General features: G+C 33.2%; 2 pseudogenes; one reads left to right on the forward strand and one right to left on the reverse strand.

The window, feature by feature from the left end:
- The first annotated feature begins 4134 nt into the window (after positions 1–4134).
- LOC120168850 lies at positions 4135–33255 on the forward strand (annotated as a pseudogene).
- Positions 33256–34270: 1015 nt separating this feature from the next.
- Positions 34271–37561, reverse strand: LOC120168835 (annotated as a pseudogene).
- Positions 37562–72089: the final 34528 nt, after the last annotated feature.

Below are 72089 nucleotides of genomic sequence, written 5' to 3' on the forward strand. Positions count from 1 at the left end.
ATCCAAAATCCAAAGGAAATTTCTCAAAAATTAAAAATAAAATTTCTTTTACCTTGGTATGAAGGAGCACGAAATGTTGGCTGAAAATGGCTTGGTTTCATGAATTTTTGTTAATTTCATGTTAATTAGCCTTTATTTAAGCTTAAATGAATAAATTATTCATTTAATAAGAAATGTAATTTTACCCTTAATGAAACATGATATTTACCTTAATACCAAGCCACGCAAACCTTATAATCTTCCAAAATCAAAGATGAACAAAATAGTTTTCCATTTACAGCTTTGCCCACGCCATTTCCAAAAATTTCAATCTTGTCATTTTTCATTCAACTGTCCAAATTGAACATGGATATAAATTCTCAAATCCAATGCTCCATATTATTTTCCATCATTTTAAAATGTGAAAATAATATTTCTAAGCTTAATTTATCATCCTTCAAATAATCTATTCGATTTGATTTATCAAATTTTTTTTACCGGACTTTATCGCTTTCTAGTTTTTAACACAATTTCCAGATCAAGAATTTGATTTCAATAAAATCCCACTTTCAAGAGTAAACTATCCATTTATGAAATAAAAACTATTTTTATGAAAATTACCATTTAGTCCGTAAACTTTTACCAATTTTATACTTCGGCTACTAAACTTTCAAAATTTACATTTTGGTCACTAACCAAAATTTTGGGGTATTATAATTCTTCCCCCTTAAGAAAATTCATCCTCGAATTTTCAATATGTACTTGATGTAAATAGATAAGTATATTGCTTTTTCATATCCTGTTCTTTTTTTCGATTAACTTTTTCAACCTTTGATTTCTCTATCGAACTTTAATAAGTATTAGTTCTTTTTCATAATTCAAATATGTCTGAATCTCTATTTCATCTTGGGTGATAATATGTGAAGGATCTGATTGATACTTCCTGAGCATCGATACATAAAAAACATTATGGATCTTGTCCATTTTCAGAGGCAATTATAGCTGATAAGTCATTGATCCATCCAACTTTTTTTTCTTATAATATTATAAGGTCTAATAAATCTTGGACTCAACTTTATTTTGCATCTAAACCTTAATACCTTTTTTCAAGGTGATAATTTAAGAAATACTTTTTTTTTATCACATTCTTGGTATTTAATCTCTTTTCTTTTCAAGTCTGCTTAAGATGTAACATCCTCAATACCGGGTTAGTGACTAAATTGTAAAAATTCAAAATTTGATGACTAAAACAGAATAATTGAATAGTATTGTAATTTGGTATAGGGTTAAATTACAAAGAAGAAAGAATAGAAGGATAGAATGGTCTTTTGCAAGGAAAAATAATTAAAGAAGAGATTTATATATAGCTCCACGTGGAAGAGAAGAAAGAAAAACAAGGTTCCAGAGTTCTCTTCTTCTCTTCTTTACTCTTAAACGTGAAGAGGTCAAAACAAAGGTGAGATTTTTCATGAGTTAATTGTTTGCTGAAATTTAAGTTTTGTTTTGATCCTTAGATGCTAATTAAGCTTAATTTGCTTTAAAACAACAAGATGAAGGGTGTAGGAAGAATTAAAGATTAAGAGTTCTTGAATGGAATTTTGAAATAAAGTTCATATTGGAAATCAGAGGTTGAATTTGACTTGTCATCGACTTAATTAAGACATAGGAAGTGTTAAAATTAGATTTAGAACATGTTGAAAATTGAGGGAGATTCTTAAAATCTATGTGAAGGATTGAATTTTTAAGTTTAAGAGGTATTGAATGGGTATTAATTAGTTTAAGTAGGTATATGCAAGTTAAGGATATAAAAAGAGGGGAAATATGAAGTGTTGAGAAGATTATGAAGAGATTTTCGTGTTAAAATAACATTTCTGGGCTATGTGCATCGTTGCACATTCAATGTGTACCGATGCATCAAGGGTAAAAACCCATAAATTGTTCAATGTGCATCGATGCACATGAAGTGTATCGATGCATTTCTTTAAAATAAAAACATCGAATGTCATTAGTGTATCAATTCACAAGTAGTGCATCGATGCACCCCCTTAAAATACAAACATCGAATGGGATTTATGTACCGATGCATAGATTGTGCATCGATGCACCTGTCAAGGGATGCATCGATACATGGTGTAGTGCAGCGATGCATACCTTCATTAAAAGATGAAAATAGATTTCTTTTTAGCCTAAGGAGTGATATTTTAGAATATATTAATTAGTATATTGATTAGTATCAATGTATTACTATGTAGATATAGAACGTAATTTTGTTCCGGAACAAACAAAGGATTAGGATCAAGTCAAAATAAGCAAGGCCAAGGTGAGTGCATATCCTAGATGAAATGGAAGTGAGACAAGACTTGCAATAAGTATATCTCTTATCATTGAATTTATGATTTTATATTCATGCACATGCATACATATATATGTGTTAACGTTATAGTGATTTCATGCATTTTTCATTCATGATTAACATGGTATTATATGAATGAATGTCATTATCAGAGAATTCTTCGAGATATGTGAAATAATGAAAATGATCATATAAAGTAACTTATGTGTTTACATAGACAGTGATGAAAGAGATATGAAATGAGAAATGTATTTATAATTAAGCCCATGTTATTTAACATGAGAGCTATAGGTATAATTGGCATGGCAAGAGTCGAGGGATTATCAGTGGTCCTTCGGGACATAGTGGTTCTTCGGAACAATCAGTGGTCCTTCGAGACAAATATTCAGTGCCCCTTGAGGGAATTATACGAGCTGTGGTGATAGCATAATGCACAACCTCTATGTACCCATATACCTTTGTTCTCCATAATGTACATGGGCAATTCAAAGATAAGTTAAAGTGGAATTAGCATAAGAATATATGTTTTATATGTGCATGTTACCGTCATATATGTTATAGTGAAATAGATGCATACAAATAAAGATGTCATGATCAGATGGTAAGAATGCATGTTCATGAATAAATTGTTATATGTATATATTTTTATATTATGCCTCACTAAGTCTATGACTTAGCGTATAAGTGATTTACACGTAGGTACCAAGAATTAAGAGGAGCAGTAATAGAGGCGGCAATGACAACATCACTACTAAAAGATCAGATAAGAAGTAATTGACAAAGTAGGTATTTTGGTTGTGTATAGAGTGTTGGCATGTAATAAGTGGTTAATTACGAATGCTCTGATCGATTTTGTATTTTATGGTCTCTTTTATGTAAATTAATGTGTTTGGTTTTAATGAAAGTTTAAAATTTCCCTGTTTTTCTTTAAGTGTCAAAGTTTGAAAAGTCAATGTGACACCTCAGTCTCATATTCAGGTTAGATATGGGTTAAGGGTGTTACATTTAATGGTATCATAGCTACGGTTTAGTCAATTCTCGGCATAAACTGAAGTCTAGAGTGTCCTATAAAGTATATATGCCAATAAAATAGTGAAAACTTCTGATCTGATATAATAGTAAGTATAATATTTTACTGATAGAATGATATGGGTATATTTTTATATATGTGTGGACATGGTAGCTCTAGAAGTGAAGTGGGAGATGATAGGCCCGCTGAAAGCAGTAATTCACCTGCCCTGACCAGACAAAGTTAAGATCAGGCACCCTCTGGAGTGCCTGTAAGTGATCAAGATGTGTTCTTCAGAACACTGGATGCGGTATTGGCACGTTTTCAACCTTTTGTTACTTCAACTCCAAGAATGAATGTTGCAAAGGAGTTGAAGGGTTTAGGAGCACCAGAGTTTAGAGGTGAAGCCAAAGAAGGTCTTGTTACTGCGAACCTTTGGCTTAATGACGTAAAAATCATGATTGAGGGACTTCATTGTTCCGATCTAGAGAAGCTGGATGAAATAGTCTCATTGCTCTAAGGGAAAGCAAGGATTTGGTGGACCAACGTTACATTGAGAATGCCCAGTGTTCAAGTAACTTGGTCTTTATTCTTAGAAGAGTTCAAGCATAAATATATCAGAGATCAGTTCATCTGACAGATGAAGCAAGAGTTCATGAATTTGAAGAATCATACAGTGTATGAGTACGAATGTGAATTCAACAAGTTGAGCCGATTCGTTGCGGAGTTAATTCCTATAGATAAGGATGTTTGTGATTGGTTTGTTGAGGGATTGCGTCCTCGTCTGAAAGAGATGCTTATTGTGTTGAATTTATCTTTGTTTCAAGAAGTGGTAAACCGTACTAAAGCTCTAGAAATAGCTCAAAATGAGAGGTTCAAGGATTCCCGAGTTCAGACTTCGAAAAGATCGGTCGTAGCATCGAGTGTTGTACCATCAAAAAAGGGCAGAGATGTGAGTTCTCGACCCCAAGCGAGATCAGAGTCAATTGTATCTTTTGCAAGGGGATCAAATCAGATGAGGGATAGAAAGACACAATCAGTGGAATCTGGAGCTAGAAGATCTAACCCGAGCCAAGTCAGACAATGTCCACATTGTGGAAGGAACCATTCGGGGATATATAGAATTATTTCTGGAGCTTGTTTTAAATGTAAAGACACCAGACATTATTTTTGGGATTGTCCCATGTTAGCGGGTGAATCTGCTTAGCCAGAGAGGTCTGCCTCGGCTACACAGAGAGGAAAAGGTAAAGGTAGAGGAAGAAGTCAGTCAGAATCCTCGACTCCTCAAGAGATACGCTCCACAGCTTGGGTGTATAATCTTATGACTAGCGAGGATAGAGATGACCCAGAAATAATAGCAGATATCTTTCAGTTGTATGACAAGAATATGTTTGTATTGATTGATTCGGGGTCTACATATTCTTACATTTGCAGTAATTAGTGAAAGAATTGAATATTCCGTTAGAATCTACTAGCAGTGAGGTAATAGTGACTAATTTGTTAGGACGTAATGCTCGAGTTAATATGGTGTGTCGAGGGTGTCCCATACGAATTCAGGGAATTAAATTCCCTGCTAATCTGATGGAATTATCTTTTGACGAATTTGAGGTGATACTATTAATGGACTGGTTATATCGTTATTACGCTAATGTTGATTGTAGACTGAAAAGAGTAACGTTGAGAAGTTCAGAAGATATAGAAGTTATTGTATTTAGTGAAGGATGGAACCCATTGGCTAATGTAATATCAGTGATGTCGGCAAAGAAGTTATTGCTACAGGGATGTCAAGGGTTTATTGCAAGTGTGCTGGATGTGAGAGAAAAAGAGAAGGGGATTGAAGAAATTCCTATAGTCAGAGAGTTTTCTGATATTTTTCCTGTAGAGTTATCGGGTTTTCCTCCAAACAGAGAGGTAGAATTTCATATTGAAGTAATGTCGGGAACTGCACCTATTGTCATGTCACCATACAAAATGGCCCCAAAAGAGTTACAAGAATTAAAGATCCAATTACAAGAATTATTGGACAAAGGGTTTATTAGACCGAGTGTCTCACCATGGGGAGCTCCAGTTTTTTTCGTCAAAAAGAAGGATGGATTCATGCGTCTTTGCAATGATTATAGGCAACTCAATAAAGTAACCATTAAGAATAAGTATCCCCTCCCCCCAAATTAATGATTTATTTGATTAGTTAAAGGGAACTTCAGTGTTTTCGAAGATTGATTTACGTTCTGGGTACCATCAATTAAAGATTCAAGATAAAGATATTCCAAAGACAACATTCAGAACGAGATATGCTCACTATGAGTTTATCGTAATGTCGTTTGGAGTTACAAATGCTCCAACTGATTTCATGGATCTTATGAACCGAATATTTCAACCCTATTTGGATCGATTCTTTGTGGTATTCATTGATGATATTTTAGTGTATTCGAAGTCGGAAGAAGAGCATAGTTCTTATTTGAAGATCGTTCTACAGACTTTGAGAGAAAAGAAGCTTTATGCCAAACTCTCGAAATGTGAATTATGGTTGAAGGAAGTGACATTTCTTGGACATGTAATTTTTGCAGAAGGGATTCGAGTAGATCCCCAAATGATTAAAGTTATTTTAGAGTGGGAAGTTCCAAAGAATGTGTCAGAAGTTCAGAGTTCTCTAGGGTTAGCTGGCTATTACCGAAGGTTCGTTAAAAACTTTTTGATAATAGCATTACCCCTAACCAAGTTATTGAGGAAAGAGGTAAAATTTGCTTGGACTCCGGAGTGCCAAGAGAGTTTTGAAAAGTTAAAGAAGATTTTGACAGAAGCTCCAGTTTTAGTTCAACCCGAGTCTGGCAAGAACTTTGTAGTGTACAGTGATGCGTCCCATAACAGGTTGGGATGCATGTTAATGCAAGAAAGTAAAGTGGTAGCTTATGCATCGAGGCAACTCAAACCACATGAGATGAATTATCCCACGCATGATCTAGAGATGGTTGCAGTAGTATTTGCACTTAAGATCTGGCGTCACTATTTGTATGGTGAAAAGTGCTACTTGTATACAGATCATAAGAGTTTGAAATATTTGATGACTCAGAAGTAGTCAAATTTAAGACAACGAAGATGGGTGGAATTCTTAAAGGATTATGATGTAGTGATCGATTTTCATCCGGGGAAAGAAAATGTGGTAGCGGATGCCTTAAGTCGAAAGACGTTTGCAGCCTTAAGAGCTTTGGATGCCAGACTATCATTAAGAAGAGACGGTGCCATATGTGCAGAATTGACTCTCAAGCCATCATGGCTAGATCAAATTAAAGAATTGCAAGCTAGAGATGAAAAATGTTTAAAGAAGTTACAGCAGATAAGGAATGGAGAGGTTACGGATTATGAAGTGAAAGCTGATGGGAACCTATATTATCAAGGGAGGCTAATGATTCCAGATAATGATGAGTGGAAGAAAGACTTGTTAACGGAAGCTCATTGTAGTCCATTGACTATGCATCAGGGAGGAAATAAAATGTATATGGATCTCAAGAGTCAATATTGGTGGCCTGGAATGAAGAGAGGCATTACGGAATTCGTATCCAAATGTTTGATGTGTCAGCAAGTCAAAGTTAAACATCAGGTTTCGTCTGGACTGTTGCAACCTATGTCTATTCCTCAGTGGAAATGGAAGAATGTAACAATGGATTTTGTAACAGGGTTACCTTTGACCCCGAATAAAAGAGATTCCATTTGGGTGATTGTAGACAGATTGACTAAGGCAACTCATTTTATTCCAGTACGAGTTGACTTTTCCATGGATAAGTATGTTGAGTTATATATCAGAGAGATTATACGTCTACATGGTGTACCTGTTTCTATTGTTTCAGATCGAGATCCTAGATTTACTTCACAATTTTGGAAATCATTACATAAAGCGTTGGGAACTCGGTTGAACTTTAGTACAGCGTTTCATCCACAAACCGATGGGCAATCCGAGAGAACAATCCAAATTTTGGAGGATATGTTGAGAGCTTGTGTTATCGAGTTCAAAGGATCATGGGAAATGTACTTGCCTCTTGCTGAATTCGCGTACAACAATAGTTATCAATCGAGAATCAAAATGGCACCTTATGAAGCTCTTTATGGAAGAAGATATCGTACGCCTCTAAATTGGTTCGAGCTTAAAGACAAAGAAATTCTTGGTCCGGAGTTGATCCAGGAAGTGGAAGAAAAGGTTCAAGTAATTCAAAGTAATCTCAAAGCAGACAGAAATCATACGTGGATCTAAAGAGAAAGGAGATTAAATATCAAATAGGAGATAAAGTGTTTCTCAAAGTGTCTCATTGGAAGAAGGTTTTGAGATTTGGTCGAAGAGGAAAGTTAAGTCCTCGATTTATTGGACCTTATGAGATTATAAAGAGAGTTGGACCAGTGGCATATCAATTGGCATTACCACCTGAAATTGAAAAGATTCATGATGTCTTCCAGGTCTCAATGCTTTGGAAGTATAGATCTGATCCCTCCCACATTGTGACTCCAGAAGAGATCGAGATTCAACCGGATTTAACATATGAGGAAGAACTGGTTCAAATTTTAGCTCATGAGATTAAGCAATTAAGGAACAAGACTATTCCATTAGTCAAAGTATTATGGAGAAATCACAAAGTAGAGAAAGCAATATGGGAGCGTGAAGATGATATGAGGAATCAGTACCCCCATCTTTTTGTGCAATGAAAATTCGAGGAAAAATTTTCTTTAAGAGGAGATTTGTAACATCTTCAATACCGGGTTAGTGAATAAATTGTAAAAATTCAAAATTTGATGACTAAAACAGAATAATTGAATAGTATTGTAATTTGGTATAGGGTTAAATTGCAAAGAAGAAAGAATAGAAGGATAGAATGGTCTTTTGCAAGGAAAAATAATTAAAGAAGGGATTTATATATTAGCTCCACGTGGAAGAGAAGAAAGAAAAACAAGGTTCAAGAGTTCTATTCTTCTCTTCTTTTCTCCTAAACGTGAAGAGGTCAAAACAAAGGTGAGATTTTTCATGAGTTAATTGTTTGCTGAAATTTAAGTTTTTTTTATCCTTAGATGCTAATTAAGCTTAAGGAAAGCTTAATTTGCTTTAAAACAACAAGATGAAGGGTGTAGGAAGAATTAAAGATTAAGAGTTCTTGAATGGAATTTTGAAATAGAGTTCATATTGGAAATCAGATGTTGAATTTGACTTGTCATCGGCTTAATTAAGACAGACGAAGTGTTAAAATTAGATTTAGAACATGTTGGAAATTGAGGGAGATTCTTAAAATCTATGCAGAGGATTGGATTTTTAAGTTTAAGAGGTATTGAATGGGTATTAATTAGTTTAAGTAGGTATATGCAAGTTAAGGATATAAAAAGAGGGGAAATATGAAGTGTTGAGAAGATTATGAAGAGATTTTCGTGCTAAAATAACATTTCTGGGCTATGTGCATCGATGCACATTCAATGTGTATCAATGCATCAAGGGTAAAAACCCATAAATTATTCAATATGCATTGATGCACATGAAGTGTATCGATGCATTTCTTTAAAATAAAAACATCAAATGTCATTAGTGTATCGATGCACCCCCTTAAAATACAAACATCGAATGAGATTGATGTATCGATGCATAGATTGTGCATCGATGCACCCGTCAAGGGATGCATCGATACATGGTGTAGTGCATCGATGCATACCTTCATTAAAAGATGAAAATAGGTTTCTTTTTAGCCTAAGGAGTGATAGTTTAGAATATATTAATTAGTATACTGATTAGTGTCAATGTATTATTATGTAGTTATAGAACGTAATTTCGTTCCGGAACAAACAAAGGATTAGGATCAAGTCAAAATAAGCAAGGCCAAGGTGAGTGCATATCCTAGATGAAATGGAATTAAGACAAGACTTGCGATAAGTCTATCTCTTATCATTGAACTTATGATTTTATATTCATGCACATGCATACATATATATGTGTTAACGTTATAGTGATTTCATGCATTTTTCATTCATGATTAACATGGTATTATATGAATGAATGCCATTATCAGAGAATTCTTCCAGATATGTGAAATAATGAAAATGATCAAATAAGTTACTTATGTGTTTACATTGACAGTGATGAAAGAGATATGAAATGAGAAATGTATTTATAATTAAGCCCATGTTATTTAATATGAGAGCTATAGGTATAATTGGCATGCCAAGAGTCGAGGGATTATCAGTGGTCTTTTGGAACATAATGGTTCTTTAGAACAATCAGTGGTCCTCCGGGTGGTCTTTCGGGACAAATATTCAGTGCCCCTTGAGGGAATTATACGAGCTGTGGTGACAGCATAGTATACAACCTCTATGTACTCACATACCTTTGTTTTCCATAATGTACATGGGTAATTCAAATATAAGTTAAAGTGGAATTACCATAAGAATATATGTTTTATATTTGCATGTTATCGTCATATATGTTATAGTGAAATAGATGCATACAAATAAAGATGTCATGATCAGATGGTAAGAATGCATGTTCATGAATGCATTGTTATATATATATATATTTATATTATGCCTCACTAAGTCTATGACTTAGCTTGTAAGTGATTTACACATAGGTACCAAAGATCATATCAGAAGTAATTGACAAAGTAGGTATTTGGTTGTGTATAGAGTGTTGGTATGTAATAAGTGGTTAATTACGAATGCTCTGATCAATTTTGTATTTTGTGGTCTTTTTTATGTAAATTAATGTATTTGGTTTTAATGAAAGTTTAAAATTTCCCTGTTTTTCTTTAAGTGACAAAGTTTGAAAAGTCAATGTGACACCTCGGACTCATATTCGGGTTGGATATGGGTTAAGGGTGTTACACAGACTTTTGTCGATCAGTAACTATCTTGAGATTATCTTAAATGATATTTTCCCATTACAAGGTCCATTGTAACTCGTTCCTATTCCCACTAAGGGATAGAATTTAGTTACAATAATTCAGAAGGCATTTGATGCTTTACTTTAACTCAATGACATGTCAACCATTTAGAAACAAGCTTGATGATAACTCTTTTCATACATGTTTATAAACTCTTTCCTTGATAATATAAACATTCATCAGGCTTAACCTTAAAGTCTTTAGTTTCTCCTTATTTTGCTCGTTATATATTTGACAAGCACGATAATTTTCTTCTTTTCTCTAAAGGCCCTTTATTCAATCTAGCAATATAGGCTCTTGATCCTTTAATTCTTCAATAAAATCACCATCTTTCTTTAAATACAATCATCTATTCAAAACTCTCAGAATAGAAATGTCTTTCGACTTTATCGTATCATCTACTACATTAGCCTTTTCTGTTTGCAGTTGATAAGCACGTAATCATTCTTTAAGGGATTTAATTCATTTCCTTTATTTTCACTCCTTCGAGTCAACACATACTTTTGACTTTTGAGATAAGTATAGATATAGCGTCACGCACCATGTAGATAGGGGTGTTATATCAACAAAGTAAACACAACTATTGCCAACTCGAGATCAAGAGTCAGATAATTTCTTTCATGATTCTCTAGTTTCTTTGAAGCATAAACCAAAACTTTTCCTCTTGTACGAACACATATCTTAAACCATTATGAGACGCATTATTATAATTCACATAATCTTTTCCAGATTCTAATTATACTGACCTTGGAGTTTATGTGAGCATTTTTTTAACATCTCAAAGTTTTCTTGGCACTTAACAGTCTTAATAAATAACAAGTATTTCCTCAATAGCTTGGTCAGAGGGAATAATCATCGAAAAGTTCTTTATAAACCTTCAATAGTAACCAACAAATCCCAATAAACTTTGAAATTCGGAAACATTCTTTGGAATTTATTATTCGACTCTATCTCATGCTTCCTTCATATATATTCTTATCCCCTTAGTTGAGTCGACATGGCCAAGGAATACAACCTTGGACAACCAACATTTACACTTGGTCAACTTAGCATGCAATTTTTCTCCCGAATATTTGGAAGAGATATACAAAAACAGACATCGTGTTCTTCCCTGGTCTTACAACAGATCACAATAACATCAATGAACACTACCACCTATTAATCCAAGTATAACTAAAATACTAAATTTATCCAATCCACAAGTCTCACAGGAACATTTGTTAAAGTAAACGACATTATCACAAACTCGTAATGTTCATATCGAATTCTAAAAACTGTCTTAGGAAGATCTTCCTCATATTTAACTTATAATATCCCGATAGGAGATCCGACTTGGGAGATACCAATGTACCTTTTTAATTGATCAAAAGATTATCAATCCTAGAAAGAGTATATTTGTTCTTCTTTGTTACCTTATTTAACAGACGATAATCAATACATAATTTCATAGACTCGTCTTTTTTTCACAATAACACTAGTGCGTCCCAGATGACACGCTTAGTCTTGTAAATTCTCGTTCTTATCAATTGTACTAACCATGCCTTTAATTCTCTGAGCTCAGTTGAAGTCATTCGATAAGGCTATAGAAATAAACACAATATCGGGAGGCATCTTTATTTTACTTTCTACATCTCAATCTAGAGTTAATTCAGGTAAGTATTGCAGATACATAATTGGATACTCTCAAACAATTAGAATATCTTCCAACTTAACTATTAAATTTTGAGTATCCACCTCATCCACTAAGAAGGCTTAACAACCTTATAACAATAACTTCATAATAGTTACTGCCAAAATCGTAGTAGGGAACATGTTTACTCACTTTACCTACCACTAATATCTCAAAACTTTTCGAATTCTTTAAAATCAATCGCTTTAAGAGATAATTCATCATGACATGGTAGGGGAAATCAATCCATTCCAAAATTACATTCGAAAGGCAATTCTATCAAGTTTATTATAAATCAACACGTTGAATCCTTACCAGGCAATTACTGTCTACAAATACTACCCACTCTCACCTTCAAGTCCAAAGATTAATTGTATACATATCACTTAAGACCATTAGCAGCAGAATGTTTCATTCTTTCATCAATACTATACTTATGCATATACGAGGGTTTTCCTTAATCCAACATTGGAACTTCTCATTGTGCCAATACATCATCTTATTAGACTAAATATGAGAATGATGGTTAACAACATTACTATCACTATTAGCTTATTTTGAACCTCATGCTCGATAACGTTCTTCAAACCCTCAAATGCACACTTATTTTTTATACACTATACTTATTTACCTTTAAAAGTAATGAGTGGCATCAATCGAACCTTAAAATCACCAAATCAGTAACAATGACATCCTAATCACATATATACACTTTTTAACTCAAAATAAGCTCAGTTTAGTCCTAGAATCTGCTAAACATGTAGCTCTGATACCAATAAATATAACATCCATAACCCGTATATGAGAATCAATACGAGTTACATATGTCACATAAAAAAATTCAAAGCAATTCTTTAATTGAACTGAGTAAAATTATGTTCCATTCATACATCACCAGTTTCATAACTTGAACAATTATTATAAAATAATTATTCAGAGAAAAAATGTAATATATTATTTTTTATGACCAATTTAAAATCCGTTTCAAGCAGTGATAGACAGTTATGTTCTGTTCCATAAAATAAATAAGATTGTCTAACACGTTTGATTTAAAACCCAAGTTCAATATTTTTTAAGCATATTTTAATATCATAATATTTATTCATATTATTAATTATATTTAATACTAATTATATTAAGTAATTGCATACATTTCATTCTCGTATAGATGACAACTAGAACTTTTATAACACAATAGGATGTCATCATTGTTACCTATAAATATTTCCTTGGTGATTGATGCCAAGCTCAGCTCCTTACTCCTTTTCCTCTTTTTTCCTATGCGTGGAAATCATCACACGCTAAGTATATACTTAGTGAGGCAACCATAGAAATATTCAAGACAATGCAATACATAAATGTCAACAATAATGATATTCAATGCATTATGATCACTCTACCTAAATTTCCAATCATGCTACTGATATGAACATGATATGAATCACACATAAATTTCTTACCAATATACTTTCCATTTATTCCATAAGCTCAACAGCTTATTCACCTGTTTATCATTTGTTAACCAATAAACCATAGCCTAAAGTATAACTGTATGAGGACCCCAGTATAGGAGTCAAATATTACACCGTAGTGCTGAGGTCGAGCCTTGCTCACCTAATAATGCACCGTAGTGTTGAGGTCAGGCCATGCCCACCTTATACACCGTAGTGTTCTATATCGTGTGTCTTCGCTAGACACTCTGAGGCTTGAACTATGTGCCTTCGCTAGACACTTTAGTGCTACCTAATATGTAGCTGCTAGACTCTATAGCGTGCCATTAATACCACTGACCCTCAATAACATACTTGGGTATATAGTCTATATTTGTTTGTTCCATCCATGGCAAAGTATATCAATACCATGTAACCTTTGGGCAATTCATACCCGAAATAACATTTATGATAAACATCATATGTATTCATGATAACATCATGTGTAATTAAAAGTGATCAATGCATTCTATATTCACCTTTGACATATCTAGAATATATCAATTATATGTTAAATGCCACAAATATCATGACAATATAATTAAGGTAGACTTATCGCAAGTCCTACCCAATGATGTGTAAACATACATGTATAATATTATGCATGTATTGCACTCACTTTGAGACTTTAGATGCAAGTCAAAATATAAGTCTCACTAAGCTTTAACTTGATCCTTTGCTTCTAATTAGGTTAAATCCCAAAATTTGTCATAATTTCATATCCTGGTAGTTTGCACTACCTTTAAAGAAATGTAATTATTTATTAATATACACCTTTAAAAATTATTCTATTTATCCAATGGAAACTAGACTCAAATACGAATCTATCCATATAAGGAACTCTTTCTAGTTCACTTTGTACAATTTGTGGTGAATTTTCAAATTTGATCGGCAGAGTATGCTACCCCAATTTCTGACCTATCATCGGTTAAAAATTCATATATTTTTGTATATACCTCGAAATAAGTTTCCATTCATTCTAAACAAAACTAGACTTATAAAATAATCCAATGGTATAAAAATCATTCTCTAATATTTTTTGGAATTTATGGTGATTTTCTAAACTTATTATCCATAACTAAATTCTAAGAATATTTCACCAATTTGCATTTTCAGCTTGTTCACTAATTCTATTAGCTCACCAAATGCACATATATGCATGCCTCAAAAATAAATAACATTTTAGGAGTCACTCTTTACCATAGTAACTCCGTCACTGGCTCATCGCAAGTCAATGTTTGTTCGATAACATAAGTACATATTAAATTTGCACTCACATGATCTCCTTAGCTTGCAACCTTCTTTAGAATTTCTCATTTCATCCTTAAGCTTCTCCTTAGCTTTAATAATGTTTGATCTTGATTTCAAGCACTCACTCTCTATGAACATCATTACGAAACATATACAAATTCAAACCAAATGTTAGAATCTTACTAACATAGGCATACTTTGGAAAATAAATTCCAAACTAATTTTTCGATGCTTATTCGATACAATTTCCATGTCATAACATAAACGTTGACCTTAATACATCTAATTGACCACACAAGTTCCGTTTTATCCCAACTTCACATAACATTTTTACTTAAGCTCCCAACCTTTCCATATTTTTTATTTAAACCTCAACTTTTACAAGCTTTCCAAAATAATCCAAATTCACACCTAACTTCCATTTCAACACTCAAACATTAATTTCCATCATATTAAATCAACTATTGAACACTTACAAAACAATCTACAAATTCTCTAAAATTGTCAATTTGGTCCCCTAACTTTTTAAAAATTATAGAATAGTCCCTAAAATTTTTATAAGTCTTGTAGAATACTTCTTACATCATTTCCTGACCCTAAATAATTTTTCCATAATTTTTCTCATCCTCTATAGTCAAGGACTAATGCTTTGTATGTTCAAGATTTGGGTTTTCATGATTTTACTTGATTTTGATTCGATTCAAGCATGAAATCAACTTCGATTCGACCTTATAAAATCTCTACAATCAAATCTCTAACTTAATTTCATCAAAACACGTCTCTCCCTAAAGCTAGGGTTTGGCCAAAAATTTATAGGTTCATATAACCATGCACAAGTGATTTTAATCATCAATCATGCTTGGAAATGATTCTACAACCTCAAAAACATCAAAATCCTTCATCAATTCCATAAACTCTAATGTGAACATAAACCCTAGAATTTGGGATATTTAAACACAAACCAAATTAGCAAACAATAATGGTACCAAATGATAGCTTTTTTCGAATAGAACAATTTTCTATTTCACGACATGATCCAAAATCCAAAGGAAATAGCTCAAAAATGAAAAATAAAATTTCTCTTACCTTGGTATGAAGGACCACGAAATGTTGGCTGAAAATTGGCTTGGTTTCATGAAATTATGGTTAATTTCATGTTATTTTAGCCTTTATTTAATCTTAAATGAATAAAATATTCATTTAATAAGAAATATCCATATTACCCTTAACGAAACTTGATATTTACCATAATACCAAGCCACATAGACCTTATCATCTTCCAAAGTCAAAGATGGACAAAATATTTTTCCCTTTAAAACTTTGCCCATGCCATTTTCCAAAAATTTCAATCTTGCCATTTTCCATCCAACGATCCAAATTGAACATGGAAATAAATTCTCAAATCCAATGCTCCATATTATTTTCCATCATTTTAAAATGTGGAAATAATATTTCTAAGCTTAATTTTTCATCCTTCAAATATTCTAATAATTTATATTTGATCCGATTTATCGATTTTTTTTACCATACTTTATCACTTTCTAGTTTTTAACACATTTTCTAGATCAAGAGTCTGAATTCAATAAAATGTCACTTTCAAGGGTAAATTATCCATTTATGGAATAAAAACTATTTTTGAAAAATTACTATTTAGGTCACTAAACTTTTCCCAATTTTATACTTTGTGTACTAAACTTTCAAAATTTATATTTTGGTCACTAACCAAAATTTTGAGGAATTACATTGCTTATTTATAGGAATTTACTCTAGGAAGATACATGATGATTTGTATGAATACACATGCCCTTTATCTTCATGTTGGTTCCGCTAACCCTTTATAATGAGAGGTGTTGCTTTAATTTGAATGAATAAAGGTTTTATTGGTCAAATAGAGTAGGTGATTTTCACCCCCAAAAAATTTCAAGTCTTAAATTAATGATTTTAACTAAAATTCAATCGATCAAATTAAATAATTTAAATAAATTTGAGCAATTTCATAAGTTACAATTAAATACATGGACTTAAATCATGATTTGCCCATTTTCCCTTGCCTTTTAAAAAAAATTATAGTTTACAGGGTTTAAAACTCATGACCACTGAAACCTTTACAAATGCCTTCACCAATTGTGCTAAGATATTATAGTTAATGTGATTGATTGAAAATATCTAATAAGTAAACTAAAATAAATTTTTATTTCATTTCACTTCTATACCAAAAAATTAGCTTGTGCGAACCCACTTTTCTCTCAAAAGCAAACCTCCCTTGTCCTCTAAACCATTCTTGTTACCTATCTCCGTTAAGCCACCTCTAGCCAGCGATGGAGTGTAGTGCCATCGTAATCGGCTTCAACTCAATCCATGACCTAACTCCAACCATTAACCACCTAGATCAGCAGCCGTTCGACACAAAGGAAGAGGAAACCATTTAGCTGCTTCTTCATTGCTCTCGGTCGATCACGCGCTGATGAAGTTCATTGCCTACTCTGGTTGAAGTGACATCCCAATCCGACCTCAGCCTAACGTTTCACTTGTCGAAAATCGTTGACATTCATTGGGGAGAGACATTCGAAGGCTCGAAAGAAAAACCAAAGGATTTTCCTTGTTGTTCATCATGTTTCCAACCGTCTCCATCACCGATTTGCTTCACTGACGCCACCACGAGGCTCCCCATTATCGTGCACTCAAAACCTAACAGACGGGTCAACTTGCGATCGTCATTCTCACTGTATGCCATTGGGTAAGCATTTAGATCTCTTTTTTGTTTATTTAATCATGTTTTTGGTTATTTTTTGTATGATATGAGTTAGAATTGGTTAGTTGGAGAAGTACGAGTGATTGGTCATTCGAAAACCACCCCTTTCCCCATCATCCGCTCTTCTACGAGTCGTCCTTGCACGTGGGGAAGCTCTGTTCATCCTTGAACTGGTTCGAGTCAACTCAAACTGGTCTGAGTAATTTCAGACAGAACCGAGTCAACCTGAACTAGTCTGATCCATTGAGCTTGATCGTACTGTTGACCTACTCGTTGACCTGAACAAAGTTAACTTTGACTTTGACCAGTTTGATATTTAACTTTGACCAAAAAGTTAAAATTTCTGAAAAGTCATATTTTATGTTTTTCGACATCTTAAGTTTGAATCTGAAGTCTGTTTTGTTAAATTCGAACCCAAAAGCCTTGGAATTGACCCTTAAATCTAAACATACATATATAATTTAAGTAATTTAATTAAGTGCATTTAAGATAAAGTCAATGACTAGTTTATGCTACTGTATATTTAAGGTACCAGTTATTCTCTCGCCCATTCGTCTACTCGACCCGGTTCCTCCTGATCGTTCGTCCGTGAGAGCCTGTGATCACTCGTATGGTTATATAAACATGTTTAATTATCCATTAGTATATTACCCCGTAGTAACATTGTACTGTTATAACCTAGGTTCACGTACTGTTGAAGAGCGTAGTGAAGTAGGTGCTCGGTAGATTCCCAGACTTATTCCTTGTTGTGAGGTGTGTTTCTTGTGTGACATATACATGTTTTAAATATTTGTTTGAAGTACCATGTGAACATGTTTGTTTTCTCTAATTTGAAATGAATTGTTTGCTCTGATTTGACTATCATACAATTTATCTAATTTAAGTCTGACTCTTGATTTACTGTATTTTAAATCATGCTTGCCTGACACGTGTCCTCTTGTTACTATTTTTACTGATAAATAAATATATGTCTGAACTCTGAATTTCCTGCAACCACTGTTTACTATATGATCGGGGTACTCCGAGATCTAGTATGAAGTCTCTGCAGGTTTAGCTCTGATCAAGTTGATAATTCCTTATGGACCTAAGGCGACCCTTGGGTGGGCTTCTGGGCCTAGTAGGCCTAGTAGTAAGACCTTATGGACCCTAAGGTATTTCCTTAGGGTGGCTCATTTTCTTTGTGCATTGGGTAAGTCCTTATGGGCCTGAGGGTTGTCCCCTCAGGTGGGCTCATACGCTTCGGCTAGGGTAAGACCTTATGGACCTAAGGTGCTCCCTTAGGTTAGCTCCTACGCCCTTTGGGTATAGGGTAAGTCCTTATGGATTCAATTTTGGGGAACTGTATATGGTGTTCGGTTGGGGTGATTTTGTATTTTAAACTAAAAACTCTACTGATATTTTCATAACTCTGATAATAAATTGATTTTGAAACTTAACTGTATGTTTTATTTCTACACTGCTGGAACATACTAAGCTTCGTAGCTCACTTCCCCAAATTTTCCCCTTTTAGATACTTTTGGATAGGCATCCCGAACCTGATACTTGAAGGATAGACACATTTCCTATAGTATATTATGTTGTAATTTTTTAATCTTCCAAACTACTTTATTTTCTGTGAAATGTGCCCATATTTTGGAATATTGTTTTACGATGTATATTTCTTTCGCTTCTGATGGTTGGTTTACTCCGATACTAATTATGGGATATTTATTTTATTTTATTTTACTCGATATTTTATGGTTTATATTACTCGATTGAGATTTTATTGATATCAACTATATTTTTAAAGATGTTTATTCATAATATGGTTTTAAGTTATCAAAAAATGTTTTGAAAATTTTTATTGTAATCCGTTAGACCTAGTCATAACGTATATGATGGGTCTAGGGGGTTACAGTGATGGTCCATCTTGGCGCAAAACTTCATACATGAGCTTGACGTGCTCCTTTGTGGCCGAATGGTGGTGTGTTAGCTCTTCATGCCTTTTCGTGATTTTGGCCTACTTTAGCTAAAATTCCTTCACCAACATGCATCCTTTAGATTGATTACTCTCCATGGGTAGCAACCTTCATGAAAGGGCAAAAGTATGAAAATACTTGCTTAATCGATATAGTTTAAAAAGAACTTGAAAGAGAGAGAAACTGACAAAGTATAATTTGATTAAGAAATGAGATATGTTTCAAGTCAAATGCCTTGCCTGTTTATAGTAATTGAAAGGCTTTGGTCGAATAGTTACAAGGTGTTTCCACCATGTAGGTGACTCTAGGAAGATACATGATGATTTGTATGAATGTACATATCCCTTGTCATCATTTTGGTTTGGCTAACCCTTTATAATAAGATGTGTTGCTTTAATTTGAATGAATGAAGGTTTTCTTGGCTGAATAGAGTAGGTGATGGTTTATCTTACCACCAAACTTCATACATGTTCTTGGCATACTCCTTTGTGGCCGAATGGTGGTGTGTGAGCTCCTCATGCCTTTTTGTGATTTAGGCCTCCTTTAGCAGAAATTCCTTCACCAATGTGCACCTTTTGGATTGGTGACTCTTCATGGGAAGAAACCTTCATGAAAGGACACAATGTTTGGAATCACTCTTTCATGAAAAGGTAGGTTGTAGGGTGAATGAGCTAAAAGTGAGCTGGCCATAGATGCTTTGTATCTTGTAGAAGTATTTGGCAGCTCTTGGTGAAAAGATATGTCTCGGAATGACACCTCTTCATGAAAAGACAAGAACTGTAGAAAAGTGACTTTTTGCAAAAGTGATGTTCTTTAATGGAGGATGATATTCGTTCAGCTCCTCAGCTGATTTGAGTGGTCTAGTTAGCTCAATCAAGCTATGAGCTTAAAGTGTAGCTGAAAACTTTTCCTTTATTTGATCATGAGCTTCCCTGGAGTTGTCCTAGATAAGTTTCCATAGCTTTGGACTTCATTTGATAGCTTTAGACTTCATTTACTAGCTTAATTCAACTCCTATCCATGTGGTCGGATGCACTTTTACACAAAGCATAAAACATAAATAATTAAATGCAAAAGTAAAGCTTGTAATAACTTAAATATAAAGATGTGGACTATAGGTTAAAACAATAGTTTAGACTTCATGTTATGATGAAAGGAAAACTATCATTATAACCAATGACATAATATATAAATGAATATGTTCATATCATAGAAAATGATAGATGAAGTATAGAATATGAACATAAACATTATGAAGACAGAATATGAGTATGAAATAGGTAAACAAAGGATGGTAAAGAAAACTCACTCTTGTTTCTTATGAAATGTTGGAGATGCAAGAATGCATATGACTTGTATCCTGATTTGGATCACGTCATCCCCTTCTTTGAAGTGATTTATCCTCAAATCGAAAGGGTGTTTTATTGTAAAGTCTATGGTTTCCTTATGAATTACCTTATTTCCAAAAGTTTATTATTTATCTCCAAAAGTTATTTCCTTAGTAGGAATGTTTCCAATAGATCATTTTTCGAAAAGATCTTCATTAAAAGGCCTTTCTTTGTATTTGTATTGTTTAATGCCAACATTTACCTTTTTGAAAAGATTGTTCTCAAAAGTTACCTCCCTTGAATAGTTTTTCCCAAAGCCTTCAACCTGGAAAGAAAGTAAACTTCCACAAGTTTGTTTATTAATAGACATCATATTTAAATTCAAAAGGTACTTCCCATTCACTTCTCTTGGAATGCTAAAGGACATGACTTGTGAATCAAATGTCATGTTGTTTTGAATAATCATATCCTTTGGTAATCCAAATGGCATGCCTTTTAGATCTTTAATGATCACGCCTCTTGAGCTCTCATCTTGAAAAGTTATGTAGTTTGAAGTATCCTGCAAAACAAAAGAGAATTTTTCTTTTTCAAGGTTAGGTAAATCATTTTCAATCATCCTTTTTGTCAAAATTCATTCTCGGATCAAGCCTTTGTTTGAATAGGAACATGTGTCTTCATTCTTACCTTTTGATTCATCATGACTATTGATGAAACGATTTGTCTCTTGGTTGGAATTATCATGATGGTTGGTGAAGAGTCTTGTCTTTTGAACTCCTTCATGTGGATAGAAATTGTCAATTCCTTTAAGCTTTGTACCTTTCCAAATGATGGCTCTTGAGTACATGGACAATGTTCGCTTCATACTTTTAAAATGGATGAGTTTGATGCATCAATCAATATCACAACGACAAAGGATCTTACCATCAAATTTTGGTAGGAAAATACCATAAATATGAATCAAATTGTTGCAAAAATAAATCCCAATTAGAATATTATAAATTATTAACAAGATAAATAAAAATATCAAAAATATCACACTTGGAATGTTAATGAACATAACTCTTGGCACTTCAAGTAACACTTTTGGAACTTCAAGTGGAATAACCTTTGAAACATCAAGAAACATGTCTTGTGGATCAACAAAAGTCATGCTCATTTTTTCTTCAAAGGACATGTTCCTTGATTATTCAATTTGAAGAGATATGTCCCTTGGATTGTCCTGCGAAACAAAAAAAATAATATGAGAAAGTGTAAGGTTGGATAAAATATGTTCTTCATTCTCATTTTTAGCTCCAAATTCATCTTTCTCAACTCTCTCATTTTCAACTCTAACCTTTTCCTCATCCACTCTCTTATTTTCATCATTTTCAACTCTGACTTGGTTTTTATCCACCATCTTATTCTTAAAATTTTCAACTCCATTGGTTTGTTCAATTTCAAAATACTCTTCTTCATTTGAATTCCTTTTGGTCTTCTCCTTCATGGCTTCAAAGTTTTTCTTCAAAGTATTCTAATCTTCACTCACTTGACTAGGAGATAATGGTGTTAAAGTTATTTTCTTGTCATTTTGGACGAATGAGTATTGATTGGTGAAACCTTCGTGGATTGCTCGCTTGTCAAATTGCAATGGCCTTCCCAGAAGTAAATGGCTTGCTTTCATTGGCACCATATCACAAAGAACTTCGTCTTGGTACCTTCCAATTGAGAAGGGTACAAGTACTTGTTCTATGACTTTTAATTCTTCTTTGTTGTTCAACCATTGTAATTCATAGGGGCTTGAGTGCTTGGTTGTCTTGAGTCCCAATTTGTTCACCATGTATGTTATTGCAATGTTTGTACAACTTCCTCCGTCAATAACTACAAAACACTCTTTACCATTTACATTTCAATGAATGTGAAATCAGTTTGTTATTTATTGTTTTCCTCCAATGTTTGAAAATATAGAAGGTCACAAGAAATTATTAGTAATAAAGTATGAAAATAAAACCTTACAAGGATGCTCAAAAAACCTCACAAACTCTCTCCAAATAAATTTAAATTTCACTCCACTCAACACTCGTGTTTGTACTCGGGAATATGATATTGTCTTTTAACAATTCCCCTTCTGATCTCACACTCTCAAATTGCCTTTATTCTATTCAATCTCTCTTGTTAGGTTCTTAGAAGAACCAACTCAAGATTAGAAGAAGTCTTTCAAGTTTGTGTGTGTCAGGTGCGAAGATGGTTAGGATAGGAAAAAAGAATGATGTAAAAGGAAGGATTTAGAAAGAGGAAGAAAAAAAACAATTTGGGAACTTACAATCCAAGAACAACACTTACAAAATGTTTTCACGAGAAATAAAAAGGATATCTCTTCAAGTATGGTTGATGATGGTAGATGTTATTGTGCTTCCACTGTTTACTTGAATTACAACGATCCTCTTTGTTCTGTTTTTGAATTTCCTTTACTGGAAATTTGTTTATTCTTCTTTTTGTGTTTTTATTCTCTTTTCTTATGCACTCATTTGAATGATGTAGGAGCCTTTGTTTTTCCTTTGTTTTCTTTGCACTTCTTTTTCTTGTTGCACACCAATGGCCATTTTGTTGTCAATCTACCAATCCTCTGAATATCGTTTGCAATAGAAAGACCCAAACTCCCTTCAAGGATGAAGAAAGAATTAACTTCTTTGAGTGTTTACTCGATCTAGGAGAGATAATAAGTTTTGAACCCTTTTGAAATCTTAGCTGCAAATAAGAAATGATTAGTTAGAAAGATGATAATGATGAAATAATAAATAAAGTATTGAAATAGAGTATAAGGAAATATGATAGAATGATAAAAGTTGGATGTTGAAGAATGTTGATGATGTTGATGAAGTCTTGATGGCTTGATAGTGATGGACGACATTGGTGTTAATGATGATGATAGTATCTCAAATTCGTTAAAGAATAAACTATGCTATAAAGCCATAACCTTGTTCTTTATAAACTTGTTTTAGGGATAATAATGGTGACTTGAACCCACTAGATAAATTGAAGTATCAAAATGGAATGAATGAAGCCAAAAGTATGAAAATACGTGTTTAATCGATATAGTTCTAGAAAAAACTTAAAAGTGAGATAAACTCACAAAGTATAATTTGATTAAGAAATGAAATATGTTTACAAGCCAAATGCCTTGCCTACTTATAGGAATTGAAAGGCTTTAGCTGAATAGTTACAAGGTGTTTCGGCCATGTTAGAAAGATAAATGATGATTTATATGAATGCACATGTCCCTTGTCTTCAAGTTGATTCGACTAACCCTTCATAATGAGAGGTGTTGCTTCAATTTGAATGAATGAAGGTGCCCTTGGCCCAATAGAGTAGGTGATGGTTCATCTTGGTACCAAACTTCATGCATGTGCTTGGCATGCTCCTTTGTGGTTGAATGGTCTCTTCGGATTTAGGCCTCATTTAACTAAAATTCCTTCACCAACGTGCACCCTTTGGATTGGTGACTCTTCGTGGGAAACAACCTTCATGAAATGACACAATGTTTGGAAGCACCATTTCATGAAAAGGTAGGTTGTAGGGTGAATGAGCTAGAAGTTAGATGGCCATAAATGCTTTATATCTTGTAGAAGTATTTGGCAACTCCTAGTGAAAATATATGTCTCGGAATGACACCTCTTCGCGAAAAGACACGAACTGTAGTAAAGTAAATGACATAATATAAAGCTTATAATAACTTAAATATAAAGATGTGGACTATATGTTATAACAATAGTTTAGACTTCATGTTATGATGAAAGGAAAACTATCATTATAACCAATGACATAATATATATAAATGAATATGTCCATATCATAGAAAATGATAAATGAAGTATAGAATATGAAATAAACATTATGAAGGAAAAATGTGAGTATGAAAAAGGTAAACAAAGGATGGCAAGGAATCTCCCTCTTGTTTCCTATGAAAGGTTAGAGATACAAGAATGCATATGACCTGTATGTTGATTGGGATCACATCAAAAATAAAAGCCTATCGTAAATTAAAATACGAAATTATATTTTACCAAACACATATATTTACAAATGAATAATGACATGTTCATATTTTTATTTCTTAAAATATTTATGATATCTTAGTTTATCATTTAGTATTTCTTTTATTAAAATTGAAAGTGCAAGTAACTTAATATATTGTTTATTGTTTACGTTATAATAATATTTATTATTATAAATTAATGTATGTATCGAGTAAAAAAATGTGATATAAATAAATTCTTATATATTAAAATTTTAAAAATAAATCGAATCAAATTAGGTGACCAAATCAGGACAAAAACTTAAGTTTAGTGACGATTTAAAAAAAATAGTTTGGTGACCAAAACATAACCACATTAATAGTTGAGTGACTAAATATATAATTTACTCATGTGATTTTTAACAGAGTTAACTGTTTGGGGAAAATAAGGTAACGGTTTAAACTTCTAGGAGCAACGTCCCAAAAAATATTTTAAGTAACAACTCGGTACAAATGGTATAGTTGAAGGGGCAATAGTGCATTTAATCCTTTAACTTATATAACTTTAAATTAAAGACTAATTTATATTTAATCTACATAACTTAAATAATCAAATAACCATTTATTTAGTTTTGTAATATTACTATAAAATTATTTTAAAATTTAAATTTATAATATTTATTTATGATAAAATATAAATTTTAAATTATCTAAAATTAAAGAGATAATTTAAAAATAATTTTATTTCAAATAAATAATTAATATTATTTAAAATAAATAAATAATATGATTTTAAAAATAAATATTTTAAAATACTTTTATAATATATAAACATATATTCTTTAGAATGATTTTATATAAATTTTATAAAATATATAAATAGTTATTTAATTATTTTTATTTCCAAATAAAATAAAAAGTATTCCTTAATTTAATAATTAAATAAGTAAGTATTAACTTCATTATAATAGAAATATATTAAAAGTTATTACTGAGTGACTAAGCCTTTCAATAATAAATTTAAAGTGTCCGAGATTTGAATTTTATAATCATTGAGAATTATTTATTTTGTGATGAAATAATTATATAATTTAAATATAAAATTTGATAAAAATTATTGTAAATGACTAGTCTAACTCGATGGCATAGTTGTATCTGGGTCTGGACAAAAGGGGCACCTGCCCAAGGTCCAAAATTTTTATAATGCATTATACTTGTAAAATAATGATTTTATATTAGTTATATGACCCATTTAATTTCAATACTTTTTACTAAGGGTTTAATCTTTTCAATATTTATTATTATATGTTCAATTTTTCTAATATTTATTATTAGAGGTCTACTCTTATAATTTTATTTTTTCTAACAATTGTTATTAAGGCCCAATTTTTTCAATACTTATTATCATGGGCTTAATTTTTTTTTCAATATTGGTTATTAGGGGCATACTTTTAAAATTTAATTTCTTTTCTAATATTTATTTGTTATTATAAGTCCATTTTTTCAGTACTTTTATTAGAGGTTCAATTTTTTCCCCAATATTTGTTATTATAAGCATACTCTTAAAATTTTCTTTTTTAATGTTTGTTATTAGGAATCCATTTTTTTCAATACTTGTTATTATGGAGTTACTTTTAGAAAAAAAATTCAACACTTGTTATTAGGAACTATTACTTAAATAACGGTCCGTAACCACAACAACAATCGTTATGTAGTGGTAACGATATCGTCCAAAATTGTAATATCCACAACCGTTATGTCCATAATAGCATATGTTATTAAAAGTTCACAATCACAATACTTGTTGTGCCCGCAATATCATTATTTATCCGCAATAGCGATAAACACAATGCGGTCGAAGACATAAATGAAAATTGTAATTTAAATCCTTGATTAGAGGCCTACTTTTTTGGTTCGCTCGAGGGCCACCAAAATAATAGAAACGAACTTGCTCAATGGTTGAGTGCTTCATATCTTATGCAAGTAGCTTAGGTAAAATTTCTATTGGCAACAAACTATGCTTTCGATGCTGACGAAAAAAGAGAAAAGTGATGTAAAAAGTTTAAAAATAAAAATAATTGACATGTCAATCCATGTTAGCCTCACCATTAATTTTTTAACTACGGTGATTGAAAAGTGATTAAAACATAATGTTATATATGATTTTAAAACAAAATAACCGAGTGACCGAAATAAAATTAAAGTGATAATTGAAATATTAAATATGTATTTATCTAAATTATTTTTATATCGGTACATTAACCCTTTTTTTGGTTGAAATTAATTTAAATCTTATAAAAGTATAGGGAAATTCTACTTAACAACCTTATAATTTAAGGCTAAGGAAATGATCACAATAAAAAAATTTGATAAAAAATATATAACATTTTGATTAGACGCAATCTAAAATTAATTTTTTTAATATTTTTAATTGAATAAAAAATACTATAAAATAATTTTTTTATTTAACTAAAATTATTAAAAAATTAAAATTTTACGTTGCATAAATTTCCCACTAATTACCCTTAAATTAGGCGTTTGTAATTAGAGCTGGCTATACGGGTACCCGCCCGTTTAACCCGCGGGTTTTAACGGTGCGGGCTTAAATGGTGCGGGCTAAAAAGCCTACAATCATAAATGATCTTGAATTTTAAGGCCCGCGGCCCGTCCATTTAACCCGCGGGCTAAACGGGCTTATCCGCGGCCCGTTAAAATAGGTAAATTTTTAAAATTGTATCGATCCCAAAAACATCGAAACTGATAATTATAATGTAATAGGTAAATTTATAATGTAACCGGTAGAAATATACTGGTTAATTAGAAAATATGTCAACATAATGTATTGATACATTTTTAAATTGTGTCGATATTTTTTATCCAGAATGAATATCAAACGAGGTGCACACATAAAGTGTCGATACATTTATTAAAAGTATCGACCCCAAAAATATCCAAACGAATAATTATAATGTAATAGGTAAATTTACAATGTAACTAGTAGAAATATATCGATTAATTAGAAAATAGATCAACATAATGTATTGACACTTTTTAAATTACGTCGATATTTTTTGTCCAAAATGAATGTTACCCTTAACCCTTTTACAACTGTAATTTATATTTTTACAAACAGAAAACAATTTTAACCAGATTTCAAATAATTGCATTGCGTGTAGATTACTGGGAGCAAAAGAATAATTGAGGATTAATTCACACACACATTCAGAATTTTCTCTCCACTTTTATTTAGAATTACACGGTTTGATGTTATTGGTTTCTTTAAAGAACCAAATCATATCTGAATTTTAAAGATTTGGATAAATATCTCAACTATTTTGATCTATTAACAACCAATAATTAAACTTAATCATGCACAACTGGATTTAAAATTTTGAATTGTAAAACATAAAATAAATTAAAAAATAAATAAATTAAGCGGACTACCCGCGAGCTATCCACGGATATATCTATTAAACTCACAGATTTAACGGTTCGAACTAAAAAATCTACAATCATAAACGATCTTAAATTTTAAGATTCGAAACTCGCATTAAACGGATAACCCGCCGACGTGAGCCCATATACCCAGCTCTATTTGTAACTTAAGAGTTTCCCAAAGTATAGCTGCTTTTAATATAGAAAGCTGGGTACAAAACACGATGCAAGTGATAAAGTTTTACCGTCGTATATGATAATTCATTGTACGTGTCACTAATTCATGGGATATATACACTCCTGCTTACGTGTTCTTTATCCTCCGCTTTTCCTTGTGTTTGCTTCCAACTCTATCTAACTACCATGATTGTCCATGAACTCTACCACATCGAAAAAGTATAGCATTACGTTAAATTTGTTCGATTGGGATTTGTCCAGATGGATTTTGAGAAACCCTACACCTGCATTGATTTTGATGAAGGTGGATACCGTGGGATCATATTTTACAAAATATCGATTATCTTTTAAGGATTTGATCATTGCGATGTGAAAAATTGTGTTAAAAGCACAGATCTTAGGAATTGAGAAAGCTAAAACCTAGGAAAAGTGATAGCTTTTGTTCTTCAGTCTTCTTTTCCCAATCTCTCCAATTCCCTTCACAATGCATAGAATTGTTTTGCAGAGAGAAATCAGAAGCAGAGCTTCCCACGCAGTGGCTCAATTTTGCCAATCTTTATAGGTATGCCAACTGTTTGATCATATGCCGCTACTTATTCCTTTTTTAATCCGTGGTTTTGATAGTAGATGCCTGGGGAAATCTGGGTTTTGTTTCTTTCTGTTTTTAGAATTATTTGCAGAGAACTAAATTTTGTAAAAGTAGATTCTGATCTGTTGAAACTTGAGAGTGTTTTGGTCTAAAGAGTTATTTGATTTAATTTTGTTCATAACATACAACAAAAAGAGCATACTTTCTTTTGACTATTTTATATGAATTTTGTGGAATGTGTTATTTGCTTCTTCTTTTTGCTGTGCAGATGAATCATAAAGTTCGGATAGTTAAATTTCTGTGTGGTTTGTTTTATATCCAAAAACTTCATATGGATTTATTTTTAATATTTCGCAATTTTTTGCCATGATAGGTCTTTTCATTCTTTACCTTTTGCGGCCGTTGAAGCGGAAGCGATATCAGGTTCTCAACCTGCCGAAGTACAAAACTTGGGTAGGTAGTCAGTATTTTATGTTCATGAAGATGGGGGAGGATGAGGGGAAGATTTAGCCTGTTCTTTTCTTTTGTCTCACACTTTGCTTCAAAGCTATGATGGATTCATTCCCCCTATGGATTGTGTGCTGTTAGCGTCGAAGTTAGATGATAGAACCGTTCTGTAATGAAGTCTGGAGATAAGCAACTTGTTGTAATATGGAATGTTTTTGTTTTCAGTGCAATGTAAATGGAAACGATCTGCGACTTGGAACACTCTTGTGGATCCTTTGAATGGAGAGCCATTCATTAAAGTTTCAGAAATTGATGAAAGTGGAGTTCAGGTTTGTCCATTGGATGTAATGTGTTAGATGCTTGTATTGCTTCATTTCAGTCGAATCTACGCCACTTAACTTTTGATTGTCTAAGCAAAACCCAGGCATGTCCTGGTCCTCATGCTTTTAGTACTTCAAAGAGTGTTTTTCATTGGGCCTCTTCTCATCAGTTTTTAGCAAAAGCAGTTTTTTTCATGCTTTTAAATGTATGAATGAAGTATTCTGTAATGGATTTAATGTAGCCATTTGTAGAGAGCTTGTCCAAGTGCCCGAAACATGGTTTACACAATCCCTTCAAATCACCTGAGAGGTAGCTATTACTTGTCCTTCCGTTTAATCATAATACTTGGGCCATATGTGCCTTTTTCCCCACATTTCTAGTTGAAGAAATAGTACAGAAACTATCTTTATTAGTTTTCTGGTATTTTTTTCTACAGATATCTTTTATATGGAGACATATCTGCTAAGGCAGCACACATGCTTTCCTTGCCAAAGGTAATGTGCTTTAAGGAAATCTATTTAGTCATTTAGGTGGGAAATGTAGTATCTTGATGTTATTTGGTATCAAATTCATTATTTTGTTTTCAATTTTTATGATTTTCAGGTGTCTGATTTCTTCACTAGGTTAATACAAAGAGTCTCTCCTAAAAGCTATCAACAGGCCTTTGGTGAAGTTTATGTCACAAAAAAATTTCTTGAGAATTTCTCTGGTGATCAGGTATATAATGAACGTATTACTTGAGCCTTTCTAGTTGCCGGACGAGTCATTTATGGAAGGTGATCGTGACAGATGAAAAATATAGTTTTACATTTCTTCATAAAATTTCCTTCATAAATATATATTTTCTTTAATGAAAATGATATGGATATCAAGATTTCAGATATACCCTAAGCCCTTACCTATAATAAAAATTCATGACATTCAGTTATGGTCTTTAACCTATTCCTTCTATTCTTCATTAATGGTAGGTTCTTTTCCTAGCAAGGTCTTTTGCAGTACCCGGAAATCATATTGGACAGCAAAGCCATGGGTACCGTTGGCCTTATGGTCCTGTAAGGCATACATTTCACTTGTGGTTGAGTCTGATCATTAGAAAAGCATCTTTCATGTCTTATTGTTCAAAAGCAATTTGTAAGATTGATGCAATTGACTTAATCTGAAAGAAGAAAAAATTAATTAGTTCACAAATTTAAGAAAGTTTCACCTCCTATTTTAGTTAAAAGTAACCTGAAATTAGATCCTCTAAGTACTTATAAAATATTTTGGAATTGACATTTGTTAAAGTAGGTGGTCATATTTCTCTTGTTTTCTGAATTTGAAAAATGATAATATGCAGGTCGCTATTATTACGCCCTTTAATTTCCCACTCGAAATTCCTGTACTTCAACTTATGGGAGCACTCTATATGGGCAACAAACCCGTTCTTAAAGTTGATAGCAAGGTCGACCACTCGAAGATTAGTTTCATTTTCATTGATTGGTTCGATTGGTACTTTGATGGTTACAAGTTATTAATAGTTTGAAACCTCTTTCTGCAGGTAAGCATCGTAATGGAGGAAATGATGCGCTTGCTTCATCATTGTGGGTTACCACCAGAAGATGTTGACTTCATAAATTCTGATGGGAAGACCATGAACAAACTGCTGATGGAGGTCAGTTACTTCGAGTATAAGTTCTCTCTGTTACTAGTTAAATGATTTTCTAGCTTATGAAGTTTCCTTTGAGCAGGCAAATCCCCGAATGACCCTCTTTACTGCAAGCTCAAGAGTAGCAGAGAAATTAGCCGTTGACCTCAAGGGTCGTGTGAAACTGGAAGATGCAGGATTTGATTGGAAAATTCTTGGTCCTGATGTTGAAGAGGTTCCTTACGAAACGAATTCGAAACCGTGTTCAATATTCTTTTTCCATGTCTAGACCAGGATGATTCTTTTTGTTCATTTCTTTTTGTTTTCTAATCGCAGGTCGATTATGTTGCTTGGGTATGCGACCAGGATGCGTATGCATGCAGTGGTCAGAAATGCTCTGCACAATCAATATTATTCATGCACGAGGTTAGCAACTTCCATTTGGTATATTTGCATTAATTTAATCCATTATTATCTATGTTTCTTTGACTCGAATGTATCGGATACATGCATATCTTTGACATGAATATGTTCAATTTTGAAACGTGTGTCATGTATCTGGAGGGTCATACGGTCATATCCATATGCACGTCCAAATGTCTCGGACATTGTCTTAGACATGAGTACATCTAGGAAAATATATGATCTAGAGAAAGAAGATAGCTCTTCATTCTTATTTGTAGCACAAAATGTTCTTTGCTTTCTAACTTTTAAAGTTGTTTCATATATATATATGTATATATATATATGTATATATATATTCAGAATTGGTCTACGAGTTCACTCGTATCTAAAATAAAAGGTCTTGCTGAGAGAAGGAAGCTAGAACATTTAACCGTTTGCCCTGTCCATACTGTAAGTATGCTTCAATCTCAAATAGAACTGATACAATGATAGAATCATGACATTTCAAAATTTTCAGTCTCCGGAAGCACTTATTTATGTTTCATGCCATCTTCCCCCTTTAATATGTACTGTACTGTTGCAGGTCACAACCGAAGCAATGTTGGAGCACAAGAAGAAATTACTTCAGATTCATGGTTCTAAGTTACTTTTTGGGGGTGAACCCTTGGAAATCATTCAATTCCAACCATTTATGGTGCAATGAAGCCAACTGCCGTATACGTTTCTCTTGAAATTTTAAAGCCAGCTAATTATGAGCTCGTAACCAAAGAAATTTTCGGGCCATTTCAGGTATAACCATTTAAGGTATTCGACGGGTGAAATATTTTCTGAACGAGGATGGTAAAAACACTCATTAATATGTTTGCTTGTAGATTATAACTGATTATAAGAAGGATCAATTAGCAATGGTGTTGGATGCTTTGGAACAAATGCATGCACGTCTAACAGCCGCAGTTGTCTCGAATGATCCCATCTTCTTGCAGGTAGTACTTTAAAACTTTTTTCAGTCGGTTCTAAGCATAAAATTTCGAAGTGCACAGTTGGACTTGAATGAACCTTTATTTCTTTGGCACATTGTAATTTTCATCAAATGTAAATCGACAGGATGTCATCAGGAAAACGGTGAATGGGACGACTTATGCTGGATTGAGAGCAAGGACTACTGGCGCTCCACAGAACCACTGGTAAGCTAAAACAAAAATAAAAGAAATCATTTTCATGTATGCTTCATATTTGGTAGTAGGAAATGAAAATGGAAGACTTGTTTTAGGTTTGGAGCCGCCAGAGATCCTAGAGGAGCCGGAATCGGAACATCAGAAGCGATAAAGCTGGTTTGGTCATGTCACAGGGAAATCATATATGATTTCGGTCCCTTTCCGAGAGGATGGGAAATTCCACCTTCAACATGAGAGAAGAGGAGTGTATTCAGAAGCAACATTTAAGGTTTCATCTATGCAGCCAGCTTTTGGCATTGCCATTGCAGTTTAGAAATAAAATGAGTGAAATTTTTGTCTCTTTAGTATATGGAGTCTCCTAGTTTTAGGTTATGTTACCTGGGGATGATACAAGTATGTTCCGGACACAGGTATTTAATAAAATACAATGTTTGAGCTTTTAAGCTCATTTGATCTCCATGGATTCCTAGTATGAATCAAAATTACAATGTAAGGTTTGCAAGGATTTGTATATTTGAATTTGAAGAAATATGCTCTGAAATTTCTCCCAAAATCTTACTTAACAAATCTCCAGGGATAGACTGAGAGGGGAGTGGGTCGAAGTAGTTGCTCCCCTTTAAAAGTTTCAAATTTCTATATGTTTTAAATATTTCCTTTGTATTTCCTGTTTAAAATATATTTTCGTCCTTAAAAATTTTTAAGTTCATGTCCTCATTAAAATTTTATGAATTCATGTCCTTAGAATTTTATAAATATGTTCCTTCTAACAAAATCTAATCTTACGCTCGTCCTTGTAATCCTCTATTTCTCTTCTAAAACCCCACGTGACCCCGTCAATCTCTGGGTTTATCTTACATTCCAACTCTTACGTTTATCATTTTCTTTACATAAATGTAGGATTATTTATCTTGGATGGTTTTAGTTGCTAATTCTCAAAATTCGATTCATAACAGTTCCTTTATAGATGTAATTCGATTTTATTTTTCCTGTTAAATATTAAATATTGATTTTTTTTATTTTTTAATTAAACCGAACAAAACCATTATACTTAAATGTGCTATAATCTTATTATCAAAGGTAATCTTATATTTTGTGAATGAAACGATCCCTTAGAGATTTATTCTATTCCCACTAGGCCACTACTTGAACATTTCATTATAGTCTTGTTCAATTCTAACAGACTAAACAAACACAGATTGTTTAAAAGATGGTTTCCCTATCCTCTACAATGACCTTACTTGATGCAACAACTATGATTGTGCAACTAATCATAGAAAATGAGGGGGCAAAATAAAATAAATCAAAATTTGGAGCCCTAGTTTAATAGTTACACAGATTTTTTTAATAATAAAAAGCTAGGGAGGACGGTGCCCCCCTGCTTTCATGGATGTTGAATCGAGACCCATTTGATATGAACCATGGTAAGAAAAATTGTTTTCATGAACATGTCATCATTAGAATTCTCAAAAGACGCCAACTGCTAAACTACATGACGGAATTATGGATAACATGGATCAGTTGCACAACCACAAACTTATAGAACGAATGGGAGGATCTTATTCTCAACCCCATCCCTTTAGAAACCTTCCGTAAGTGCAAAAACTCGTCCGGCCAGAGGTGAAGGCAGTGCCGCGACTGCTTCCTGGATTTTCTGATAGAACAGCAATGACATAAATTTCTTAATCCCTACAAGGAACACAAACTAAGGCAGCATTTAAAATGAAGACTATGATTGACTCGATTCGATAGTAAAGAGTCATTTAATATGTCAATTAAATGATAAACACCTTTGAACCAGTCAGCGCAAAGATTGAACTAGATATAGATCTGGAAACTTTCCATGAGAGAAAGCAAACAACTTGACCTCAATTTCTGAGCTATAAAATGGACCACCATACACAAGAACTGCCAGGGCATACCTCTAATGCATACCGAGCTGAGAAGTGAATCAAAAGAATTGCTCGGTTCTCGAACTTGTCTGCATAATTAATTATCTAGAATTTCATCCATAAAAACAACAAAACAAAGCTAATTTATTAATCATAAACAAATATATAATTTTCATATGCACAAAATACAAGACGATGTCAAGAGTATGAAGTTTACCTCGGATAGATGAACGTGTCCATAATCTCTGGCATGCTCCACTGATACCGAGTTATCTACGAATGTGCTCTGTGGAACAAGACAGATTCTCAGTTGTCTATAAGTAATAGCCTAATACATAAACAATTCATGGTTTTATGCGTGCACTGGGCTGACAGAAGAAAACCTAACAATTTATTCCAAGTTCTTTGGAAACTAAAATGCATCCTCTTTATAGGCTCGAAAGCTAAACTACGTTATCTTTAGATTTCCATTGAAGCATTTCATTTCTTTGATGAACTCGTCACTGAATGCATAAACACAATCTTTGAGTCAACCTGAAAATTTTAGGAATCCTAGACATTTAATGTCGACTATCTTACCGTGGGGTTGGGGATGAGGGGATTTGATTAACTCCTAAAAATACTTCCAGGTACACTATCATATATACATCCAACAAAAGGGATGAAAATGATTGAACAATCCATTATTCTAAAAGGCAAACTAAAATTCTACAAGCAATTAATACACGCAGGATGCCGAACAGGATACCATTGAAATAAGTAAATGAGATGCATAACTGATATAAATTTGCAGCCTATTCTAAACATTTATCAAGAGCACAATTCAATTATGCTTTTATGAGAGTAGGTTTCCGATAGAAATCTAAGTTCTAGTATCCAATGGTTATCGAGGAGATTCGGGTTAATCTCTGTCTCAGAACCTTGTCAGGTTAGGAGTAAAGCATCCAATTGGATAATCTCAAATATTCATGATAATAGAGCAAGCTGACATTCCTAAATTAGAGATAACAAAAAGAAAAGAATAGAGTAATGCACCTCTACAACAAGAATCTTTGCCCGCAAAACATCTAAATTAGCTTCATCAACTATAAAGTCGGACATTGTATCTCCAGTAAAAGCAACTTCTGGTGCAGTAGTAGTATAAATGATCTGTCCATGAATTCAACCAAGTTACAAACAAGCTTATAGAATGATTTAATGCAACTAATATGAAGGTAAAAGTATGGAGAACTTTTCGGCTAAATATAATGAGTATCAACTTGAGAAGAAAATTTAAACACAAATAGTTAAAAACTTTTGAAGGAAACCACTTCGGTAATTTTACCAATTATAATCACATGCAACGTACTCCGAATTGTAAAATGAAACTCTCAAAATTTACAACCATCTGTTGAATTTTAAGTAGGTCCTAACCAAGATAATCAAGACAGACCTCCACACCTGATGACTTCAAGTTCTTGATCTCATTTCCAGAAAGGCCCAAGTACTCTTCTTTAAGTTTTTGTTTTACGGAGTAAACAATATAACCCTGCAACAATTACACTACCAATTTTAAGAGTAATGTCGAGCTGAAAGCCTGAAAAAATGAAAAATAAATGCTAGAGCTGGATTTCTTCACCTGGCTAGGTATGACATGGTAAGTTCTAAAAGCTTTACTTTTAGATCCCTTCTCAAGAAGAACTCCTCTCCTGCAAATATAAATGATATGTAATTGACAAGAAAATATATGCAGAAGGAAGTGATTTAAAAGGGTAAGCTATTAAAAAGTTAAAACTTTCACATTACCCACATCCAAGCTGATTAAACTATGCTTGAGCTCTGATTGATCCATCTTTCTATGCACCTCGAAGAGTTTCTCAACATCCTCTTTTATACAGGAAGGTACAATGATTGTTGGAGGCTTCATGCCATATAAACCCCGTGTTGCGACATACATTGGCAGGCCACCCTGTCAAACAAATAGACAGTAAATCAACTTTGATTTGTACCTAAACTTATTGGATTAGGATCCCTTCGATTATTTTCCAGTCCATTACTTGCCAATACAACTTTAATCGCCATTTATATATTTGAGCTTCACAATCAAAATCAATAGGTGGTTCTTATAAATGGAGTTGATGAATGTATTCAAAAGCAATGGAAAGATAAAACAAGGGATGAGAGCCTAATACAAAAGTATCATCATAGGAATCAACTAGAAGAAAATGGCACATTAAGAAAAATGAAACTTGGAAACAACTACACATTTTTCCTTTGTATTAAAATTGAATTTCTTCAAACTTGAAACAATTAAAAGTACCTAAAAACAGAGATTAATACGAAGAGACCTTCAAATTCTACCTTGAGACGTAAAAACAACAAAAGAAGCTCTGTGCATTAAACTGTAATCACCTGATTTTGTGTAAAACTATTCATTCAGTATTCGAAAACTAAAAGAAAAAAGGGCAAACCGAGAACAAGACTACCAAAAGCAAGAGCACAAGAAGAGCAAAAACAGAAAGAAAAAAGGAAACAACTAACGATGTGATCCGTATGGCCATGGGAGATAAGGAGAAAGTCTTGAGAAAGGGCACGTTGTGGGCATCGACCGATATCGAATGCTAAGTTAAGAGCGGGGAAAATAATGCAAGTTTCATGCCCTCCTATTGACAAACCTTCCACTCGGTATCCTTCAATTTCCATTCCTTTTTTGTGCTTTTTCTCATCGTTTTGTTGTTTCACTGATTCTGGGTTCTTTGATTTTTTGCCCCTTCTATCCATTTCAAAGTTATAAGAACAACTCGCCTTGGAGAAGAAGCTTCAGTTCGGTTTGGGTTAAAGGGAAAATTCTAAGAAAAGGCCATTTAATATAAGCTTACCATATTTTTCAATATATATATAAGCTTACCATATTTTCTTTATAAAAAGTAATTAATATCAAAATAACTACCCAAACTATACATTTTTTTAGTGGTGCCTATTTTTTTTGGTTAATCCATGTATTTAATGTTACAAACGTTATCATTTTAGGTGTTCAATCGTACCAATTGTTAAAAAACTCCGTTAAACAACAAGTGTCATGTTTTGGTAATTTTGAAAATTTTATTTTTAAAAATAAAAAATATTATATTTTAAAAAACCCTAATTTCTCTTAAACTAAAAAAAACTCAAATCGCTAATCCACCGACATCATCCTTACCATTCACGACTATGGTCGTCGATGTCATCCTTGCCATCTCCCAAGTTAGGCATTGTCATCCTTGTCATTAATTGGTTGTGGTGTTTTACAGTGTTGAGGTTTATCGGGGGGATTGTGTCTATTGATCGTTGATTGGCTCCTATTCTAATAGATTTTTTGGGTTTGTTAATCGTCAGGTGGAATTCGATGGTGGTCAGCGTGAGCTTAGGGAGAGTTATTTATTTATTTATTTTCAAAATTTTTGGGTTTTTAAATATAATTTTAATATTTTTATTTTAAACAAAATTTCAAAATTACCAGAATCTGACACATATCACTTAACGAGGCATTTTAACTATCGTTACAGAGGAAGCACCTAAAGTGATAACGTTTGTAAAATTAGACATCTAGATTAACTGAAAAAAATTAGACACCACTTTAAGAAAACAATATAGTTTGAACACTTATTTTTATATTAAGCAAAGTGGGATGTCAAATATGAGAATAACTCTCATAAACTGTAAACCCACGAACCAACATGTAAAAAATTGCAGTTTCACCCACTTGGTTTGTAATGTCCATGGATACTTAAAGTTGAAACATAATGTATGAATCATGGTGATATTGTCTTACAGTTTGAGTTGTATCTTCCATGTATGAAAATATATCATATCTCAACACATTAGTCAAATTCCTTAATTAATAAACCCAATGTTTATTCTGGGTCCAACCTTTAGTGACATTTCTCGAAATAGTTAATGTGCGCACAACAAAATGAGAAACATAAAACTTAATAGAGTTTCACTAAAACCATTCTTACAACGAAAAATTTACAAAGTGGAAACAAGTCCCATAGTGTAACACCCCCAACCCGTACCCGACCCGGATACGAGTCCGAGGTGTCACATTGACTTTTCAAATAATTACTTTTACAAAAGAATGAAGAATTTCAAATCAATTAAAATAATTGGTTTACAAAACATATTAGAGCGTATACTATTCAAATCTCTTAATTACATGCCAACTATATTCATTAAAACAAAATACATACTAATCATTTCTTTTCTGATCTGATATTCGGAAAGGAGAGGTTGACCTTGTTAGAGTATGCCCAAAGACCAATCATATGATGATTGTAATAATACTTTTATTTATCGATTTTATTGAATAAAGGCATTGCCGCTATTATTTTCAGTTATATATATGTGTTTAACATAAACTGAAAGATAATAAAGTCCATATAATGACATAATTGTTATTATTAAAAGATTCATAGTCAAGTATTATTATGGGCATGGACAATAATAATACGCTCAAGACTAACATGTTATTGATTGATGACAACGAGTTGTCATTGACATAGAGATGTCAGAATTAATACATGATTATATTGTTAGAGAACAATGTATTGGATTGACCCACCATGAGCATATGTCTTGGATTATTATGTGACAGTCATAACATTGCTCATGGTGATGACTATATGTATGATCCTCAGACTTGAGATCAATACTATCCCAACATATATTGTTGTATGTTTTGATGCAGCTAAACAAGCTCCGTAACTGGTTGCTCTATAAAGACTGTTATTGAATATATCTCAATATATGTAGTGGGTGTGTATGATTAAGATAGGATATGTCCTTCCTACATAATAGGAAATATATCATAGGCCACTTGATTGAGTAAGACAAGAAACACATGGCCATGCTCGAATAAGTTGATATGAGATATCATAAAGTATTCGTTAATTAAAGTCTACTCTAGAAATCAAGAAACAATAGATGAGCTATACAAGTGTGACTATTCCAAGACTTGTGCCTATTCTAGATATAAAGGACATAAGGATATAATACATAAAAGAGTTAATCACCAAGATGATATGTCGAATCATATTTTCTTGTAACTTAGGTGACAATGATATATTGCTAGATGCCACTCATTGTATGTAATATTAGAATTGTTCTAATAATTACTTCTAATGTTACAAGAACCTACAGGGTCACACCCTAAGATTGAAATGAGCAAAAATGTACAATTTTTTGTACGTTACTAAAATATATCTAGAGTTAATTAAGTATATATATTTTAATAATCATGAATATTTAATTTTAATTAATTAAATATAGATTTAATTAATTTGAAATAATAAAATCCCTGATATGATTAGGGTAACTTGGATATAAAAGGATTATTAAATTCAAATTAATTAAATATAGATTTAATTAATTTGAAATAATAAAAACCCTAATATGACTAGGGTAACTTGCCTATAAAAGGGTGTGTTAGGTCTAGCAGCTGTTTTGGGGAGAACACACACAAAACCTTCAGCCACTTTCTATCAAAACTGTTTTGGGGGAAAACAAAATTGCTCTCAATCGGGTGAACTGAGTAGAGGTCGAGACGTGATTTCGTGAAGGCTTACGATTCGAACCGATCTACACCACCAGAATTCTTTGCTTTCCTTGCTGTTTTTCAAGGAACCCGCTGTAAGTATTCGCATCTCTTCCTCCCGATTTCAGTTTTTCGTACTTGTATATCTGGTGAGACCGTCGATTTTTGTTTTCGCTGTGCCATGGGGTACGCTGACGGTCCTAACAGTGGCATCAGAGCCACTTGTACGATCTGATTTTGGGTTAAATTTTTGGTTGATGCGATATGTATGAGATGCATGTTCTAGTTTTATCGATTTCGGTAAATTTATTGATATCATTGTTTGAATCGATACTCGTAACGATTAATTTGTTAATATGTTTATCAATCGATTTGTTACTGGATGATCTGTGGGAGTGCGATAGCAGATCGCGTTTAGTAGTGGAACAATGGTTGTTCCGATGCAGAAAACCTTCGGGATTGAAAATCCCAAAAGAATGATTTTGTTGATAATTGTTATCAAATCGTGAAGTTTTTCCATGGAAACAGAAGTATTGTGTTTGATATGCATGGTTATAGCCCCTTGACCCCTTATCAGCAGTACAAATTGAAGGCCCATATTAATATTTTAACAAAGGCATAACAACATGTATATATATATGATATGTTTGTTTTGCACGGTGTTTGATATGCATGGTTATAGCCCTTGTTCAATTCACAATGGTTTATTTTGAAATACGGTCTGCAAGCCGTGCCTTTCTATATCTTTGTTGTATTTCTCTTCTCATCTTACTCCCTCGTATGTAAAACGAGTTTCTTTTAAAATTGTAAATCTATGAAGATTCACAAGGAGCAGAAGAATGGCGAGAAGTTGCCAAGAGAGTAGTCTTAGGCTTTAGGGTTCTTGGTTCTCCCATTGGCTTGGGATGGGCCACCTTAGTCATTGTTTTGGGCTATAACCATTGCATCTTATTTATTGTTATATTTTTTATGTATGCAATGCATCAAATGATATAATAAGAATAAATATTGATGAGATCAATAAGGGCCTAATATTAAAACGAACAATGATGAGATAATTACGCAAATCCCTCTTTATAATCTAAGTTAACTTAACCGTCCAATATTTACCCTCGTTAAGGCTTTGATCAATATTGTATGGGCTTTGCCAAAGCATTGGCACATAAATATATCTTGGTTAAACGTGAAGAATAAGCAAGTGATATTCACCGGTTGAAATATTGGTAATAACTTAGCTAGGTTATTCTAATAGGATTAGAAACCTAAAGGTTAAATATTTGGATAAGTCATGAGATGACTTGAACAAAAGTTGTTCACCAAAAATGAGGAGTTACATGAGCTGTAACTAGTCAAGTGTTACTTACCTAAATAATCACTATCCTAAAAGAAAAGCCAAAGCTGATTTAGGAAATTAAAACAAAGAGGGTTTTTAATTTTGAATAAAATAGTGGGAGTAACTTGTAAATAAAGTCCTATTTATAAATTTTAATTCGGTAAATTTACTTACTTTAATATTTCCATTGTTGTAGATTTAATGACAAACAACACTTTATCACTGCGATCACTCCTTGAGAAGGATAAACTTAATGGAATAAACATCCTTGACTGGTTTCGTAATTTGAGAATTGTTCTCAAACAGGAAAGGAAGGAATATGTCATTGAGGAACCTGTTCCTGATGAACCGGTAGCTAATGCTTCAAAAGCTGACAAAGACAAATTCAAGAAACATATGGCTGATATGTTAGATGTTGGATGTCTAATGCTTGCCACCATGACTCGTGAGCTTCAGAAGCAACATGAGGACATGGTTGCATATGAGATGATTCAAACTCTCAAAGAAATATATGAAGGGCAAGCACGTCAAGAGAGATATGAGACCTCTAAAGCTCTATTTCAATGCAAAATGGAAGAGGGAACTCCTGTAGGAGCTCATGTCATCAAGATGATGGGCTACATCCAAACGTTGGAAAAGTTAGGATTTCCTCTCAAAGATGAATTGGCTACCGATGTTATCCTGCAATCGTTGCCAGATAGCTTTAGGCAATTTGTCCTTAATTTCAACATGAATGAAATTAGCAAAACTTTGCCACAGTTACTTGGCATGTTACGAACTGCTGAAAGTAACATGAAAAAGGTTGGACCTAAGCCCATTCTAATGGTCCACAAGGACAAAGGAAATGGAAAGAAAAAGGTAGTGGCAAAGTCTAAGGGAAATGGTAAGACCAAACCAAAATGGAAAAATGCATTGAAACCCAAAGGGGGAGTTAGCAAAGAAGGAAAATGTTTCCATTGCGATAAGACCAGACACTGGAAAAGAAACTGCCCTGTTTACCTTGAAGAAGTCAAGAAGGCAAAAGCAAACGGAACGTTTGTTTCAGGTATTTATGTTATTGATGTTAATTTGTCAACATCTACTTCTTAGGTATTAGATACCGGTTGTGGTTCTCATATTTGTACTTCTGTACAGGGACTACAAAAGAAAAGGAATCTGGCTAAAGGAGACGTTGACCTACGAGTGGGAAATGGAGCAAGAGTTGATGCATTATCTATAGGGAAATATGTTTTATCTTTGCCTAGTGGACTTGATTTAAATTTAGAGGATTGTTATTATGTGCCTAGTTTGACTAAGAACATTATTTCTATTTCTTGTTTGGACAAGATTTGCTTTGAGATTATTATTAAGAATAATTGTTGTTCTTTTTATCTCGATAGTGTTTTTTATGGTTCGACACAATTGGTTAATGGTCTCTATATTTTGGATCAAGATAACACCATTTATAACATAAATACTGAGAGATCAAAAACAAATGACTCGAATCAAACTTATCTTTGGCATTGTCGTTTAGGCCATATAAGTGAGAGACGCATATCAAAACTCCATAAAGATGGATTCTTAGATTCATTTGTTTTCGAACAATATGATGTATGCAAATCTTGCCTGTTGGGAAAAATGACTAAAGCTCCTTTTAATAGTAAAGGTGAGCGAGCAAGTGATTTATTGGGGTTAATACATAGTGATGTATGTGGACCAATGAATACACAAGCCAGAGGTGGATTCCATTACTTCATTACTTTTACCGATGACTTCAGTCGGTATGGGTATATTTATCTTATGTGCCATAAATCTGAAGCCCTTGAAAAGTTTAAGGAATTTAAAAATGAAGTACAAAATCAACTAGGAAAGAGTATTAAGGCACTCCGATCAGATCGAGGTAGAGAATACTTAAGCATAGAGTTTGATGAACTCCTAAAAGAATGTGGGATTGTCTCACAGCTTACACCACCTGGTACGCCACAGTGGAATGGAGTTTCTGAAAGAAGAAATCGAACACTGTTAGACATGGTTCGATCGATGATGAGTCGTAGTGATCTTTTGACTTCTTTTTGAGGACATGCACTTGAAACAACCGCTTTCACACTAAATCGTGTTCCATCTAAATCGGTTTAAAAGACACCATACGAGATATGGACTGGGAAACGTTCCAGTATGTCTTTTATGAAGATTTGGGGTTGTAAAGCTTATGTAAAACATCAGATGTCTACAAAGCTCGAATATAAATCTCATAAGTGTATATTTGTTGGATATCCTAAAGAAACTAAGGGATACTATTTCTTCAACCCTAACGAGAACAAAGTGTTTGTTGCTCGAACATGAGTTTTTCTCGAAAGAGAAATTCTCTCAAAGAAAGGGAAGGGTAGAAATATTGAACTTGGAGAAGTTCAAGAACAACAAATAAATGAACCTGAAGTTGAGCATGTTTCACAAGTTGTTGATGAGCATTCAACAGATTTAGAAATACAATCACTGCGTAGATCCACAAGAGAACATCGTGCACCTGAGAGATTTGGATTTCTCCTTACGACACATGGAAATGTTCTTCTTATGGATCAAGATGAGCCCATGACTTATCCAGAGGCAGTGTCTAGCCCAGACTCTGAGAAATGGCTTGAAGCCATGAGATCTGAGATGGATTCTATGTCAGTAAACCAAGTATGGACTTTGGTTGAACCATCTGAAAGGGTCAAACCTATTGGGTGTAAATGGGTTTTCAAGAAGAAAACCGACATAGATGGTAATGTACAAACATACAAGGGGCCATTATTCACTAAAGGTTTTCGACAAGTTCATGGTGTAGACTATGACGAAACATTCTCCCCTGTAGCTATATTTAAGTCCATCCGGATCCTGCTCGCAATAGCTGCATTCCATGATTATAAAATCTGGCAAATGGACGTCAAAATCGCCTTCCTTAATGGAAAACTTGAAGAGGATGTGTATATGACACAACCAAAAGGTTTTTTCTTTCCAGGAAATACTGGAAAGGTTTGTAAGCTACAAAGGTCTATTTATGGACTAAAGCAAGCTTCTCGAAGCTGGAATCTTCGTTTCAATGATGCAATCAAACAATTTAGTTTTATCAGAAATGAAGATGAGCCTTGTGTTTATAATAAAGCTAGTGGGAGTATTGTTTCTTTCCTAATCTTGTATGTAGACGACATACTCATCATAGGAAATGATATACCTACTTTACAGTCTGTTAAGACTTGGTTAAGTTGTTATTTTTCTATGAAAGATTTGGGTGAGGCAGCATATCTTAGGAGTTAAGATCTATAGAGATAGATCAAGACGACTTCTAGGTCTAAGTCAAAGTACATATATAGACAAAGTGCTGAAAAGGTTCAGTATGGAAGAATCCAAGAAAAGATTTTTGCCTATGAGACATGGCATTTCTCTTTCGAAGGAAATATGTCCTTCAACTCCACAAGAAAAAGAACGGATGAATAAGATTCCATATGCTTCGGCTATTGATTCTATCATGTATGCCATGATATGTACTCAACCAGATGTATCGTATGCTTTAAGCATGACAAGTCGGTATCAAGTGAACCCTGGTGAAAATCATTGGGTTGCGGTTAAAAATATACTTAAGTACTTAAGAAGAACTAAGGATAAATTTCTTGTCTATGGAGGAGAGGAAGAGCTTTGTATAAAAGGTTATACTGATGCCAGCTTCCAAACTGACAAGGATGACTCACGATCGCAATCGGGTTTTGTGTTTTGTCTTAATGGAGGTGCTTTGAGCTGGAAAAGTTCGAAGCAAGACACAGTAGCTGATTCTACAATAGAGGATGAATACATTGTAGCTAGTGAAGCAGCAAAAGAGGTTGTTTGGATCAAGAAATTTATAATGGAATTAGGGGTTGTTCCCAGCATATCAGATGTTGTAGAACTCCGTTGTGACAATAATGGAGCCATTGCACAAGCAAAGGAACCTAGATCTCATCAACGATCCAAACATATTATTAGGTGCTTTCATCTCATTCGAGAGATCATTGATCGAGGAGATGTGGAAATATGTAGAGTACACACGGATGACAACATTGTTGATCCCTTGACGAAGACTTTTACACAGTAGAGGCTTGATCGTCACACTGAGTCACTCGATATTCGATATATGAGTGATTGGTCTTAGTGCTAGTGGGAGATTGTTAGAATATGCCCAAAGACCAATCATATGATGATTATAATAATACTTTTATTTACCGATTTTATTGAATAAAGGCATTGCCGCTATTATTTTCAGTTATATATATGTGTTTAACATAAACTGGAAGATAATAAAGTCCATATAATGACATAATTGTTATTATTAAAAGATCCATAGTCAAGTATTATTATGGGCATGGACAATAATAATACGCTCAAGACTAACATGTTATTGATTGATGACAACGAGTTGTCATTGACATAGAGATGTCAGAATTAATACATGATTATGTTGTTAGAGAACAATGTATTGGATTGACCAACCATGAGTATATGTCTTGGATTATTATGTGGCAGTCATAACATTGCTCATGGTGATGACTATATGTATGATCCTCAGACTTGAGATCAATATTATCCCAACATATATTGTTGTATGTTTTGATGCAGCTAAACAAGCTCCGTAACTGGTTGCTCTATAAAGACTGTTATTGAATATATCTCAATATATGTAGTGGGTGTGTATGATTAAGATACGATATGCCCTTCATACATAATAGGAAATATATCATAGACCACTTGATTGAGTAAGATTAGAAACGCATGGCCATGCTCGAATAAGTTGATATGAGATATCATAAATTATTCGTTAATTAAAGTCTACTTTAGAAATCAAGAAACAATAGATGGGTTATAGATGTGTGACTATTCCAAGACTTGTGCCTATTCTAGATATAAAGGACATAAGGATATAATACATAAAAGAGTTAATCACCAAGATGATATGTCGAATCATATTTTCTTGTAACTTAGGTGACAATGATATATTGCTAGATGCCACTCATTGTATGTAATATTATAATTGTTCTAATAATTACTTCTAATGTTACAAGAACCTACAGGGTCACACCCTAAGATTGAAACGAGCAAAAATGTACAATTTGTTGTACGTTACTAAAATATATCTAGAGTTAATTAAGTATATATATTTTAATAATCCCGAATATTTAATTTCAATTAATTAAATATAGATTTAATTAATTTGAAATAATAAAATCCCTGATATGATTAGGGTAACTTGGATATAAAAGGATTATTAAATTTTAATTAATTAAATATAGATTTAATTAATTTGAAATAATAAAAACCCTAATATGACTAGGGTAACTTGCCTATAAAAGGGTGTGTTAGGTCTAGCAGCCGTTTTGGGGTGAACACACACAAAACCTTCAGCCACTTTCTCTTAAAACTATTTTGGGGGAAAACAAAATTACTCTCAATCGGGTGAACTGAGTAGAGGCCGAGACGTGATTTCGTGGGGGCTTACGATTCGAACCGATCTACACCACCAGAATTCACTGCTTTCCTTGCTGTTTTTCAAGGAACCCGCTGTAAGTATTCACATCTCTTTCTCCCGATTTCAGTTTTTCGTACTTGGATCGCTGGTGAGACCGTCAAGTTTTGTTTTCGCTGCGCCATGGGGTGCGCCGACAGTCCTAACAGACCTGTCTTGCTCCTCTTCGCTCTATATTCTCATCGAAACCTACGTGTGAAAAATTCACACACTAAGTCTATGACTTAGTGAGGCATATAAAACATATAATGTAAACTATAATTTCTAACAATGATTGCTTGTTTCATACTATCATATCATACAATCTCATATACACTTTCATGAAATAAATACATACATACACATATAGCATCATATCATATATGAGTGTTTGCTATTTCATGTTCCTATAATCATTTATTTACACCACTTAGCTTAGCTTATATCATATTCTACTGTTATCATTTAAATCATTTTATTAACATAATTCCTAATCATATAATTCCTATCTCAAAGTCACATATCTTATCTCTTATTTTCATATGTTCATATTTAATATATAACCCATAAATTCTTGTTACATATTCTATATCATATTCTTGTATACTAATTTCTTATATTCTATTAGTTCATTTTCACATAATTTTATTACATAAACATATATTTTCATAACTTATTATTATCTAATTCCCCTGATGTTCTCATATGATTTCCTAGATCATTGTACTATATTTCATATCACCTAAGAATTTACCAAGTTTTAGATCATAGTTCTATTTAAATGTATAGACCTTCCTATACAACTTATCTAATATACTCTTATATTTATTTATATACATGTTTCATAGTTGATATATTATCTATTTTATCTCAATTCTCATTTAATCACATAATACCATTATACTAGTTCACATACCAAGTATATTTCCACAGTACGATCATAATTATTCTAATCATATAATCATATAGTCCACCACCTCATTACCTATATATATATATATACTTATGGAGTTCACTACATTTCTCATGTAATTACTTATAATATATCATATAAGTTCATTATATTCTTTTATATTCAAATATATCATAGAAACATATTTTCACATAGATACTATAACATATGCAATACATGCAACCAACATACTCATATCCAAGTACTCAACCACATACAATAATCATATTAAGTTTATTTATATTATCTCTTTATTAGCCATGTACACATATGAGAACTAAAGATATGTGAGTACATTGAGGTTGTGCACCTATGCTGTCACCACAGCTTATATAATTCCATTGAGTGACATATGAAATTTGTCCCGAAGGACCACTATGTCCTGAAGGACCTATCATATGTCCTGAAGGACCTATGTAACCCTCGACTCTTGGCATGCCAACTATACCTCTAGCTCTCATTTCACCTAACATGGGCATTCTCTTTCATATCATTTAGCATATTCATATAGACATATGGTTCACTTTCACATATCACATAGCTTAGCACATATATTTTCTTTCATATATCTCATGTTACATCTCATATATTGTGATCATGTAAGCACATTATTTATTTTCATATAGCTCATATCATTTCATTCATAACCACATATCTCATGTTCATATGATCTCTTACGTTCATATCATATATCTTATAAAAGATTCTTATATCATCATATATATCATTTATACTTATTCACACATTTACACTAACATGTACTCACGTATATCATATAACATAGGCAATAACCAATAACACACATATATCATATCAAACATATGTTCATATTAATGAATTCATGCATTCTACTATAGGAAATAGACTTGTCACAAGTCTTATTTCCATTAAACATCATATACTATCTCTTCTCGATGACTATTACTTGTTGACTTGTCCGGACTTTATTCTCGTTTGATATCTACACAATCATACATATTATATACATATCAGCATTCTAAATATCATAATTCGATACTTCACAATCATTTTCTACTTGGAGTAGTATCGGCACCCCCTGTAGGGTATCGATACTTCACTAGTTGTGGTATCGATACCAAGCCTGGGTATCGATACCCGTTTTTCATTCAAAATCCTTGTTTCAACAATGGGTATCGATAATGGCCTTATGGTATCGGTACTTTTGGTATCGTTACTACCCTCCAGGTATCGATACCCCATGAATACCTTTGTCAAATTTAAGCTTATAGTATCAATATTGTTCAACCAGTATCGATACCCCTATACCAATTATCACTCTTTTACTCTTGAAGTATCGGTACTGGATGAAGCAATACTGATACTCATAGCCCAAAATTCACTTTTCTTACCCGAAAATCTTACCAAACTTATTTAATTCTTATACCATAACCTCCTTTTAGTCCTTTAAGCTTAACTACACTTATCCAAATCATCTTATATCTATATAACCCATCATCGTCTTTAATAACTCAACTTAATTCTTGAAACCAAGAATCTTACGAAATTTCGAACATGTTTTTAATTCATTTCTATTACTTCTATCTTCTTAATTATACCTTTGACAAGTCAAATATGACTTCTAAATCCATTTAATCCTTTTTTTCAATAATTCACTTAAAAACTCCTTTTACTTAATCTCTCGTAACTTGTTCATCTTTGAGTTTTAAGCCACCTAAAACTTTCCTTAATATTTCTTATCACTCTAAGAATCAAAAGAAACCTTAAAATTAAAGAAACAATCAAATTAAATCCAACTCACCTTACCAAAGCCACGGGAGGAATAAGATAACTAAGCCTCCAGAGTTTTCTTTCCTTTTTCCTTCCTTTTTCACGTGGTTAATTCTCTTATAAAGGGAAAAATAAAAAATCTTTCATGTCAAATAACCATTATACCCCTTCTACTTTCAAACTTTGTTATTAATTCCAACACCAAAATTGTCCAATTAAGTCCCTAAACTTTTAATCTTTTCTAAGATTGGTCACTAAGTTTCAAAAACTTTCATTTTGGTCACTGATCTGACTTTTGGGATGTTACACATAGTGACAACATGATCCTTAAATTTATATGGTGGCATACCTTCAGTTAAAGAATCAACTAACATTTGCTAAGTGTTATGTGCTCAATGATCAATTTATTTTCTTTAACACGTTCCCTTATGGCTAGATACTCAATGTCGATGTTTTTTCTTCGACTCCCACTTTTGTTATTCTTAACTATAAAGACACCAACAAAATTGTAAAAATGTATCATTAATTGCCTAGAAATGAAGTCCACAAGTCTAAGCCTAGAAATGAAACTCTTCAACCATACTCCATGTGAGGTAGCCTCAAAACACGAAACAAACTTAGCCTCTATAATGGAAGTAGCAATTAAAGTTTGATTGACACTCCTCCAAGATATAGCTCCATTGGAAAACATAAATATGTAACTTGATGTTGATTTACTTAAATCAACACATTCAACAAAGTTTGAATCGGAGTAGCCAACTACCTCCAACCTATCTGATCGTTTGTATGTAAGAATGTAGTCCTTTGTCCCTTTTAGTTACCTCAAATCTTTTTTTGCAGCTTTCTAGTGGTCAATACCTGAATTACTCTAATATCTTCTCAACATCTCAACTACAAATACAATTTTAGGTCTTGTATAAACTTAAGGATACATTAAGCTTCCAACAACTGAAGCATATGAATTGTTTTTTATTTGCTCCCTCTCAAAATTATTCTTCGGTCATTGGTTCAAATTCAAATTATCATCATTCACGATATGAGCAACACTAGGTGAATAATCTTTCATTAGAAGTCTTTCTAAAACTTTATTAATATAGGTTGCTTGAGACAAACCTAAAACACCTTGATGTCTATCCCGATGAAACTTAATACCAATGACATAAGATGCATCACCTATATATTTCATATCAAAATTTTGGAAAGAAATTGTTTCACTTCATGTAGTATACCCTTGTCATTTGTTGCAAGTAAAATGTCATTCACATATATAATAAGAAAATAAATCTTACTCCCAATGACCTTCAGGTATATACATTGATCCATGATGTTCCCCATAAAATCAAATGAAGAGATCATTCCTGGAATTTTAAATACCACTGTCTGGAGGCTTGTTTCAATCTATTTATACACTTTTTCAAATTGCATACCAATTGTTCACCATCACTAGAGGAGAATCCTTGAGGTTGTTTCATGTATACCTCTTCCTCCAGGCCATGAATGAGAAAGATAATTTTTCACATCAATTTGTTGTAACTCAAGGTCAAAATGAGCTACTAATGCTAACACGATATGTAAGGAATTTTTATTAGATACTGAACTAAAAGTCTCAATGTAATCGATTCCTTCTCGTTGAGTGAATCCTTTCGCAATGAGTCTTTCTTTATATCTTTTAGCGTTACCAATTAATTCTCATTTTTAGACCCATTTACATCCAATGGCTTTTACACTATTAGGTAACAATACAAGATCTCAAACATTGTTACTTTTTATGGAATTCATCTCATCTTTCATAGCATTGTACCATATTTGTTTTATTCATTGCAGCTCATGGCTTGTGAGAATGACTTATGATCTTTTTCAGCTCCAACATTAAAGTCAAACTCCTATATATACAAAATGTAATCACTAGAAATTGTAGATTTTTTTGTCTTGTGGATCTCCTTAATGTTGAATCAATATTTTCTTGTGGATCATGTTGTTCAACTGATTGTTCAATAATTTTAGGTCCCGTGATAGATCATTCCCACTGATTGAGTCATACTAAATTTTTTTTTGAATTTCTTGATTCTACAATTATATTGCTATGAGATGGAAAATAGAATTTATATCCTTTGAACCTTTCGACATATCCAATTAAATACCCACTAATGGTTCTCAAACCTAGTTTCTTTTCTTGTTGGTCACAAATTCTCACTCCAGACGGGTATCCTCATACGCGTATATGTTGCAAATTCAGTTTTTGGTTGGAACTCAAGTTAGAGCTACTAAGCATACTTCGCACCATATCCATTAAAGTTTAATTTCTTCTTTCCACAACACCATTTTGATAAAGTGATCCTAACATGGTTCATTGGGCAACTATACTATTTTCTTAAAGAAACTTCGCAAATGGACCAGGTGCTTGTCCATATTTGCTATATCTACCATAATACTCACCACCTCTATCAGTTCTCACAATCTTAATTTATCGTATTGTTTCTCTACCGCAACCTATAAAACCTTAAAGGCTTATAATGCTTCGCTTTTGTGATGAAGCATGTAGAGATACATGTATCGCGAGTAATCGTCTATAAAAGTGATGAAATATTTCTAACATTATACATCTATATTTGAGCAATAAATATCAAAATAGATGATTTCCAATATGATCGAACTCCTTTTGGCACATTTCTTTGACTTGTTAGTATGGTTACCCTTAATGTGGTCTATACAAGTGTCAAAATCAGAAAAGTCTAAGGTATGAAGTACCATGTCTTTTACAAATCTCTTTATCTTTTCAATGAAGATGTGTCCCAATCTCTGTGCCACAATATACATGAATCTTCATTTATAACACAATGTTTACTACCAATTTGAATGTGGAAAACATTATGAGTGACATTATTTTGCAAATTTAAAGAGTAAAGACCATTAGATAAAGTCTTATTTTCAAGAATTTCTATTTTATAAAACAAATTGAATTCATTGTTTGAAAAAATAAAATAATACCCAAGGGTACTAGTCTTGAAAAAAATTCTAGAAAAAATAAAAATATAAAAAATATTTTCTAAAGTTAAAACAAAGTAACTATTAAGCACTAATTTGCAAGCTCCAATAACTTCTACATGTTTATTTTCTGAATAGATGTGTCATTTAGCTCCCATTGGTTTTGTCGTTAATTACTTTGTGTTATCTCTTTGATATAGCTAAGTTAAGTCGTTAATGTTTAATTTATGTGCAGAATTCTATTTTCCAGAAAACAACATTTAAAGGGCGAGTTCTGCAGATTTTTTTTCTAATATCAAGGATGAACACATGGGTATGAATTCGGGCATAACGATGTCAATGTGGCCTAATCTGCAGTCCAATTAGCCATAACTTTTGGAATACGACCCGATTAACAGAACCAAGAAGAAAGTCAGCAGACGTAAAACTCTTTAGGATTCAAAAAAAATGTAATTGAATTTAAATATTTGGGATTTATTATTATTATTTTTAGGATTTTAACTTGTTATCAACTAGGATTCTAATATGCTATTATCTTCTAGATTGCTATTAATTAGGATTTAAAGTATTTGAATATTTTTAGGATTATCTTTTAGTATTTTATTTTCTTTAGGTTACTTCAAGCTATAAATACCCCTTTCTTCTTGTAGAAAATTTAACTTCTTAAGAAAAACTTAGCGGTGGTCTGCTAAGAGAAATCAATATCAGATTCGACTCTCATTGAGACACCATAATCTGAGCATAAGCTTTTCCAACACTTAAGGTGGCATTGGTGTTAACATCTCTAGCCATTGTTAATCCAAATAAGGATTAAATTCCAAGGATTGAGTTTGGAAATTAGTTCACAAGAGAAAAGAGTGAATTAAGACGAAGCATCTTAGGAATCTGGCAAAAGGATGAAAAGTCGTTATACGACTATTGGGAACGATTCTAGAAACTCTGTGCTAGTTGTCCACAACATGAGTTAAGTGAACAAACTCTTCTCTAAGACTTCTATGAAGGACTACTTCCTTTGGAGTTGAAGATGATTGACGCAGATAGTGGATGAGCACTTGTAAATATGACTCCACATGCGACTAGAAATCTAATTTCTACCATGGCAACTAACTCTCAACAGTTTGACTCTTCCAGTGAACCTACTCGTCGGATTCACGAGATAAGTACAATTTCATTGGAAAAAATTGATAAGATGGCTGATATCATTCAATCTCTTATTACAAGCAAAGCAAGAATATCCAGACTTTACGGAATATGCACAATGTTAGATCATCCCACGGATTGTTATCTGATGTTAGAAAAAGACACTACCGCACAAGTAAATACAATTGGAAATTTTCTAGGACCTCCAGAGAGACCTTACAATCCTCACGCAAATACCTATAATCCAGGGTGGAGGGATCATCCAAACTTTATCTATGCACAAAATCCTAGACCAAATCTATTGTATTAACCAAGGCCTCCCCACAACAATCGTACCAACCACTAAAATATTCATTGTAGTCTATCGTTGAGCGGTTGGAACTTTCTCAAGAGAAGCTTCAAAATCAAATTGAATCTCATCTATAAGAGTTAGATAAGCAAAAGACCCAATTGGCTCAGACCGTGGGACGAATGGAATTATAGGGAACGCTATCGTCTCAAACTGAGGCAAATCCACGAGAAAACATTAGTTTCATCACCATTTGAAGTGGCACTTTTATTACACCAATCCCTAAAGATGATGTCGTAAGATCCAAGAAAAAGAAGATGTTGTCATAGGTTCCCATAAGAAAGAAGTTGACGCAGGGGAAAAAGAGAAAAAGAAGAAGAATCAAGATCCCACGAAGAAAAAGAAGATGTTGATACATGATCACAAAGAAAAAGAAAGATGTATCGCCAACCTCTTTCGCGACATCTCCCTATGACGTCCCACCTCTCTCTTCTTCAGATTTAGTTAAGTGTGACAAACAAGATGAGGACAAATAGATTATTGATTTTTTTGGAAGGTGGAGATAAATATACCTCTTCTTGAGGTGATTCGAAAAGTGTCGAGATATGCTATATTTTTTAAAGATCTTTGCACAACCAAAAGGAGACTTATTGGTAATGAAAAGGTAAATTTAGGTGAGAATGTATCAACTATTTTTCAACGTAGGCTTCCACTTAAACTAAAGGATCAAGGTATGTTTTCTATTCCAGGTAAAATCAGTAAGGTAGGAATCAAATGAGTTATGTGTGATTTGGGTGTTTCTTTAAATGTTATGCCTCTTTTTGTTTACAACTCACTTTCTGTTGAGCCTTTGAAGGAGACTAGATAATGATACAACTCGCTAATTGATTCGTCATTTATCCCGAAGGCCTCCTTGGGAATGTATTGGTTACGGTAAATGATTTAATTTTCCTAGTGGATTTCTATGTCATCGACATGGAAAATGGTCGAACCAACACTTCCTCTGAAATACTTCTTGGCCGCCCATTCCTGAGCATTGCACATACCAAAACTGACATTAAGAGTGAAATTCTTACTATGGAATTCGATGGTGAGGTTGTTAAGTTCGACGTTTACAAGGCAATGAAATATTTAGATAATGTTACAAACATTAATTTCATTGATGTTTTGAGCCTCTGGTAGATGATTTTGTTAAAACTAACTTATTCGATGAGTCGTGCATGGAATTAGAGAATTACGAAGAAGAAATCAAGAAGTTAGAAAATATTTTTCTATTCATTCTGATTTACGCCTAACTCCATCTTAATCTCAACTTTTACCTTCTATTTTGCAAGCACCATAAATCGAGCTGAACCAGTTACCTAACCATCTCAAATATGTATTCCTAAGAGATAATGCTACCATCCCGATCGTTATCTCAAATAAGCTTTCAAAGAAGGAGGAAAAAGACTTAGTGACAGTTTTGAAGGCCTACCAGAAAGAAATTGGATGGACTATGGCCGACATCAAAGGGCTTACTTTATCGACATGTATGTACAATATTAAGATTAAAGATGATGAAAACCCATCCCAAGAATGTCAAATCCATCTTAATCCTCTAATGATAGAGGTGGTGAAGAAATAAATTCAAAAGCCTTTAGACATCGATGTCATCTACCTGATATCCAATAGTATTTGGGTAAGTCCGGTCCATGTGGTTCCTAAGAAAATTGGAGTGACATTAGTTGAAAACTCCAAAGGTGAACTAGTTCTTACACGAGTTCAAAACAGAATGAAGAGTTCGTATTGACTACAAGAAGCTGAATTCTTTAACTTGAAAAGATCACTTTCCACTTCCATTTATTGATCAAATGATTGAACGATTAGTTGGGAAATCTCAGTATTGTTGCTCAATGAATTTTCAGGTTTCTTTCAGATCCCAATAGCACCTGAAAACCAAGAAAAGTGACATTCACATGTCCTTTTCGCACCTTTTCTTGTGGACGAATACCCTTCATCCTTTGTAACGCCTCCGCTACATTCCAGATATGCATGCTTAGTATATTTTTCGATACATATAGAAAGGAATTGAATTTTTCATGGATGACTTTAAGGTATATGATAATTCCTTTGATGAGTGTCCTTTGAATTTGAACAATGTCTTGAAACGATGTGTAGAATATAACCTTGTTCTTAATTATGAAAAATGTCATTTATGTTCGATAAAGGTTTAATTCTCGATCACATTGTTTCTTTCGATGGAATTGATGTTGATAAGGCCAAAACTAATATTATTTGCTCACTCCCATACCCCAAAATATTGAGAGAGGTTTGCTCTTTTCTTGGTCATGTAGGTTTCCATTGTAGGTTTATTAAGAATTTCTCCAATAAAACACAACCGCTTTGCAATCTTTTACAAAAGGATAAAGTTTTTTACTTTGACGATGACTGCAAAGAACAACTCGTCTCGGCATTCATAGTTCAACCACCCAATTGGGATTATCTCTTTGATATTATGTGTGATGCAAATAATTCAAGTGTATGAGCTATGCTTGGGTAGAAATTTGGCAAAGAACCTCATGTGATATCCTATGCTTATATGACACTAGATGCGGCTCAATGAAATTACTCAAGTAATGAAAATGAGTTTTTTTCTATTATTTTTACCTTAGATAAATTTTGTTCTTATGTTTTCGGTAATAAAATTGTTGTTTATTCTGATCATGTAGTGCTAAAATATTTATTGAGTAAGAAGGAGGAAAACTACGCTTAATCCAATGAGTTTTACTATTGCAAGAGTTTAATATTAAAATTAAGGATAAGAAAGGATGTGAAAATTTAATCGTCGACCATCTAACTCGACTCCCTATCTCTCACTTTAACACAACAGTTCAAGAAGAGTTCCCTAAGGAACATATATTCTTGGCACAATCAGCTATACCATGGTATGCCGACATGGTTAATTATTTAGCCACTACGGTACTTCATCTGATCTATCACGATTTGAGGTAAGCCATATCAAATTAGAGTCTCAATTTTATATTTGGGACGATCCATATCATTGGAAACATTTATTGAATTAGGTAATTTAACGTTGTGTTGATCCTTAATTTTTTTTCCATTCTTATTCTTGCGGATATCACTTTGGACCAAAAAGAATTGCACACAAAATTCTTGAATACGTATTTTTCTGGCCTAACATTTTTTGTGACATATTTATTTTGTAAATCTTGTGAAAAATGTAAGCGCGCATGTAATTTAAGCCATCGTAACGAGATGCCCCTTAACCCGATACATATTTGTGAAATATTTGATGTATGGTGTATTGATTAAATGGGTCCATTTGTTTCATCTTTTGAAAATTGCTATATTATTTTAGTCGATGATTATGCAATCAAAATGGGTAGAAGCTAAAGCTACTCATAATAATGATGCTAGAACAACAAAAAAATTTCTAAAGAATTGGCACTCCAAGGGCGATAATTTGTGATCAATGAACACATTTTATCAATTGGATCATCGAAGCACTAATGAAGAAATATGGAGCCACTCAACAAATCGCCAAGGCTTACCATCCACAAACTAATTGACAATCAAAATTTTCAAATCGAGAAATTAAGTCGATTCTCAACAAGGCTGTGAAGCTGAATAAAAAAGATTGGAGTTTGAAACTCAACGATGTCTTATGGGTATATCGTATCGCTTACAAAGGTCCAATCAACATGTCTCCATATTGCATAGTCTTTGGTAAACCGTGTCACTTATCGATTAAATTGAAACATAAAGCTTATTGGGTGGTTCAAGAATACAATATGGAGATGGATGTAATTGGCGAAGCAAGAAAATTGCACATTCAAGAGCTTGAAGAAATTCGTCTCAACGCTTACGACAGTGCACAAATATATTAAGATAAAACTAAAAATTTTCATGATCTTAAAATTTCATTTAAATCTTTAATCATGATAAAAAAAAAGTAATACTTTTTAATTCAAAATTTAAAATCTTTGTAGGAAAATTGCGGACGAAATGGTCAAGACCTTTTATTGTGACTTAAGATTTCCCCATGGCGCAATTGAAATTCAAGACTATTCGGGAACTTATTTCAAAATAAATGGTCAACAATTGAAGCCATATTACAAAAACAATCAAGCTTGTATGGTCGAGGAAATTATTTTAGGAGAGTTTGTAGTCTGAATCAAATAGTCGAGCTAAATGACATTAAACAATGCGTTTGATGAGAGACAACCTATTTTATTTTTCGTTTCTATTCATTTTCAATTTTATTTTATTTAATTTATTTATCTTATTTCTATACTTATTCTATTTTTATTTTAATTTTTCGATATTCCAAATATTTTCAATTGAACAAATTTGGAGCAGATCCGGTACTTTCAGTCGAACAGTGAAGAACTTTCTAATCAAAGAAAGTCGCGCAACTAATAGGAAATTAATTCCCCTCTCCCATGCGCACCGTTTCATTAAACGTTAAGTATTAGCAAGTCCCTCCCCTCATCCGGCGTAGGTTAGTACACCCCCAAAATCCAATTTTTGTCACCTTAACTTTGGACCCCACTTCTTTTACCTTCAACTTTAAAAAATATTTCCCAATACAATTTCCTTCTTTTTCAACTCTTTGACCGACCATACTTATGTAGTTCGACGCCTAAAATACGGTTAAAAAACAGAATGATCGGTTAAATAAGTGATCGGTTAAAATTTAGATCAGTTATGTTATATCATTTAATCATAAATATTATCAAGTACAATAACATATTAGGTAGCGCTTATATAATGTAATAGATAGCGTTTATATAATAAAATAGACATTTAACCGGAGATATTATCAAGTACAATAATATATTAGGTAGCGCTTATATAATGTAATAAGTAGCGCTTATATTGACCTATTTTATAAGTAAACCGATATATTTATACCGGTAATATTGTAAATTTACCTATTATATTATAATTATCGGTTTCGATTTTTTTGGATCGATACAATTTGAAATGTATCGACACTTTATGCGTTCACCTCGTTGGGTATTCATTCTGGAAAAAGTATCGACACAAACTTAAAAAGTGTTGATACATTATTTAGACCTATTTTCTCATAAAACCGATATATTTCTATCGGGTACATTGTAAATTTACCTATCATATTGTAATTATCGGTTTCGATATTTTTGGGATCGATACTTTTAATAAATGTATCGACACTTTATGCGTGCACCCGTTTGGCATTCATTATGGACAAAATGTATCGACAAAAATTTAACAAGTGTCAATACTTTATGCTGACCTATTTTCTCATAAAACCGGTATATTTATACTGGTTACATTGTAAATTTACATATTACATTATAATTATCGGTTTCGATTTTATTGGGATCGATACTTTTAATAAATGTATCGATACTTTATGCGTGCATCTCGTTTGGGCATTCATTCTGGACAATAATTATCAACACAAATTGCACAAGTATCGATACATTATGTTGATCTGTTTTCTAATTAATCGGTATATTTATACCGGTTACATTGTTAATTTACCTATTACATTATAACTATTGGTTTCGATGTTTTTTGGGTCGACACTTTTAGAAAATGTATCGACACATATTTAGGTAGTTATTGTACATACCTAAATATGTCATGCGAATTTAATGTTGTACCCACCCTTCAACTACCACTACCAATAACACATCATATTGAAAGCACGACTGAAACATGTTCAATGAACCTTTACTTACGTCTCCATCAACTCCGGGACCATTGAACTTGTAGAACAAAATTTTGCCATGGATCATATTGATGCAGACAATGTTAAGCCAACCGAGGAATGCCATGAAGTACATAATGTTGATGAATCTGATAGATTGGTTGGTCAGCTATTCTCTTCACGTGATCAAGCTTGGTACTTTTACAAGGGATTCGAACGGAAACATGGGTTTAGTGCACGTAAGGGAACAACACGGCTTGATGTGGAAGGGAATGTGAAGACACAAGAATTTTGTTGTTCCAAAGAAGGGTTTCGAGTATCAAAAGTCAATATTGTTAATTGCCAATGTACTCATACGCCAGTCACAAGAACAGGATGCAAGGCTAGAGTCGTAGTTACATCAACAAATACAAACGATCACTGGGTTATAAGTAAGTCTTATCAGAAACATAATCATGCATTGTGCACACCTGCTATGACACCATTTATGCGTTTTAATAGAGCTGTAAGTAAGGCTAATATCCATGAGGCAACAAAATTGAAAGATGTCGGTGTTGGCACATCACAAGTAATGAACTATTTAACGTAGCAGGCAGGGGACTATCGTAATGTTGGATTTACACATAAAGACCTCTACAATGCACTTCAAATAGGTAAAACAAAGGAAATCGTCGATGGGGATGTGAATGCGCTTATTGCTTACTTTGATTATAAGAAACGTGATGATTCTGGGTTTTTTATGACATACTCGGTAGACGAATCAGGGGCATTGCATAATCTTATTTGGTCAGATTCTACATCAAGATCAGATTACACATGCTTCGGTGATGTAATTGCGTTCGACACAACGTACAAAGATAATTTGTATGGTCGACGAATTATACCTATTGTCGGTGTCAACCATTACCATAACACAATTGTGTTTGCCACTGCCATAATCGCTGACGAGACGTCTCAATCTTTCAAGTGGGTGCTACATAATATTTTGGAAGCTATGATGAATAAATCGCCTATTTCAGTTGTCACCGATGGGGATAGGGCAATGCAAAGGGCTATCAAATCTGTTATCTCTTATGCTAAGCACATATTATGTTCTTGGCATCTTTCTCGCAATGCACAAGCTAACATTGGTGACCTAAAACTTACTGCAACATTCTCAAAATGCATGGCTTCTTGGTGGACAACCGAGGAATTTGATATTCAACGGCGTTCGGTTGTTTCAAAATTCAACGTCAAAAAGCATCTATGGGGATTTAAAAGGGAAATAATCAACACTTATGGGCACAAGCATATCTAACCGGTCATTTCTTTGCCAATATTCGCTCAACACAAAGGTGCGAGTCTATGAATACTTCACTAGCGATTGCAGTGAAACACAAGAAGACATATTTAGCTGTTGTTCATGCAATTGAAGATAGAATTAGTAGAATGCGTATGAACGAGGTGAAAGTGAATTACTTAAGTTTCCAGACGAAGCCCTTACAGATCACAAAACTGGTCGACCTTGAAAGCCATGTTGCTGAGATTTTTACCCATGAATCTTTTCATGTGTTCCAAAATGAGCTTCAACGGGAGACATTGTACCAGATTGAGGAAGAGATTCAGTCCTTATTAGATGAATGTCAACATTATATTTTGACAAAGTACAAATAAAAAAATAGGACATTTGAAATTAGTTTTGATTCTCGTACGAAAACCCTAATTTGCTCTTGCAAAAAATTTGAGACCGTTGGACTTCCGTGTCGCCATCAACTTCACATTTTGAAGCACTTGAATTACACATATTTGCCCGGGACTTTGATTCAATGTAGGTGGACTAAGGATGCGAAGGCTTCTGCACCCATTTATGTTGACTTGAATGTGCCTCCAGAAGTGATGCAAATGGCAAGGTTCGATGCTCTACGTTCAACGTCAAGTAGATTATGCTACATTGCATCAAAGACAGATGCGTCTTTCAAAACCGCAAGAGATGAGATGAAAAGACTAATAGAAGAATTTGAAAACTCGTTTGGTTTGAATAATTCAATTAACCAGAGAAGTGTAGTAAATAACGTTCGCGACCCTCAACGAAAACAACGCAAGAGAAAAGAAGTACCAAAGAACAAGGTCGAGAAGAATATTAGGGGATGTGGGTACTGCAATGGTGAAGGACATAACAAACTAACATGTCCTCAAGTCAAGCTCAGTTTGAATACAAGCACACGGCCTACATCAACTGATGTTTTCGAAGACGGAATGGAATGGCCATTCAGTCCCGCACATGATGACAACGATCTCCATATATCATAAGTATCAATATGACTCCTATTGTGTATAAGAAACATGTACAACAACCTATTGCTAACCTTTCTCATCTCATACATAATTACATTCACATACAAAAGTATGTATCATATGTAAAATTATAAATCTTATACAAAATTAACCCTACATTAACAAAATTTCCCCTCTTAGTCTATTTTGATTGTGGCTTACGAGACCGTTTAATATTTCATCTGCATCATCACATAAATGCCAAACAATTTGTAGACTATAGTCTCTCGCAATCATGGCTGGAATCAGTTCTGTAACTAGGATTATCCAGGTTAATCATGTTGAATGCATAGCCAATAAAACCTGGGGGTCCAAATGGTAAGCTAGGAATTGGTAAGGCAAGCATCCTTTGAGAGTTTAGGGTTTAGACCCCTCCAACCAACGTAAGGAGTGCATGATTGAACATTACGTATGATAGTTGTATTCAGTTGTTGAAGAATTGTTCTTAATTTTACATAAGGATAGTTGTTATGATATACGTTTACGTTTCGGGACCAATTAGTTAGATGCGTGCAGTAGCCTATATCCTCGAGGCAGAGCACAAGAAATCTGACACTTAAAGATTTACCAAGAGCGGTAGCTTTTGCTTTGAATGAAGACCGAACCTAGAATCAATTTTGCAATTATTCCTATTATTCAGCATGTTCTCTTCAGCATGATAGGCATAATTGCAAAGTTGATTCTAGGTTCGGTCTTCATGCAGAGCAAAAGCTACCGCTCTTGGTAAATCTTAAAATGCCATATTTCTTGTGCTCTGCCTCAAGGATATAGGCTACTGCACGCATCTAACTAATTGGTCCCGAAACATGAACGTATATATCTATCCTTATATAAAATTAAGAACAATTCTTCAATAACTGAATACAACTATTATACGTAATGTTCAATCATGCACTCCTTACGTTGGAGGGCTCTAAACCCTAAACCCTCAAAGGATACTTGCCTTACCAATTCCTAACTTACCATTTAGACCCTGCAAGGGATTTTATTGACTATGTTGTCAACATGATTCTGAGCTTCCTTTATCCTTTCGCATTCAGTCAGACTGTAGAGTTTTGAATCAATTAAATTGGATTAAATACTTTAATCCAATTACCATTTCAAGAATAATTATATGAATACATTGATACTTATTGGTCGCTTTCGATTTTCTTCAATATTGATACGCTAGGGCTCCATTTGAAGGTCATCATCTTCACGAACAAAGATTGAACTTTCAACCCATAACCATTCACAAATAGCAAACTTTAAAACCTAACCTCTATTTTTGAAGACTTTCTAAAAAATTAGGGTTTCAACAACATACCTATCAAACACAAGAAGGGAAAATAAAGTGTCCAATCTGGAAATCACTACCATAATGTCGATAAATTTACATGAATAACTGATCGTAACTATTTATGAACGCTGGTATTAGTCAGAGTGGAAGAGAAGAGAACTGCCTTTAGGGTTTATCGATTTAGGGTTTATATAGCGGTACATATAAATAATGAAGGAAAAAAACGTGTTATTTAAACAGTATCGACACAAATTTAAAAGTGTCGATACATTATGTTGACCTATTCTCTCATAAAACTGGTATATTTATACCGGTTACATTGTAAATTTACCTATTACGTTATAATTATTGGTTTCGATGTTTTTGGGATCGATAAAATTTCAAATGTATCGACACTTTGTTCCTACACCCCGTTTTGCATTCATTCTGGACAAAATATATCGACACAAATCTAAAACGTGTCGATACATTATGTTCACCTATTTTCTCATAAAACATGTAAATTTATATCGGTTACATTGTAAATTTACCTATTACATTATAATTATCGGTTTCAATGTTTTTGGGATCGATATTTTTTAAAATGTATCGACACTTTATGTGTGCAACCCTTTTGGCATTCATTTTGGACAAAAAGTATCGACACAAATTCCACAAGTGTCGATACATTATGTAGACCTATTCTCTCATAAAACCGGTATAGTTATACCGGTTACATTGTAAATTTACCTATTACATTATAATTATGAGTTTCAATGTTTCTAGGATCGATACTTTTTATAAATGTATCGACACTTTATGCGTTCACCATTTTGGGCAATCATTCTGGACAAAACGTATCGACACAAAATTCAAAAGTGTCGACACATTATGTAGACCTATTCTCACATAAAATCGGTATATTTATACCGGTTATATTACAAATTACCTATTACATTATAATTATGGGTTTTGATGTTTTTGGGATCGATACTTTTTAAAAATGTATAGACACTTTTTGCGTGCATCACGTTTGGCATTCATTTTGGACAAAAAGTATCAACACAAATTCCACAAGCGTCGATACATTATGTATATCTATTTTCTCAAAAAACCGGTATATGTATATTGGTTACATTGTAAATTTACCTATTATATTATAATTTTCTGTTTCGATGTTTTTGGGATCGATACTTTTTAAACATGTATCGACACTTTGTGGGAAACTTTAAGTTTGGAAACTTTATGTGTCTATACATGTTTAGAAGTTACCGATATTTCTAAGTATGAAAACTTTGTTGTGGAGATTATAGAAAACAATTCTTTAATAATGTGTTTCAATTCATTTGCAAGCAGATGTAAAATACATTAATAACTAGTATTGATATTTCAACAATCCTCAAATGTATTTGTATACAGAGAAGCAAGTATGGATATAAAAGCCCGACCAATCAACCAACAGTGATTCGGAGATCAAATGTCATTATATATTCAGAGCAATCAACCTAAATGAAACGCGAGGGAAATCCCGACCATCATAATTTTGAGTAACAAGAAGGAAGACTGGATATGTGAAGAATGCCTTCATAATATTATCCATTTCATCCAGCTCATGAAGATAGGATAACAGTAAACTGAAACAGTCTGAGAGAAACATAGCTGATGTAGAAGCAGCTGCATATTTAAAATCTCGAAGGCAATCCATTTGGTTCTCAAAAATTTAAAGCATCAAAAGCATTTAGGACTTATGATTTGGGTGGTACACGGGTAATGCAACAAAATGCATCAAAAAATTCTCGATAATTAAACACTAGATCTTTTAATAATAATGTTAAAATAATTGAAGATACACACGTAAAGCACAAGTACCGGTAAATGGATAAAAGTTCTCCGGTATAATCAAAATAGCCGTAAATGACAAGTATCGACGATTATCATGTACGCCTATTACCATTGCACCGGTAGAATTTTACCGTTTACATTGTTAATTTAGCAAAGTATCGATAGTTTATACATGTGTACCCTTCAATTATTTTTGTTATTATTACAAGTTATAGCCCTCAATTATCGGGATTTTTAGTTGCCATTTGTTGCATTTCCCGTATACCACCCATATCATACGTCTGAAATGTTTCTGACACTTTAACTGTTTCAAAACCAAATGCATCACCGTTGAGATTTTAAATCTGCAGCTGATTCCACATCAAGTATGTTTGGCTAAGATGGTTTTGATTTTAGGTTAACGTACCTCAGTGAGCTGGCTAAAATGGATAGTATCCGGAAGGCATTCTTCGGATATCCAATCTTCCTGCTTGTTAACCAAAAATTACGATGGTCGGGATTTCCCTCACGTTTAAAGTTTAAAAATAATAATTGAAATTAGGAATAATCAATGATAACATGCATATTAGCTAAGTTAATAAGTTTTGAAAAAGGTAAGTTGTTACCTTATAAATAAAATTTGAAACACACTCGATGCTTCCATTGAGTAAGTTGTTGTTTGGATGGAACAAAGGCTCAAGCTAATATTTATAGTGGAGCCGAAATTTATATTGAAACTCAAACTCAAATTGAAATTTAAGTTCAAACTCCAATTACATATGAAATGAATTTGAAATACAGTGTTAAATTGAACATGAAAATTGCATAATTGATTCATACTGTTCAAGTAACATGCGTTATGAACCATCAAGCGGGTAAAAGACAATATTGATTGAGTTCAAAGCTGAGTTGTGAGTTGATGGGGTTGTCACACTTGTCACATGGTGGGAATAAAGTACTCACATGGAAGAGATAGATAGATTGTTTTGTTATGCACAACCTACCCCATCCGAATGAAGATATACACACAATATAATCAAACCTAAACATACATACACAATAAATTTATACATAACAATGTTCAAATAATGTACCCACAATGAAATTAATACGATAAAAAAGGGTTATTTCTAACGAAGTCCGGAACATTAGGCGTCTTAACAAATTTTCCAAATAATCTCGTATGTTACCGCCTTTTTTCTGAGGACATATATAAATAATTTCAATTATCAAACTAAAAAGATGCAATTTTACTAACAATAAACTAAATTTGCATAAGCAGGAATAAATTTGTGTCATACCTAGAGCATTGTCGCCCGAATGGGAAGCAACGTCAAACGAATGTGGACATATGTAATTGTATTTCTATATAAACACATAAATTATTAATCAATCAATGTATGAAAAACTGTTTAACTAGAAAAACATATTGCATAAATGTAACTCACCGGATTATAAATCATTTTTTCGGTGAATCATCAACCAACAGTGTATTTAGGTCTTTAAAATATGGAAACGCGTTCCAAACATCATTGAGATCTTTACAGTAGGTAACATTATCGTATGTTTTTCAATTTGCTTGATCCTGTTCACAAACAGTCGAACATAAATATATAGGAATCATAGACAAATAAAAGTCAGCAAACTATAATGACATTCATCTTACTCAAGTGAATAGAAAATGGTCAGACAACAAAGGTAGTTTCTGAAGTACAGGGTCGATGTTATGCCTGAGATTGTAATCAAGTTTGAATGTTAACATTTAATTGTATATTAACGATTTTGGCTACAGTAATTCAATTGCTCAACAGTTGTAACCTCATCTTGGAAGACCAAATGACAACAACAAAGTTGTCTACACAAAAATGCATAAATTCATATAATCTTGTTCTGAGGACAACATCTACAACATGAACAAAACTAGATTAAAGTTCTACGCTTATATGTTAAAATAATGGATACAAAAGAACATAATTAAAACTTTTTGGTTGTCTTGGGAAGTAGGCAAGGACACCATTGACATAAAAAATTACAAGTTTTCTTGCAGGCAGCGTTACAGACACGATATACTTGTTTGGATCATCATAATCATCATCATCTTCATCGTCATCTTCATCTTCATCTTCATTGATCTCTTGGTTTTCCACATCTGTTAAAAGAAAATAAAATACATTTCAGAACGTGAAAATGTTTAGAAACATAAATAATTAATTACCTAACTCGTTTGATGTCGTTGACATAATTCGTCATGCAACATGGAGACTTCATCGCACAATGATGAAATATCAGCTCGCATTCCACTCACAAGGGAATCAATATGCTCCCGAAAATTGACTATGTAATCCATCACCATCTTAATTGTGACAACCTCTCCAACTGAAGCTTCTTCTTTCATTGCGTCTCCAATTGATTGGTCATCTTCATCGCCAAAGGGGTTCATTTCCTCACTCTCTTGATCTAATCCGACATCTTTGACACACTTCCAACCAACTTTTTCAACAAAATCATATCCCATTTTTTTAATAAATAACATGTCAATCTTGCGGGTTAATCGAACAGGGGCATCATGAAAAAAATCAACTTCTTTCTTATTCAACAGATGGATGATGACACATCCATATGGTAGTGAAGTTGAATTTGTTGCTCCCTTTGTGACCATATATACAATTGTATTAAATATCAGTTTAGCAATGTTTGGAGCCCTTTCGGATTTATACTTTGTTATCCATCAATAATCGCTATCTGGAAGCGTTGAATGTTTTCCCCCAGTAGGTCGGATATACCAAGTGAGCATTTTGTGAAATACTCTCGACTCTACATCTAGGTAAATTGGGCTATTTCTAGCAACCCGTTGTATTGTAGTATCTAAATCATTTTCATCTCAATCCCCTTTATTCTCGACACCTAGACCCTCCGCAATAGTATCCGGAGATATATATATATATCCTTCCCCTTGACATGGTATTAATTCCTATTATATTAGTCTTATTAGGCTCGTGCTGTAAGGAAGCATTGTTGTAGAAGACTCTAACTAGGTTGGGGTAATATTTTGGTTCTACACCAAGGAATTCAAGCCAACCCCAAGGTGTAAATGTGGATTTAAAACTAAATACATATTTATCATCGAACAAGAAACTCAGGTCAATGACACGTTCGGGACGAATCTTCCTTACTTTAAAACTCCTCTGCCATATTTCTATCTCCGTATCAAATCTAAAGTTCAAAGTTTCGAAAGACCTGATTTCCTCAGAAGAAGCGATTGTTTGAGAAGGAGGTTGTGGTTGAGAAAAACTGGGTTGAGAAGAGCTTTGAGAAAGACCGCACTTCTGACGCTGATGTTTTGGAGCCATTTTGGGTGTGTATGCTGTTACATTGGAACAAAAACACATTCAGGAAAAAACTCCAATATGGAAACCAATCAAACCCATAAAATATTGATAAATTTACCTGAATATCTAATCGCCACTGTTATGAGAACACTGATATTCATCGGAGAGGAAGAGTTCTCTTCTGCCTTTAGGTTTAGGGTTTATCAATTTGGATTTTGTACCAATTATAATCTATAAATAATGAAGGGGGAAAACACGCGATTTTTAAAATGGTATCGAAACAAATTTAACAATTGTTGATACTTTATGCTGACCTATTTTCTCATAAAACCGGTATATTTATACCAATTACATTAGAAATTTACCTATTACATTATAATTACCAGTTTCGATGTATTTGGGATCGACACTTTTTAAAACTGTATCGACATTTAATGGGGTGCACCCTTTTGGCATTCCTTTTGGACAAAAAGTATCGACACAAATTCCAGAAGTGTCGATACATTTTATAGACTTATTCTGGCATAAAACCTGTATATTTATACTGGTTACATTGAAAAATTACCTATTACATTATAATCATGGGTTTCGATGTTTCTAGGATCGATACTTTTTATAAATGTATTGACACTTTATGCGTGCACCATTTTTTGGGCATTCATTCTGGACAAAATGTATCAACACATAATTAAAAAGTGTCGATACATTATGTAGACCTATTCTCACATAAAACCGATATATTTATACCGGTTACATTACAAAATTAACTATTACATTATAATTATGGGTTCGATGTCTCTGGGATCGACACTTTTTAAAACTGTATCGACACTTTATGCGTTCACCATTTTGGGCATTCATTCTGGACAAAAAGTATCGACGCCAGTTTCAAATGTGTCGATACATTATGTAGACCTATTCTCACATAAAACTGGTATATTTATACCGGTTACATTACAAAATTACCTATTACATTATAATTATGGGTTTCAATGTCTCTGGGATTGATACTTTTAAACAATGTATCGATACTTTATTTGTGCACCCTTTTGGGCATTCCTTCTGGACAAACAATATCGACACAAATTCCATACGTATCGATACATTATGTAGACCTATTCTCTCATAAAACACCGGTATAGTTATATCGGTTACATTGAAAAATTGCCTATTACATTATAATTATGGGTTTTGATGTTTCTGGGATCGATATTTTTTATAAATATATCGTTACTTTATGTGTTCACCATTTTGAGCATTCATTCTGGACAAATAGAATCGACACTAATTTCAAAAGTGTCAATACATTATGTGGACCTATTCTCACATAAAAACGGTATATCTATACCGGTTATATTATAAAATTATCTATTACATTATAATTATAGGTTTCGATGTTTTTGGGATCGATACCTTTAATAAATGTATCGACACATCTGCTTACCTATTTTATGGAAACTTTACGTTTGGGAACTTTACGTTTGGGAACCATACTAGACAAAATGTTGGAAACAAATCTTTGTGTTTATTAATTTTGTCATTAAAAAAGTCTATTTTTACCACCTACATTGTGAATTTACCTTTTACTTGAAAGTTGTTTAATTTTGTAGTTATTGTACATACCCTCAATATGAAATGGCCATTCAGTGCCGCACATGATGACAATTATGATGACATTTGGAATAATGCAGACAATGATCTCCATACATCGTAAGTATCAATATAACTCTTACTGTGTATAAGAAACATGTACAACAACCTACTACTAACTTTTATCATCTCATACATAATTACATTCACATACAAAATTATAAATCGTATACAAAATTAACCCTACATTTACATCATCGCTTCCTTTTGCTATTCTTGTGTCTCATGGCAGCTTTTATTATCTCCTCTCTTAGTTGATTTTGATTGTGTCTTACGAGATCGTTTAATATTCGCGATCGATCACACTGTCCAACAACCTATATTCAAATTGTTAGTATGTTAAGTATTGTAAACCACAATATTCAATCTAGGAATTTTAACAATTTAACCACAAATGAATTTTTAATTCCACTTATAAAATCACCAGTTACCCCTGTAGAATCGATCGATTCCATCTGCATCATCACATATATGCCGCAATCATATCTATTACAAAATTTGAATACCACACATGTCAATTATGAAACCTGTATAAATTAAGCTTTCTATTTATGATAACATCTCATACCCATTCACTTGCTCATTCATCTTATGCTCCACAAATTTGAAATTTTTTAAGGGGCAGTTTCCTAGAGATCCACATGTTTCTACCCAATTTTGTTTCTTATTATAAATATCTAATATTTTCATCTGCATTAAAAAATATGAAGTTATGATCTAAACAAATTATGCATTATAATTAACATAATTTCCTTTCATACATACCAATCTCTTAGCATCATTCACTCTCTGTTTAGCTACTTCAAATGTAAACAAACTATCATATAATGTTGCAACACGATCTACCATATCCAACACCAACATATACCAATGTGAATTATGGTAGTTTATTGTGATCATGATCTACAACAAATTTCACACCCAATTTGACAAAATTCAACATTCTATATCCGAAAACATCATTTGCAATTCGTATGGTGTCTTACCTTCTCACAGTCGGTGAATTTCACATAGTTATATAATATGGGACCTCAAAAGCTAGCAATATCCTCAACCCTTACTTTATTGTTGGCATCCAACGCCTGTTTCTGCAATTATGCGACAATCATTATTAATTTACCGTCTATAAAACTACTTTTCAATATTTATTAATTTAACTCACCGCTAAGTGGTATGGAAGGTAACCAATCCTCCGGAGTGACTTTTTTGAATCGTAGCATACTTTCCAAGCGAGAAAATCAATAACCTAACAAAATTAATTACACAATCAGAACATATTCAATAGGTTTTAACATTTTGTACTTTCTACTTACCACACCGTCAACCCATTCCGTAGGCTTCAACGTTGCAACGTCGATACACTAGCGAATTGATTTCCCATTGAGACAGTCTCCGGTGTATAGATCACATCGACATCCTTCCTCCTCATTTCCTCTATCTTTTCTTCTTCCTCCATCTTTTCTTATTCATATTTTTTTAGTTCATCGTATTTTAGCTCTACATAGCTCTTCATCTCTTTTATTTCATCGTTCAATTTTTCTCCTTCATCCAAGTATTCATCAACCACCCCCTTCACCCACGTAAGTTCACTCCTCAATTCCACAACCTCCTTCACCACTCCATCAATTTTTTCACCCTCAGCATCTTAATTTCAACCCTCAATACCTCAACTTCTTTCTCCAATTCACCCCTCAACACCTCAACTTCTTTCACCACTCTATCTATTTTTCCTTCCACTTCCCCCTTATTCCTCTCAAGTATCTCTTCGATTCTCTCAAGTTTCTCT

The sequence above is a fragment of the Hibiscus syriacus genome, unplaced genomic scaffold (genome assembly GCF_006381635.1).
Source record: "Hibiscus syriacus cultivar Baekdansim isolate YM2019G1 unplaced genomic scaffold, ASM638163v2 tig00111721_pilon, whole genome shotgun sequence".
Classification (NCBI taxonomy): Eukaryota; Viridiplantae; Streptophyta; class Magnoliopsida; order Malvales; family Malvaceae; genus Hibiscus; species Hibiscus syriacus.